The 72,089-nt window shown below is 34.4% G+C and overlaps 3 protein-coding genes across 4 annotated transcripts in view; all 3 read right to left on the bottom strand.

The window, feature by feature from the left end:
• The window catches only part of LOC139883038 (FRIGIDA-like protein 3), a 4,161-nt gene extending 967 nt beyond the window's left edge, over positions 1–3,194 (bottom strand). Inside the window, exons 1-3 of the mRNA XM_071867271.1 lie at positions 3,047–3,194; positions 1,407–2,432; positions 854–1,026 (exon numbers count right to left, since the gene is read on the bottom strand). Coding sequence (XP_071723372.1) covers positions 854–1,026; positions 1,407–2,418 — 1,185 coding nt within the window. The 5' untranslated portion in view covers positions 2,419–2,432; positions 3,047–3,194. The remainder of the gene's footprint in view (positions 1–853; positions 1,027–1,406; positions 2,433–3,046) is intronic.
• A 42,221-nt stretch (positions 3,195–45,415) lies between these two features.
• LOC139846460 (uncharacterized) lies at positions 45,416–46,507 on the bottom strand. The gene is made up of 5 exons (XM_071835958.1): positions 46,381–46,507; positions 46,098–46,268; positions 45,876–45,989; positions 45,537–45,577; positions 45,416–45,445 (listed from the first exon to the last, which is right to left on the bottom strand). The coding sequence occupies exons 1-5, from the start codon at positions 46,412–46,414 to the stop codon at positions 45,416–45,418; spliced, it is 390 nt and encodes a 129-aa protein (XP_071692059.1). The 5' UTR covers positions 46,415–46,507.
• A 4,528-nt stretch (positions 46,508–51,035) lies between these two features.
• LOC139883022 (mediator of RNA polymerase II transcription subunit 19a-like) lies at positions 51,036–54,250 on the bottom strand. Of its 2 annotated transcripts, none has more exons than XM_071867254.1 (7): positions 54,050–54,250; positions 53,339–53,405; positions 52,924–53,213; positions 52,481–52,708; positions 52,174–52,233; positions 51,948–52,090; positions 51,036–51,398 (listed from the first exon to the last, which is right to left on the bottom strand). In XM_071867254.1, exons 2-6 carry the CDS (start codon positions 53,367–53,369, stop codon positions 52,040–52,042), a joined length of 660 nt encoding a protein of 219 aa, XP_071723355.1. In that variant the 5' UTR covers positions 53,370–53,405; positions 54,050–54,250; the 3' UTR covers positions 51,036–51,398; positions 51,948–52,039. The 2 variants fall into 2 exon arrangements, with proteins under 2 accessions (XP_071723355.1, XP_071723362.1); XM_071867261.1 differs by having other exon boundaries at positions 52,179–52,233.
• Positions 54,251–72,089: the final 17,839 nt, after the last annotated feature.

Raw genomic sequence — 72,089 nt, 5'->3', positions numbered from 1 at the left:
TATTTCGTTAGCAAGCATAAAATAATTATACAATCAAGTAACCGCCATTACAAAATTAACAACTAATCGCTATGTAAAATTTACTTAAGCGTGTTAACAACGGCCCTAAGGCCTGTCGTTAAAAAAATCCTTATCCTTATATATAGTTTTGTATTTATAAATAAAACATTAATTATTTATAATAACTCATTATAAAGATGTTTGCAATAGAATCAACCATTTTACCGAGCCTAACCCTCTCATTGCCACCCCCAACAATATCTTGTTCGCTAAACATATGCATTACAAGGTCTAATGCTTCTTTTAGATGTGAATAACAAAAAACAAAATAATTATTAAAATTATCAAGTAAAAGTAGACAGTAGTAACACATTTTAAAACTAATTATAATATAATTATGTAAAAAAAAAATTATCGAGATTTAATGAATATATCATTATAATATGTAAACTGAGATTGGTCTTAGATATTGTATGACAATATAACAAGTTTATTAGTAATAAAATAACTTCCGTCTAGAATAAGCAAACATATAAAAAATACTGAAAATTTGAGCTTTTTTTATCAAAACTTTCTTCCGTAGAAGTATTTAAGAGTTTGCCGGTAAAAAATATGTTGGTTTAGTAGAAACAACTTATGTTTTTATATATCCTATACAAATATATAATATTTTGAATAGGCTAAAACTAGCCGAGCCACATCATGAATAAATTTAATCGGTGAGCTAAAAATATTACTGCCTGAATTTTTAGTGAAATGCTTAGTCCAGAAATTAGCAACTAATAAATAAGCCTTGAATTGAACAATAATTTTTTAAAATGTATAATGTAGAGAATAGAACCGAGTTAAAAACCTGTGCAGTAGGAGACATATTTCCTGATTTGACAGGTGAAGGGACTCTTCTTGCCTCCGTCAAATATGATTTCAATAATAAAACCGGAGAAAACTGCTGTGTAAGCTCGAATGCAAAGGCTAAGTTAACAGCATCAATATGTCTTCCGCTATTCATCAAAACATCAATCACACCTGGCACAATAAAAAAAGCAAATTATAAGCTTTCATTTTACTTTACATACCTACTAAAAAAGGTAACATATACTATCAGGAAATCAGATATCCAAAAAGTACACAAGGAAATTTCTACCCATCTCACGAGTCAAATAGCTCAAAAATTTCCCATAGTGTATTTTTATATGCATAACACCTCCTATATTAATTGAAGTTGTATGAATAAATTATATAAAATAGCTTTGTATTGACTATTGACACACTATCTATCAAGCATGTTAATAAATTTATTTGGACACCAACTGTTTAACCAGTAACAAATACAAATACTTGTTTTACTTATTAGCCAACCCGCACAACCCAACCATTTTTCCACCTTCACCGAAAAGAAAACTAACCTGGCATCTTTTCTGACAACCCAAGAAAGCGGCAAAGGTCAGCTGTCTGACGACGACGGGACACCATTGGTATCAACTTGGACAAATCTTCATGAACAAAGTCAGAATCAATACAAAAGGTAGCAACAAGTTGCAAAAAAGCATGAGCCTCCAATGAGTTCCCATTACTAGCATCCACATCAAGATCATCTAATTTAGGTTTCCACTCTTCAGCAATAACCTTTGCTCGTTCCTTCACATCATCAGAAATAACTTTGGAAACTGACTTCTCATCAAGTTTTGTTAACAAAACGCTTAAACACTCCATTAACATGATACATGTACGCCTTTGACCTAACAAATTTGCATCTTTTTTCCCATCTACCAGTGAGTAGAAACCACTTAGTGAGTCTAGAACCAGACCACCCGGATTAACTGCAGCCTTCAATGCAATTGGGATTTCATCCTTTATAGATGCAAGATTCTTTCTGTTATCAGATATGAATTTATGCAGTCCCTGTGCATCATTCTGCTCACAAAGTTTTGCAAGCTCGGGATTTGTTAACGCCTTTATATCACTATCTGATAACTTTTTCATATCATTTATCTGACATTCAGAATTCATAGGCTCGGTTGGTTTTTCTTCCACTTTCGGTACAGCATTAGTCATTCCACTTTTGCGTTTCCCAAGAACACTAGCAATGGCAGCAACAGCGGCATCCCGTTTCTCTTGTAGTTTACTCAATGAAGCTTCTTCTTTGGCCATTACAGCTGCTTGACGGGTCTCGAGCATTTTTCGAGATTGAGTTGTTTTTGTTTCAAACTCCTTTTCTCGGTCTTCAAGTTCAATGAAACGCCTCTTTAAGGAACTTTCAAGCCCATGAAAATGATCCTCGATTTGTTTCCATTTCATGTGAAGGGTAACTGCTCGTTGACTTTCCAGCTCAGCAAACGCTTTTTGAAGTTGTTGAATTTTAGAGGTTGTTGACTCTAAGAGTGCAGCAACAGATTGAACATCGTCCATGACAGACATGAGCACTAGAAACACTTCAAATACACCAGAAACATTATTAACGGTACAACCAACGGAATTTGGAATAAATAACAGTTACTACTAAATAAATGTCAGTATAATACGTGCAGCACATGATAAGTATAATTAAAAAAAACCTAATTAGAGCTCAAACTAGACTACCTAATATCCCTTTGAATAATCAGGTATATGCCTCTTATATGTTATAATCAAAACCCTAACCCTAATCCTATCAATAGATTCTCAAAATAGCAAAATAAAAAAATAACTTAAAATAATCATGCAACTTCAACCATTTTATAAACAAAACAAATAACCTTCAAACCTTCATCAATTAGCAAAATAAAATAGTTAGAGAATGCTAAAAACATTAAAGTAAATGACATCCTATTTACTTCATAAGGTACGTTACAGCTAGATCAACCAACACACCACAATTACAAATAGCACATATCATGAAATCAATTTCGACATTAACACAAAAAAGCATGAAAATGAACTTGATTTGTAGAATGAAATAACAATTTAGCAAACTATTAATTACGAGAGTAGGTTAAAAGGATAAGTAGTTGGATCTGAAATTAAAAGTATGAGAGTTGTCAAAAATAAAAGGAATGAGTAAACTTACAGGCGGCGGGTGGTTATGGCGGTTGACGGCGGCGAATCGGAGAATAGAGTCAAGGCATTTTGGGGATGAGGGTTTCGCGGGTAGGGAAAGAAAGGGGAAAGTGAAATTGGGTTGAAGTTACGATGACTGACTGAATACCAACTTAGCACAATACTCCCCTTTTTTAGTAATTTTTTTACTCGTTTTGCTTCTGCCACACTCAACTTCTACTATTGTTTTTTTTTTTTAATATATATATATATATATATATATATATATATATATATATATATATATATATATATATATATATATATATATATATATATTTTACATAACTATAACATGAAACAAAGTCTTTTATTAATAGATAAAAAACGGACAAAGTACAAACGAACTAAAAGTATTTCAAGGTTCGGAAGCAGTAAACGAAGTAACGAACCATACCACTAAACAAAGAAACACCCTAACTAAACTCGAGTTTTGAACACCCGGAGCACTAAACGGACTCGGGACACAAGCAAATCCAAGCACCTAAATAAAAAAAACCAAATCTAACCAAAATATTACAAACACCACAAAAATAATAAAAACGTACTAAAAAAACCTAAGTTTCGCCTTACCTTTTTCGAGTCTTTATTATCGGCTTAACAACTACACTGTCGACTTTCAAACAATTAGATTCTCTTCACCCATTTTCAATAGTATATGAAGTTACCTGAGTCGGCGAGGTACCAATCCTAATACTCAACACGGGCGTAGGGAGCAAGACTTCCTTCTCGCAACTTTCAAAAAAATTAATGTTCCGATCCACACCAACAGTTTCGGGAAACAAACTCATTAACAACTTCCTTACATTTCAAACTATTTGACGAGAAGTTAGGCTTAGAAACTGGTAATGTATTAGTGGGATCTAAAGAGACATCGTGCATTTTCTTCTCCCTAGAACACAAACTATTGTCAATTGTCAATCTAATTAAATTAAATAATTAATAATAGAAATAATTGAGTGCATGTTGTGTGACCACGCGTTGTTGCAAATGACTTGTTACGTACAAAAATTTTAACAATAATATACAAGTTTGTCATGTTAATTTGCGTTAAAAAAGTTATATATGGGTAATGTAGTAAAATTTCAAAAGAAAATATATACATCAAAATAAAACAACATTAACTGAATGTGGTAATGTTAAACGAATATTATTATATACTCACTCTGTCTCAATTTAATAGTCTCTGGAAAAAAAACAAACATTACAAAAAAATATCACGGGCCCTACAAATCAGGAGGAACAACAAACATGCTTCTCATGGACCCTACAAATCCTCAGTTCGAAAGATAACTAGCTAAAGGTAAGAAACATACATGAAACGATAATGCGTCTACTAAAAGCGATGCCAACATTACTAAGCAAAATTGCAAATCTTACGCTCGTCGCCAACTCAATTCCGGTCGTACAACTCGTCGCTCAAAATTGGGCGGTCCAGTTGCTTCTCGCAAACCCAAACTAAGTCCTAGCCTGCGGGCTACTCAGTATTCAGGGCTCGAGACTAATGTTGATGATGATTTAAAAAAAGCTTTGCTAGCGTTCCTACAGTGAAGAATAAAAAGGCATAGCGTCTCAGAGTCTGGTGAAAAATAGTGATAGTTTGCCTAATTTCTCGGCTACTCGTATGCCAAGTCAGCAAAAAGGTGAATGTAACATCCTCAGATCGGGGCGTAGATGTAAGACGACCTTTTTGCCCTTAGGCATAATTGAGTGGTTAATTATGCTTCTATTTTAATTAAATATTTATGTTATTTTATTATTTGGTTAAGACCAGTTTGTGACAAGGGTCACATAATAGGTTCGTTTATTTGATTTGGACTCTGTTAGGGTTGTCAAATTAAGTACGATAGATATGAGATAACTGGTAAATACCCGTGTGTGATGGGGTATTGTGTTTAAAACAAATATATAAGCTAGTTACAAGATCCTTCTATCATTTTCTTGAAACTTTCAAACACACACCGTACCTATTTCTCTCCTACTTTTAAACCCTAGATTCTTAATTTGTGTTCTAGAGCTCAAATCTTTTGTATCATCTTATTTTTTTCGAAATTACTGAATCTATTGATGTAAGAATCAAAGTGTTTCAAGCTCTAAGAAAATGAGATTATTTTTGTTAAGTTGTAAAATGTGCAATTTTGGGTCAAAATGGTAGATTTTGATGTTGTATGTGTCATATCTTGTGGGTTTATGTTTATTGATGTTAGTGTACTAGATTTGGTCAGTTTTGAGGTAACAAATGAGCTCTAGAGCAAGATGTAGTGACCCGAACTTTTCCATGTTTATATATATATATATATATATATATATATATATATATATATATATATATATATATATATATATATATATATACTGAAATTATTATTTACATGATTAAGTGTTTCCAACATGTTAAGCAATCAAACTTGTTAAGACGTGATTAATTGAAATAGGTTTCATATAGACAATTGACCACCCTAGTTGACCGGTGATTCACGAACGTTAAAACTTGTAAAAACTATATGATGACATGTATATGGTTATATATATAGTTAGCATGATATTATGATAAGTAAACATATCATTAAGTATATTAACAATGAACTACATATGTAAAAACAAGACTACTAACTTAAGGGTTTTGAAACGAGACATATATGTAACGATTATCGTTGTAACGACATTTAAATGTATATATATCATATTAAGATATATTAATACATCTTAATATCATGATAATGTAATAATTTAACATCTCTTTAGATATAATAAACAATGGGTTAACAACATTTAACAAGATCGTTAACCTAAAGGTTTCAAAACAACACTTACATGTAACGACTAACGATGACTTAACGACTCAGTTAAAATGTATTTACATGTAGTGTTTTAATATGTATTCATACATTTTTGAAAGACTTAAAGACACTTATCAAAGTACTTCTACTTAATAAAATGCTTACAATTACATCCTCGTTCATTTTCATCAACAATTCTACTCGTATGCACCGTATTCGTACTCGTACAATACCTAGCTTCTAAATGTATTTACTATTGGTATATACACTCCAATGATCATCTCTTAGCAGCCCATGTGAGTCACCTAACCATGTGGGAACCATCATTTAACATCTAGCATGAAATATCTCACAAAATTACAAACTAATGAAGACTATATTGACACCCCTAATTCACGTGAATGAAGGTACTCACAAACACATTTTCATTTCAATTTTCTTGAATCAAATTACTCTCTCTCAAGTGTTCTTCCTTTGTTCTAAGTGTTCTTCATCATCTTCAATAAAATCTAGCTCAATCTAGTTCATAAATCCATATATAAACTAAGTTATAAAACAACTACTCAAGAACACACCAACAACACTTCAAAGTTTGCTAGCTTACTTCCAATCTTGCAAATCCACTTTGAGTGATCATCCAACCTTAAGAAATCTTTCTTATTTATAGTAAGATATCTTTCTAATACAAGGTAATACTCAAATTCAAACTTTGATTCAATTTCTATAACTTTAACAATCTTATTTCGAGTGAAAATCTTACTTGAACTTGTTTTCGTGTCATGATTCTACTTCAAGAACTTTCAAGCCATCCAAGGATCCTTTGAATCTAGATCTATTTTTCTCATTTTCGGTAGGTTTATCCACAAAACCTGAGGTAGTAATGTTTTTTCATAACATCATTCGATTCATATATATAAAACTACCTTATTCGAAGGTTTAAACTTGTAATCACTAGAACATAGTTTAGTTAATTCTAAACTTGTTCGAAAACAAAAGTTAATCCTTCTAACTTGACTTTTAAAATCAACTAAACACATGTTCTATATCTATATGTGATGATGTAGCGTGAGGGTACGAAATAGTATTATTTTTACTAGGAAATACTACAAAATATGACACAAGTTTTATTAATTTACGGATGGGATATACCTAAACCTTGCTACAACACTATAGGCAGTGTACCTAATCGTAGAGTAGTGTAGTTTTTAGTAAGTCCGGTTCGTTCCACAGGGAGCTAGTGATTACGTACTATATTTTTATAAAACTATATTTATATAAATATATATATATATATAAGTAGTAATATTATTATAAAAGGGGGGTTTTTACCGTTTAATGACCGGTTTGTCGATTTTATATTTTTAAGCGTAAAGATAAATGACAATAATTAAAGTGCGTAAAATAAATAAATGACGATAAATAAAATAACAATAAATAAAATTGCGATAGAATATGAAATAAAAGGATTATGCTTATTTAAACTTCCGTAATCATGATGTTTGACGTTTTGATTTTAATTAATTGTTACTCGGGTTAATTGTCCTTTGTCATGGTTTATTTGATACCTATCTGGTTTTTATCCATAATAGTCCATCGGTCATAAATATAAAGTGCGAGTGTCCTTGTCAAATTACCCTTATACCCGAAGTCAAATATTCCAACTAATTAAGGATTTAAACTGTGACGCAGTTATCACTTCTGTCAACAATTACACCAGTTATCACTGTATGTAATCTACCCCTGTTTTGATTAGATATGAATATTAATTTACCCACTTGATCAGTTTGAATAATCAATTACCCAACCCGAATAATTAATTAAATGATTATAATAGATTCCATATGAACGTCACTAAATAGGACAACCATAATCATTATTAATTATTAGGATAATTAATTTGAAGATAGGTTCGACAGACTCCAATGAGTTGTCACTCAATTAGACAATACCCCCCATCTATTAATAGTCAATAGTCCAATTTCCACAAGTGTCGGTCTTTTGCCCAAACCTTAATTATGGTACAAAGCCCAATTACCCAATTTTAGTAATTAGCCCAACATCATGATTACTTCGTTTTAAATAAGCATAATAATAAATTAGCTACGAGACAATAATATAAAAAGGTTGAACATAACTTACAATGATTAAAAATAGCGTAGCGTTACACGGACAGAATTTCGACTTACACACTCAAACGATCTCTATCATAAATCTTATTATTATCATAATTTAAAATTAAAATTAAGATTATTGTTATATCTTATTACATTAACATTATGATAGAGAATTATAAATATAGATATTGATATTTGATATAGAAAAGATAGATGGATCGATATATAGATCCCAATATGATATAAAAAGAGTGTCCTCCAATATACGAACTACATTGCCTTATATATGCAAAAGTTGAAATTGAATTTTCATTTACGATCCCTGAACTATGCTCAATTAACAACTTTTTATTATTTAATATTATTCTTATTATGAATTATTTAAATATTATATTTTATTCTTGTGCATAGTTGACTCGTAATGTTTACACCGTTGCGTCGAGCGCTGAAAGTTGGTTCATGCCTCGGTTCCGGATTTTCGAACGCCCTTTCGTACAATTTTATATCGTGTACTTTGCGTTTTGTAACTTGTACTCTTGTCATTTTTAGACGTTTCTCATCAATAATTTGAACCTTTTTAATTGTATCTTGTACATTTGAGCTTTTTGGACCTTTTTGTCTTCAATTTGTCGAATCTGCCTTTTGTCTTCGCACTTATTTAATATAAACGAATATCACTTGAAAATGGAACAATTGCAACTAAAATCTTGTCTTTCTTAGGGGATAATGCTATGAAATATATGTTCCTTTTTAGCCTTATCAATATCCCCACACTTGAGCGTTGTTTGTCCTCAAGCAATACAGTCTTGAAATAATATAATACATCACACGAATCACTTCTTTATTCTTCACACTTTGTACATCAGTGATTTTGATAGAGCGGTATAAACAATGATAGTAACGATATGGTTAAAGGTGGGTGTGTCATCCACAGTTGCCTCGGGTTTAGGTCAACGACACTTTCAATCAAATAGCCGATTTACTTTCGGTTTCCAAAGCAAAGTGCACATTTGAAAGGTGGTTTACAGTCCCACATGACTATGAAAATGTAGATCCTTAAGGAAATTAGATCTTTATGAAAACATTTGATCTTTTGAAAATTCAAGCTAGATTTTATCCTAGACAAGTTTTCTGATTTGATCCACCATCGGTGTTGCAAAATATATTTGTGGATCAATATTTTGGCTAAAACTTTTAGGTTCGTGTAATCCACTACTATCCCGGTATCGGAAAGCATACATCCAGTTTACTTGTTCCGTATATTACCTTTCGGTAAACTACCGTCCGGTTGTAAAGGAAAGCGATGAACAAGAAACTGTTAAGGCAATGTCCCATGACATGCAGATGATTATGGTCTTTTGACGTGTCGGATGCTAGTACTATCCTTGGTAGGAGCAATAGTAAAGATCATCCTATGATTTTTCGGTCTGGCACAAGGTCCTGTCTCCGACCATGCTATGTAACCACCGTTCTTACGGTTGACACCCGAGTTGGTTCAGGTGACCTAATGAATTCTGATGAATTCTCAGGATTTTAAGTTCAATGGTAATGAACGCATTGAAAATAGGTTTTCAGAAAACAAATCGGTTTTATTTTTGATCAAAATATTTTCTCGTTCAAGCTCGAGTTTAGATATCATTGAATTCCATGAGTTTGAATTCTCAATCTTTAAGGTCAATCTCTAGGATTGAGTAATATCAGTCTTAAAAGCTGATTTTTAATCTTTAAGGAGATTATCCTTTCTGGGGATCTGATTCATTAGTCTTATCAAGCTAATTTGCACGGTGCCCCCCCATTGTACGAGATAAATCCTTCTCATGGTTAGGATAAATCTGACCACATGGCGACCCTGTTTGATGCTGAGGTCCGTGGATTTTCTGCTGATTTTAGAGATGACTTTTTTAGATTTTTCGTCAACCTACAGCTGGTCTGGACGACAACTTCTTGACCTAAATCAAGAAGCGCGTGTCTTTTTCGGAAGACTTTACTTCCTTTTAATGATGGAATTGATTCATCGTGTAGATCCATCTTTCTTTAAAATATATTACAGTAAACCGGGTAAAACTGATTAGTATCGTCCAAAGCAAAAGTACCTGCAATAATTCTTATACAAAAATGTGATAGATAGTTTTTAATTGAATAACTTGGTACATTCTCCCCACACTTAGCTTTTATTTATTCTTTTCTTTGCCTTTTTATTCTCTTCTATCCCATTTTAAATGAATTCAAGCGTTTTGGGTTGTTTCTCAATTTATGTCCTCGAGGTAACAATAATTTCGGCATTAACACCTAGTTTTATCGTTCATAAATATGTATAAACATGATTTTGAATTCATTTAGTTGAAATTTTTTTCAAATTTTCACAAAATTTGGCAATTAAAACAAGTGTAAACCCGAAAGAATTTATAACCCTTCCCCACACTTGAGATCTTGCAATGCCCTCATTTGCAAGAAATCAGTAAAAATTTAAATTCATGAGGGTGATTAGTGTAGAAAAATGATTAAAAATACCGAGTTTGCAAACATATTGTTGTTATTTCACATTTGATATTTTGTTTCTTGTCGTCAAAATAAGTACCTTTTTCTGAACTTAATGACAGTCTTTGAAAGTGCGTTATTTTACCCTGTTTTGTATATAACATAAAATACAAACATACATAATTTTGAAGTTGGGTATATTACCCCACGTTCAAAAATTTATAAAATCTAATATTTTTTTTTCGGCATACTTTAAATCAATTAAATTAAAAATAATGATAACAAAATTTCTCGTCCCGCCCTCGGTTAAAGTAATTTCGGTTCAACTACCTAATCTTCAACTCACGACGAATTTTAGAAATCATTTTTTTACTTAATGAAATAAAGTAAATTTTGTTTTTAAATTCACACAAAACTTAAATTTAAAAAGCATATTAATTTCATATAAAACCTACAAAATAAAAAAAAATCAGAATGGGGGAGAAAACTAGTTCTTTAGTGTCTGCTAGCGGAAAAGACCAATCGAATTCCATTCTCGGAACTATACGAGAACAGAACAACTAACTCCAAACAGCATTTTCTTTTTAGAATATTTGAATCTCCTCACACTTAGGTAGATGTGGTGTCGAAATTGTGATTAACTTCATCGTCAATTTCTCTTGGACCATAATCAACTTGCATATCTGTGACTTTTGCTTTAAGCCAGTGACCAGCTTTTTCCGTAATATCCACAAATTCAACTAGCTTCACCTTTTCTTTAGGCGACAGATTGGATACTAACCGGTTATATAACTTAAAGTTTCCCTTACTTTTAGCATCAATAACCCGTTTAAAAAGTTTCTTCATTGAACTGTTAATAACGGGGTTATTTAATTTCGTATCAACTATGGGGTTCTTTATTATCAAGTCATCATTAGGTGTTACTTCATTTTCCCCACACTTAGGCGTTCTATTATTGTTAAGCATTACCGTTGGAGTTGGTAAAACAACATGGTTCTTACCAATCGTTTTTGTCGGTTCAACGGTTTTGGTTTGTGGATATTTAGACTGTCGAATCATAAAGGTGATCGATTTCTCATCATTATTAAGTGTCATTCTACCCTTTCTTACATCAAATAACGCCCCGGTGGACGCTAAGAATGGTCGACCTAAAATTAGAGGAACGTTTGAGTCCTCTTCTATGTCAATGACAATGAATTCGACTAGAAAGGTTAAATTACCTACTTGAACGGGTAGGTTGTCAGCAATTCCAACTGGGTGCTTAATGGTTTGATCAAGGAGTCGAACACTCATATCCGTTGGAGTTAACTCACCTACACCTAATCTCTTATATAATGAAAGAGGCATAACACTCACACTTGAACCTAAATCTGCTAGTGCATCATACATGACACAGTCACTAAGTAGACAAGGAACAATAAATTCACCCGGATCACCTACCCTAGGTGGAGGATTTGGTGGAACTGTCTTCACCGGGTTTACTTCTACTATTTTTGTTTCTTGCATTTTTTTATTCTTCTTCTTCTTCTTTCCAGAGGTATCACAAACTTTATTACCTATTACTTGCTCATACTCAACTCCTTTTCTTGGAAACGGGATGGGTGGTCTGTATGGTGCCACCACTGGCTTTACATACTCGGGTGGTGGTGGTGGTGTAACTTCTTCATTGTTACTTACATCTAAAACTTTCCCATCTTCTGGTATTGGTTTTTCAGAATTTGTTGATATCATGTTAACATTTTCATTTCGAGGATTTACTTCATTATTACTCGGTAGCTTTCCTTGTTCCCTTTCACTCATCAATCTAACAAGAGTACCTACTTGTTTTTCTAGATTCAAAATGGAAGCTTGTTGAGTTCTAAATGACTGATCAAACCTCTCATTCGTTTGGGTTTGAGTTTCAATAAATTGTGTTTGAGATTCAACTAGCTTAAATACCACTTCTTCCAGATTTGACTTCTTCTCGTCGGTTTGTTGTGGTGGTTTATACAAGCCAGGTCTTTGTTGATTGAAAGTGTTGTTTTGAGTTGGTTGGTTATTCGAACCTTGTTGGTTATACGAGTTATTGTCGGGTCCTTTTGGATTGTAAAGAATGTTTTGATTTCGATTGAAGTTTGGCCTTGGTGGTTGATAATTATTCTGATAACTATTTTCCAGCCTTTGGTTCATGTAGACAACATTCTCACGTTGTTCCATTGTTTGTTCAATGTGACAGTCTTTCATTAAGTGTGGTCCACCGCATTGCTCACAACTAATTCGTATTGCGTGAATATCTTTATTCATCTTTTCCATTCGTCTCTCGAAAGCATCTATTTTTGCGGAAACGGAATCAAAGTTATGGCTAGAATCGGCTCTAGCCGCTTTAGATGAACGATATATATCTTTCTCTTGGTGCCACTCATGAGAGTGGGAGGCTGTGTTATCAATAATTTTGTAAGCTTCAGTTGCGGTTTTCTTCATAATGGAACCACCAGCTGTTATGTCGATGTCTTTTCGTGTAGCAACGTTGACACCTTGGTAGAATATTTGTACTATTTGATAAGTGTCTAAACCGTGTTGAGGACATCCTTTCAACAACTTTCCAAATCTTGTCCACGCCTCATATAGAGTTTCATTTGACTTTTGTGTGAACGTAACAATTTCTCCTTGAAGTCTCACGGCTTTAGATGCCGGAAAGAATTGTTTAAGAAAATTTTCAACTAAAACATCCCATGTGTCAATCGCCCCTTCAGGTAACGATTCTAACCAATCTTTGGCTTCTCCCTTTAAAGTCCAGGGAAACAACATGAGATAGATCTGCTCATCTTCCACTTCTCGGATTTTGAATAGTGTACAAATTCTTTTAAACGTACGAAGGTGTTCGTTAGGATCTTCATTCGGTGCACCACTGAATTGGCATTGGTTAGTTACCATGTGTAGAATTTGTCCTTTGATTTCATAATCTGGCGCATTAACTTCTGGCTTAATAATGGCGTGACCTTGGCCCGTGCGTGTGGCTCTCATTCGATCTTCCATACTTAGAGGTTCCGTTACTTCCATAATTGAATTTGTTGAATACGAATCACTAGAGGATTCTGATTTAATGGTTTGTGGCTCAGGAGGAATAATTAGTGGTTCAAGATCTTGGAATTGTCCTTGAATATGCTCCGGGTTCTTAATTGTGAAGTCGGGTTAAAAAGATGGATTATCGGAAATTTGAGTTGGAGTTCTTGTTCGACTAGATGACGATTCTAAAGAAAAATCAACGGCGACAATATTTGCTAGATGTCTTGATCGAGTTACAGGTGGTGAACGTATAAAAGGTGGTGAACGTTTTACTCGGTGCATTAACAGAATATCCTATTAGTTTTTAAAAGGAAAGAAAAATTATATAAGTTATCCAATTAATAGACTTTTCTGATTTTGCCCACGTTTCGAATAGCCAAAAGATGCAGCAGAGGGGCAGGATTCGTTTGGTCTCAATATAATTGAGTACTGTTTGGCTCCAATAACCCGGTCCACGTACAAATCCAACTATTACTACGAACCAGAAAATTTTGATGTCTATCAATTTAACCACTTAAAATAAATTTTCGTAATTTTAAGAAATTTAGATAAGAAGTAGAATAAAAATCTTATCCTAAAACTAGAATAGCGAGAAATAAGAAAGAAAAAGATTGCGCGTCGAAAAAGGTCGAAAAATAAAAGGTCGAAAAATAGGCGTCGAAAAATAAAAATAAGAAAGTAGCGCGAAAAACGGCGTCGCAAAATTCTAAAGCACCTAAATCTTAGTCTAAGGAATAAGCACTTAAGGAATTTTACGGCAAAGCCTAAAAATTCTAGAAGTAAAAATAACTATGGCAAAACTAAACTTAATACTAAAAGTTGCGACTATAGTCTAAAAATCTAAAGGTAATAAAACTAAAAAAAACATTTTTTTTTTATAGACAAAATCTTAAAAAAATATATATATATATTTTTTTTAATATATTTTTTTTTTTTACGTTTTTTTTTTTTTTTTTACGTTTTTGTTTTTTTTTTTACGTTTTTTTTTTTACGTTTTTTTTTTTTTTTTTAAAAACGATTTTTTTTACAAATTAATAATTTTTTTATAATTATTATTTTTTTTCAAAACTTTTTTTTTATTTCATTTACTATTCATGAATAGTAAATGAAAAGAAATTAATTAATTTACTATTCACATGAAAGCGATATGATAGAAATTATTAATTACAAGTTACATAATATACCCCTGAAGTATTTAATAAATACGACTTTTTAAAACTTTACGTATCAAATTTTGATTCTAAAATATTATTATATTATTATATTCTATTTCAATATTATTATATTATTATATTCTATTTTAATATTATTATATTATTATATTTTATTTCAATATTATTATAATTAAAAATATAGCGTTTTAGCGCTCCCCGGCAGCGGCGCCAAAAACTTGATGATGTAGCGTGAGGGTACGAAATAGTATTATTTTTACTAGGAAATACTACAAAATATGACACAAGTTTTATTAATTTACGGATGGGATATACCTAAACCTTGCTACAACACTATAGGCAGTGTACCTAATCGTAGAGTAGTGTAGTTTTTAGTAAGTCCGGTTCGTTCCACAGGGAGCTAGTGATTACGTACTATATTTTTATAAAACTATATTTATATAAATATATATATATATAAGTAGTAATATTATTATAAAAGGGGGTTTTTACTGTTTAATGACCGGTTTGTCGATTTTATATTTTTAAGCGTAAAGATAAATGACAATAATTAAAGTGCGTAAAATAAATAAATGACGATAAATAAAATAACAATAAATAAAATTGCGATAGAATATGAAATAAAAGGATTATGCTTATTTAAACTTCCGTAATCATGATGTTTGACGTTTTGATTTTAATTAATTGTTACTCGGGTTAATTGTCCTTTGTCATGGTTTATTTGATACCTATCTGGTTTTTATCCATAATAGTCCATCGGTCATAAATATAAAGTGCGAGTGTCCTTGTCAAATTACCCTTATACCCGAAGTCAAATATTCCAACTAATTAAGGATTTAAACTGTGACGCAGTTATCACTTCTGTCAACAATTACACCAGTTATCACTGTATGTAATCTACCCCTGTTTTGATTAGATATGAATATTAATTTACCCACTTGATCAGTTTGAATAATCAATTACCCAACCCGAATAATTAATTAAATGATTATAATAGATTCCATATGAACGTCACTAAATAGGACAACCATAATCATTATTAATTATTAGGATAATTAATTTGAAGATAGGTTCGACAGACTCCAATGAGTTGTCACTCAATTAGACAATACCCCCAATCTATTAATAGTCAATAGTCCAATTTCCACAAGTGTCGGTCTTTTGCCCAAACCTTAATTATGGTACAAAGCCCAATTACCCAATTTTAGTAATTAGCCCAACATCATGATTACTTCGTTTTAAATAAGCATAATAATAACTTAGCTACGAGACAATAATATAAAAAGGTTGAACATAACTTACAATGATTAAAAATAGCGTAGCGTTACACGGACAGAATTTCGACTTACACACTCAAACGATCTCTATCATAAATCTTATTATTATCATAATTTAAAATTAAAATTAAGATTATTGTTATATCTTATTACATTAACATTATGATAGAGAATTATAAATATAGATATTGATATTTGATATAGAAAAGATAGATGGATCGATATATAGATCCCAATATGATATAAAAAGAGTGTCCTCTAATCTACGAACTACATTGCCTTATATATGCAAAAGTTGAAATTGAATTTTCATTTACGATCCCTGAACTATGCTCAATTAACAACTTTTTATTATTTAATATTATTCTTATTATGAATTATTTAAATATTATATTTTATTCTTGTGCATAGTTGACTCGTAATTTTTACACCGTTGCGTCGAGCGCTGAAAGTTGGTTCATGCCTCGGTTCCGGATTTTCGAACGCCCTTTCGTACAATTTTATATCGTGTACTTTGCGTTTTGTAACTTGTACTCTTGTCATTTTTAGACGTTTCTCATCAATAATTTGAACCTTTTTGATTGTATCTTGTATATTTGAGCTTTTTGGACCTTTTTGTCTTCAATTTGTCGAATCTGCCTTTTGTCTTCGCACTTATTTAATATAAATGAATATCACTTGAAAATGGAACAATTGCAACTAAAATCTTGTCTTTCTTAGGGGATAATGCTATGAAATATATGTTCCTTTTTAGCCTTATCAATATGATATGCTAACTTAATGATTTAAAACCTGAAAACACGAAAAACACCGTAAAACCGGATATACGCCGTCGTAGTAACACCGCTGGCTGTTTTGTGTTAGTTAATTAAAAACTATGATAAACTTTGTTTTAAAAGTTGTTCTTCTTTGAAAATGATTTTTCTTATGAACATGAAACTATATCCAAAAATCATGGTTAAACTCAAAGTGAAAGTATGTTTTCCAAATGGTCATCTAGACGTCGTTCTTTCGACTGGAATGACTACCTTTACAAAAACGACTTGTAACCTGTATTTCCGACTATAAACTTATACTTTTTCTGTTTAGATTCATAAACTTAAGTTTAATATGAAACCATAGCAACTTGAATCACTCAAAACGGATTTAAAACGAAGAAGTTATGGGTAAAACAAGATTGGATAATTTTTCTTGCTGTAGCTACGTGAAAATTGGTAACAAATCTATATTAATCATATCCTAGCTAACTCATATTGTATTATACATGTATTCTAATATATTATGTAATTCTGGAATACCATAGACACTAATACAATGTTTTGACATGTCATATCGACCCATCTATATATATATATATCGGAACAACCATAGACACTCTATATGCAGTAATGTTGGAGTTAGCTATACATGGTTGAGGTTGATTCCAAAATAATATATATACTTTGAGTTGTGATCTAGCCTGAGGCTTGTATACACGAGGTCGTGGATTGATTCAAGATAATATATATTGCTTTATTTCTGTACATCTAACTGTGGACAACTAGTTGAGGTTACTAACGAGGACAGCTGACTTAATAAACTTAAAACATTAAAACGTATTAAAAATGTTGTAAATATATTTTGAACATATTTTGATATATATGTACATATTTGTTACAGGTTCGTGAATCGACCAGTGGCCAAGTCTTACTTCCCGACGAAGTAAAAATATGTGAAAGTGAGTTATAGTCCCACTTTTAAAATCTAAGATTTTTGGGATGAGAATACATGCAGCTTTATAAATGTTTTACAAAATAGACACAAGTACATGAAACTACTTTCTATGGTTGAATGATCGAAGCCGAATATGCCCCTTTTTGCTTGGTAGCCTAAGAATTAGGGAACATCACTAATTTTGAGAATTAGTGCACGCCTAATTGACGCGAATCCTAAAGATAGATCTATTGGGCCTAACGAACCCCATCCAAAGTACCGGATGCTTTAGTACTTCGAATTCGTTTTTATCATGTCCGAAGTATTTCCCGGAATGATAGGGGATATTCTTATATGCATCTTGTTAATGTCGGTTACCAGGTGTTCACCATATGAATGATTTTTATCTCTATGTATGGGATGTATATTGAAATATGAAATCTTGTGGTCTATTATTACGATTTGATAAATATATAGGTTAAACCTATAACTCACCAACATTTTTATTGACGTTTAAAGCATGTTTATTCTCAGGTGATTATTAAGAGCTTCCGCTGTTGCATGCTAATAAATGGACAAGATTTGGAGTCAGCATGCTTGTATAATATTGTTTAAAACTGCATTCGAAATTTACTTTGTTGTAACATATTAATATTGTAAACCAATATGTATTGGTAGTGTGTAAGTGTGATATTTTTAGATTATCATTTCTGATAATCTAGGTGGTGTCCTTTTAACCTTGTCGATAAAATAAAGGTTATGGTTTGTTTTAAAAACGAATGCAGTCTTTGAAAAACGTCTCATATAGAGGTCAAAACCTCGCAACGAAATCAATTAATATGGAACGTTTATAATCAATATGAACGGGACATTTCACAAGAATTGAGTGATTTTGGTTGAAACCCGTCAGTTTCTGCTTCTGCTGCTCGATGAACACAACCGTACAGTTGTAGCCTGTAACCGCAAGGGTACATTGTGCAACCGTACGGGTACATTGTGCAAACGTACGGGTACATATGCAACCATACAGATGCAGTGGTGTTTGTGCAACCGGGCCGTGAGTATGCAACCATACGGATACATGATGTAACTGTATGGATGGACTTGCAACCGTACGGATGCATGTGCAACCGTACGGATGTAGATCAGAACATTAGTTGTTGTTTATTTGGCTGTTTTCTAACCGTTATGCTGCCCACGTGACTTATGATCATCAGAATGTAAATTCTGAAAATGCATAAGTGTTGAGTAGACTTTTTAGTGGTGCTTTTGATATTGATTTGCTGTATTGTGTTGTCTTGTGCTAACGGACAGAAACTAACTTGATTTGCCTTATGTTCAAGTGATAAGGATAAGGAAGCAGCTCAGTGATAGATTATCTGAGCTAGTTGCTGGTATTCGGTGAGCGGGTCTATCTCCGGATAGAGTATTAAGTAGCTGACACGCTACTTGTTCAGACTCTTGTTATTATGTTTATGTTCATTATGAATACCACGTGTATTTAGATATTGTCATGCTAGTTAGGACGATTGCATGACTGATTATTTGTGATCTTATGTGCGCACTGTTAGTTGGACACCAACCGAGGCGGCAAGGTTGGGAACCCACCGAGGCGGCAAGGTAGGGTTTGTGTGAGGTCGACCGTGGTAGCCTGTTCGGGTCATGAGGTTACTGATTATTCAGTATAGCATGGAAGGTCACATGTGTTGCGTCTAGACGGTTATGCAGTGGATTCAGTAAAAGCGGACTATCGGTAGCCTGTAGCCTGATCAGCTAAGTTGTGTGCTCGTACAAGCCGCCGATCCTCATATTGTCAGTTGTTGTTATATGCTAGTTCAAGACGTTAGCATATATGTGACCTTTGCATGTTCAGTTGCTTATGCTTGGTCTGTTAGATAGTATCCATTCACTTAGCAATTGTGCTAACTCCCCCACATTTTCATCCCTTGCAGGTTTAGGTACTGCTGCTTAAGACAGGTGTTGCAGACGGGTTAGAAGATATGTTTGACTATGAGCTAACTCTGATGTTTTCTGGTTTCGTAATGTTTTTATGTAACACCGTCGTTTTGGAATGTTGTAATAATGCTAACTAAGTTGATTTGTTAACTATGGTTTGTAAACGTTAATTGTAACGGCCCAGCTTTTTCGACTTGCTTTTGTGCTTTTACGAAATTGCGTATTTGTGCGTACTGAACTAGCTTATGCTCTGGGATCTTTTATCATGATTAATTACTCTCATTAATATCTTACTACATGCTATTAAGTGTGTAATCACTTAACTTGATCCCCGAATACTTTTACGACCGTTGGTGTCACTTATCTTTTTAAACGGGATACGTACTTGGTACGCGTTAAACTTTTGTCGTAATTGGAATATTATGACTGCGTAAACTTGATTGTTATTTATTATAACAATTACTTGCGCTTTATTAAATGTATTTTTATACATTTACTTGTTACCGTATTTAACTTTTCATGGCCCGACTTGTCTTTGTGACACACGTACTTTTCACGAATAATATTTGGAATATTATTTACGTTCGTGGTTAATTATTATTAATCATTTTTAATTAACTAATGTTAGTGATTAATTACTTGGGCTTTATTTATTTAAATTGTTACTTACTTACATGGACTCATGTTAATGGACTTGAAAACCTACCCTACTTTTCTTAATGGACTATTAGGAGTCCAACATCATGCTAATGACTCATTAAGGTTAAGAACTAGATTACTAAGTTAAGTATGAAGAGACTTGTCACAAGCATGCTTGCACCAAACTCCCATGCATTTAACTTTATTACCATTTTAAGCTTACACCATTCTTCAATACTTGAAAGTTGCAAATTTGACTTCCTCTTTTGGACCTAGAAACCGTCCACCTTTGTGCAAGGGGAGGGAGATTCAATTTTCTTTTTATTTGTTACTTATACACTAGTATTACTTCATTTCTTTCACACACATACTTACACCATCTTTTTTTTCTCATCTTTTCTCTCAAACTTTGTAAGTAACAAGCTTTATTTTCTTTCTTTTTTTTTCTTTAAAACCCCCATCTAAACATCATCATTCTTATTTGTTTTGTTACTTGTTGTTTGTTGTTGTTAAAGATCAAGTTTTCTAATTTGTATCTTCATGTAATCTTGGTTACTTCCATCTTTTGTTTGATGAAGAACCAAGAACAAGAATCTAAACTTGTTAGTTTATGGTTCTACATTTAAATATTTTCAAGATTTAAAGTTCATAAGTTTCATAATCATACTTGTGTTCATGTTTTGTAGACTTAAATCCTAAGATCCAAACTTTGATTTGAATCTTTCTAAGTATGAAACAAACATGAACATAATACTTGTACTTTAGTTTAATTCTTTCTTTTATAAGTACTTTAAAGTTGTGATGTTGTTAATTTGGTCAAGTATTACTAGTTAATCTTGATCTCATATTTCTTAAAACTAAAAGTTAACTTTATAAGTTCAAGAACATGGAAGTATTAACTTTCTAGTTATAACTTCATACACTTGTGTTGGATCTAAGTTTCTATAGCTTATGGTCTTCCAAATTTGTTGTAAACAAGAGCTTATAAGCTTATATACATTTTACAAGTTGAAAATCTAAGTTTCATAACTTATGGTTTCATTAAAGTGAAGATCCAAGTTCTATAACTTAGGATCTAACTTAAGAACACTAGATCTAGACTTTCTAGTCTAGGATCTTTAAGATCTAGCTAAGATCTAAGTTCTACAACTTAATATCTTGATTATTTAGTTTACTTTCAAGTTTATAGCTTAATATTACTTTTATAACTCATGTATGTGTCGGATCAAAGATCTTGATGTAACTTTGGTTCATCAAACTACTTACAACACTTAAATGAGTTGTGTTACTTATCTTAGACTTACACTAGTGTTATGATGGTCAAATCTTGGTTAAGATGATGCAAACCCATCAACGAGTTGTACACTTGAAGCTATACGCATCAAGGATGAGAACCGTGATGAGCATCAAGCACCAAGAACCCACCAGAACACCTTTCTCACTGCTTTTGGAACTGATCAATAACCTGGGCTACTGGAAAAATTGATTTCCAGCTAGTTTGGTTCGATTAGATGATTTTCCTTTTAGACCTCGTCTTAATCCGAGTTACGGTTTAGGATTTATGGCCATCCGAAAGTCACTACACTCTTTTAACGTTGTGCTGAAATTTCTGACCTACTCGCACTTAAACCGTCACCACAGTCAAACGAAGATGAGTTTGGTTCTGGAAATTGTTCAGCCTCTAGGGGACTCATATACGGAGCCATGGCCACTGGTCTCACCTCATTTCCATTTTTATAGAGGTCGTGGCGACTGAACGAAGTCAGCCTTTTTTTCAAACTCTATTTTTGATTGAAACTTACTTTACCCTTTTTGTTTAATGATGAATGATGATGGTACTTAAGACCTAATTTACATACTGTTAAACCTTTGGGAACGATTTATTGACTTAGTAACTTTTGACTTAGGTTGAGGACCTTTCGGACCAACCACTTGCTTACCTATCCCGCGTACCGACTTTACTACTTTCCACTATGAGTTATAGCATCCCTTTTTACTTTAACTATTTTGGAAACTGAGAATACATGTGCATTTTACGTTTTACATACTAGGCACGAGTACTTAAACTTTATATATGTGTGGGTTATACAACGGCATAAACTTTCCCCTTAGCTCGGTAACGTTTAGTCATTGGTCTTTGAACCGGTGAACGCGAATCTTAGATATGGATCCATAGGGTTTGACATCCCCACTCGGGCTAGTAGCGCTAGCATTTAACGGGTGTTTAATACTTCGTAAACATACGCACTCGCCAAGTGTACTTTTAGGGGGTTATAAATGTTAAGTTAGTTACCAAGTGCCCACGGATAAACATATACTTTATCATACTGATTTGAATTACTGATTTAAACTGTTGGCTGAAGCACTGAAATCTTGTGCCCTACATTACATTAATGATTACAAACAAACTATAGCTCACCAACATTCGTGTTGACTTTTTAAGCATGTATTTTCTCAGGTGCTTAGACGTTGTTGCTTCCGCTGATATACTTGATGTCTTGGTGTATTAGACTTGCTGTGTTAGACTCCCGCTGCACTACTTAGAGATGTCTCAATCATGGAACTTTTATTTTGCATTCTTAGCTTATGTTATTTTCAAACAATGGCTTTGTAACGACTCTTGGGTCACGTACTTATGTTTATGCTTCTATTAATAGGAAGCACGTTATCTTTTGTAAAACGCTATATTTTTCGTGAATGCTAAACTGGTTTTCAAACAGAATATAGTATTTGACCTTGTAATGATCCTGTTGTTGTTGATCCGTACACGATGGTTTTGTACGGGGCATCACATTTGGTATCAGAGCATTTGTTGTAGGGAATTAGGTTGCATTAGTGAGTCTTGACCGAGTCAAGTAGGATTCGCTAATAGGACTAATCTACAACGTGCTCGTTTACTTGTTTCTATGGAACCTGCTGCATACTACTGTGTTATATTACTGCATGCTACTGCTTACTACTACTGCATGCCACTACTTACTTCTACTGCTGTATGAACTTGTTTCATGCTACCGTTTCCTTTTACTGCTATGTAAACTCGTTGTATGCTTTTGCTTATCCTCGCTACTGCATACTACTATCTGCTTTTAGTATGTTACTTCGGTATAATACCGTTACTATTGCCATGCTACGTACTGCTGTAGACGATCTAGGCTGCTGTAGTTGATATGCCTGATTACACTCATGCTACATGTCTGCTATTCGCTGTACCGACTTGGAGAACTTATCCTTCCCAGTTCATATGTTTTTCTGAACTACTCTCCCACTCGTCTAACCCTAAGAACTAGTAGTGTAATCCACCTGTTACTACTGTTCCACCGTTCCAGAGATTGAAATATTACTTCACGCAATCTAGAAGGAGTACCCCCTTGGATTACGCGCCCACTAAAGTTGATCCTCAGAGGAGGAGATATTGGAGGACTTGTTGGAGTAACCGCACCCCGAGCTCACCCTAATTAGCCACGTACATCGTATGAACATTGAAAGGATATTCAGTTTCCACAAGTTGATTTGTATCCCATGCGTTTTCATGACCGTCACGTATCTCCTTCATTCTTCACCACTACTCGACTATCTAATGACACTTCTGGACTTAGGTCCCTAACACTCCTAGACAATGGAGAAGTCGGGAAGGAATCCCCTTTCACAAGGTCATAGTGTCTTCTACTGATGCTCAGCCATACCCAAAGACTTGGGAGTCGCCTCAAAACATATCGTATTACTACTTGCTACACGTACAACTTGGCACGAGACCCAGATTGAAATTCTAGAAAGGAACCTAACGACATTACCTGAACCCGAACATTTTGAAGAAATTTCGGGACATTTAGGCATTGATGCATGACCTACGAAACCTACGCACCCACATCGAGAAACTGTGAGATTAATTATGTAGATTCTGTTTTGAGATAGCATAGATAAAGCACCGTTAGACGAAATTGAGTGGAACTGGAAGTGATCACGTTACATTGACCATATGGAATGATATTGGAATGAACGTACGATTTAGTACAATATAATGAAGCCAGGCCAGCGTGATTATATTGAGGTAAATCATGCAGAAGTCCCAATGTTACTACATGAGGAATATGAGATGATCCAGGGAAAATTGGGATCACTTGAGCATACGCATTATAGTCGGTTAAAGGTAGGGAATGAATAAACACGTAGCCCAGATACTGTACAAGAAGGGCCTTGATTGCAGAATTGATAACCCGAAAATTTGTTATAGATATCGACACCCTGGACATTTAAGGAAAAAGTTCTCAAATAGGAAAAACTTTGTACTGACTTGCGGTAGAGAAATCGTTATCTTAGTTATGGAAACTCGCATGAATCCTGATTTTAGTTAGGGTACGTTTCATCACAACGTTTTATTGTCTCAAGGTTGTTTAATACTGGAGTGATAGAAACCTTATATCTAAGAATCTTAGTGTTATGACTAATAAGCCATTAACAACCATGAGAGTTAAGTATTCTATAGGATAAGCTAATGATAAGCTGGCAGAGATAGAGGAATGATTTAAGGTAGTACCTTACAATTAACAGGTGGATCATTTAGAGATGACCTCATGTCAACAAAACTTGGAAGTTTTAATGTAGTAGTTGGAAAGGATTAGTTACCTACGTACAAGCAGATGTTATTTGAGAAGGCGGATAGAATTTTTCGCGATAGTATAATAAGATTTGGTTGGAATGGACTTTAGGATTAACCTAATACTCATCAAGTTAGGAAGCTTGATGAAATAGTTGGAGCAGACTAGATTTCAAGGATGAAAAGCGGAATTTATTTATAGTGAGAAAATTTATTCATATACCTCACGAGAATGGTGAACTATCACGGGAAGAGGAGTAGCCCGAAAGCTGAACCTTATTAGTTGCATGACAACAACCCGAAATCCCACAATGAAAATGAGAAGGAATTCATCACTAAGCTACCAAAGACGGTAAGGCGGTTAGGACACTATCTGGGTTATTGTTGACCTCCTCACCAAATCTGCTCACCTTCTAGCCATGAAAGAAGCTGATACAATGGACAAACTTGCACAACGATACATAAAGGAAATTGTATTCTATCACTTCAGCAATTCAAATTCTATATTAAAGATTATCCAAGAATCCTATTTGATACTCATTCTTACGCGACTCTGAATCCTAACTTATCCCGAGAGATTTCTTATTCGATGATAGTCATATCATCATCCTTCTCACTTCGATATTAGTCATAACAGTTCAAAATTTTCCAAAATCAATGGGTGGTTCATTCTCATCCTCATACCCTCCCATTCGTATCTCACTTATAAGCAACAACTTCACACTTAAGCATTTTTGGTCAAAGAACTTGTGCCCTACTAATAGTCATCAACTACATTTAAATCCAACAGTTTTCATTACCTCGTAACATTTTTGCTCAAATATCACCTGAAATTTTCAAAAAAAAAAAAAAAAAAAAAATCTTTTACTCGATCCTCATCAATCTTTTTCCAACTTGTAACCTCCGAAATATGAAAATTTTGTTTGCCGAAAATTTTTCACCCACTATTTTACGGAACGATCCTCTCAAGATTTTATAAAAGTAAATTTATTTTATTTGTCATTCATACAAATTTTTGAAATCGTATACGTTATATAAAATAAAGTAAATGATTACTTATTTTTAACAAATACATAAGAAACTTCACTTTCACTTTTACAAATCAAATCTTTTATTCAAAAGATATTATACTTTGAATGGTACGTGTTGTACATAACCCTAATTTACTAAGAACTTCATTTATTCTCTTACATTGTCACCATAAATAATTTCTATAAAACTTTCGTTGCTTATTATATAAAATTTTTTCGTTGTTTATCCGTATCCAAGTCATCATGAAGACTTTATAACTGTCAAAATCGAGAGATTCATGTGTATGTGATAAAGGCACTGACTACCACGTCATTCAAGGCCTTCGGGCATCCACTAACACTTACACCATTCAAAATTATTGCGTTACCCCATGGATCTATTTCACCACACATGTTGGAACAATACTCTTTCTTTCATAACTCTAAGTCCTGACTCATTCCAAGAAATTATTACTTAGTGATATTAGCACCATCAGTATTTCGAATTTATTATTAGGCACGACTTGTTTGGCATTTTGCAAAGTCAAGAAGCAATTAACTTCTCGTCCTCATGCTCTAGCCTTCATACCTCACCTTTTAGCAACGGCTTCGCACATTAACATTTTGGGCCCAAAGACTTATGTCCTGATAATTATCAAAACTACATTTATGTCATTAGTTTTCATTACCTAGTAACTTGTCACCCGATGATTTAAAGATTCTCCACACAATCTTTTTTTTTTTCAAATCGCACCCTCTGAAATATGAAAAGCTATGTTTATCAAAATTTTTACACGTTGAATTATTCGTGCGGTCCTCACGGAATTTATGGACAAATGAAAGTAACAAAATTTTTCTGTCACTTATGCGATTTATAAAATCATATATGTATGTATAATCAAGTTAATAAATTTACCTTTACTTATTTTGGTTAGTACATACTAAGTTATATCTTCAAATTATTTAAAAATCGCTCCTTTATCGAGTTATTCAACTTAAGTCAAATAGTTTTGTGCAAAATGGTACACGTTGTACCTACTTCTAAATTTACTAAGAACTTCGTTCCGTTTATGTTGTCGCATCAAACGTTTAAAGGTTTTTCAAAATTTCCTTGGTTGATTTTATTAAAGGTTTTCGTATTAGACTACACCATGTATGGATCACACTTCTTCTCGCCCTCCGTTGGGGATGAAGCTTACCATTAAGATCTTTGTTAAAAACTCTTGAGCCACTTTGGATGGTAGTTTAATAAAATTTGTTAGAAAATCTTCGCACCCATAAAATGTTCCTTTTAAGGTTAGACATGACAAAAGCGCGGGCCAATAAATCAGTTTTCTGAGGTACACTCAGTGGTCACCCTATTATAGGAAAGGCACGAGGTGGGTTTCTATTCTCAATACTTCACGGCAAATCGCAACACCCTCGTAAACCTCATCTCTATAAATCTATATGTAGAGGTACATGAATCATTTTTGGGGATTCTCTTCACTCGGAGTAAACCATTCTTTAGGACCAAGGGTTCACGTATCTTCTCATCCGCGCATCCCCTTAAGTATAAGGATAAATTCAAAATGAACCCTCGAAGAGTTCACTCTCGTTCAAAGATCACACCTTTCGTGCGATTCTCTTTCAGAAATGTAATGTAAGATACTTTGAGAACCTATGAATCTTGTTATCCCTTTGGGAAGGGACTACTTAAAACTGATGTGGATACTCTATATATTTCTTCCTTCGTGGTTGCAATTATCTGTTGTCCTAGTTAATGTTAACCCTAACTTCAACATGTAACTGAAAAGATAAAGTTACATTATGAAACTGTGTTTTCATTTCATCCAAAGATAAGTTCACATACAGTATGTTAAACTGGGTGATATCTTTCATTGTTCGTTCAGACCATTCTGAAGGCACTATAAGTAATTATGGATTGCAAACATTCTTAAGAATCGGGTTCTTTATGCCTATGGCCTCCTTCCGAAATTAAGGGGTTAGTAAAATCCGTGGCTAACACTATCCAGACATCAAATCGCATGGTTGTAATCACTATGTTTTCCATTCTACCTGTCAGCTTATATTGCGACATACGCGCTCAATGTTTTAGATGAGCTTAGAATCATTCGTGATGCATTTCACGCATCCAGCTTACTGAAAATGCCTGTAAGACTAAAAACACTATCTTTCCTTTTATGGATATATATTCAGATGACATACTCATGTTAAACAGAAACGAAATCAATTTGTCGATCTCGTAGGACAAGAGACTTAATTTATGGCATATACCTATTCTTACTTTCATACACCGAAGTACCTTTCAAGGTAAATAACTCACTTCTAAGCCCACGAGTCTCACGGGACTTTGATACGCTCCTTCTTATTCAAATATGGTACCATTGTTGGTCACTCCTCAAAATTTCGGGACGAAATTTTCTTTAACAGGTGGGTAATGTAACGGCCCAACTTTTTCGACTTGATTTTGTGCTTTTACGAAACTGTGTATTTGTGCGTACTGAGCTAGCTTATGCTCTGGGATCTTTTATCATGATTAATTACTCTCATTAATATCTTACTACGTGCTATTAAGTGTGTAATCACATAACTTGATCCCCAAATACTTTTACGACCGTTGGTGTCACTTATCATTTTAAACGAGATACGTACTTGGTACGCGTTAAACTTTTATCGTAATTGGAATATTATGACTGCGTAAACTTGATTGTTATTTATTATAACAATTACTTGCGCTTTATTAAATGTATTTTTATACATTTATTTGTTACCGTATTTAACTTTTCATGGCCCGACTTGTCTTTGTGACACACGTACTTTTCACGAATAATATTTGGAATATTATTTACGTTCATAGTTAATTATTATTAATCATTTTTAATTAACTAATGTTAGTGGTTAATTACTTGGGATTTGTTTATTTAAATTGTTACTTACTTACATGGACTCATGTTAATGGACTTGGAAGCCCACCCTACTTTTCTTAATGAACTATTAGGAGCCCAACATCATGCTAATGACTCATTAAGGTTAAGAATTAGATTAATTAAGTTAAGTATGAAGAGACTTGTCACAAGCATGCTTGCACCAAGCTCCCATGCATTTAAATTTATTACCATTTTAAGCTTACACCATTCTCCAATACTTGAAAGTTACAAATTTGACTTCCTCTTTTGGCCCTAGAAACCGTCCACCTTTGTGCAAGGGGGGGGGGGGAGATTCAATTTTCTTTTTATTTGTTACTTATACACTAGTATTACTTCATTTCTTTCACACACATACTTACACCATCTTTTTTTCTCTCATCTTTTCTCTCAAACTTTGTAAGTAACAAGCTTTATTTTCTTCTTTTTTTCTTTCTTAAAACCGCCATCTAAACATCATCATTCTTATTTGTTTTGTTACTTGTTGTTTGTTGTTGTTAAAGATCAAGTTTTCTAACTTGTATCTTCATGTAATCTTGGTTACTTCCATCTTTTGTTTGATGAAGAACCAAGAACAAGAATCTAAACTTGTTAGTTTATGGTTCTACATTTTAATGTTTTCAAGATTTAAAGTTCATAAGTTTCATAATCATACTTGTGTTCATGTTTTGTAGATTTAAATTCTAAGATCCAAACTTTGATTTGAATCTTCCTAAGTATGAAACAAATATGAACATAATACTTGTACTTTAGTTTAATTCTTTCTTTTGTAAGTACTTTAAAGTTGTGATGTTGTTAATTTGGTCAAGTATTACTAGTTAATCTTGATCTCATATTTCTTGAAACTAAAAGTTAACTTTATAAGTTCAAGAACATGGAAATATAACTTTCTAGTTATAACTTCAAACACTCATGTTGGATCTAAGTTTACATAGCTTATGGTCTTCCAAATTTGTTGTAAACAAGAGCTTATAAGCTTATATACATTTTACAAGTTGAAAATCTAAGTTTCATAACTTATGGTTTTATTAAAGTGAAGATCCAAGTTCTATAACTTAGGATCTAACTTAAGAACACTAGATCTAGACTTTCTAGTCTAGGATCTTTAAAATCTAGCTAAGATCTAAGTTCTACAACTTAAGATCTTGATTATTTAGTTTACTTTCAAGTTTATAGCTTAATATTACTTTTATAACTCATGTATGTGTCGGATCAAAGATCTTGATGTAACTTTGGTTCATCAAACTACTTACAACACTTAAATAAGTTGTGCTACTTATCTTAGACTTACACTAGTGTTATGATGGTCAAACCTTGGTTAAGATGATGCAAACCCATCAACGATTTGTACACTTGAAGCTATACGCATCAAGGATGAGAACCGTGATGAGCATCAAGCACCAAGAATCCACCGGAACACTTTTCTCACTGTTTATGGAATTGATCAGTAACCTGGGCTATTGGAAAAGTTGATTTCCAGCTAGTTCGGTTCGAGTAGATGATTTTCCGTTTAGATCTCGTCTTAATCTGAGTTACGGTTTAGGATTTATGGCCATCCGAAAGTCACTACACCCTTTTAACGTTGTGCTGAAATTTCTGACCTACTCGCACTTAAACTGTCACCACGGTCAAACGAAGACAATTTTGGTTCTGGAAATTGGTCAGAGTCTAGGGGACTCATATACGGAGCCATGGCCACTGGTCTCACCTCATTTCAGTTTGTATAGAGGTCGTGGCAACTGAACAAAGTCAGCCTTTATTTCAAACTCTATTTTTGATTGAAACTTACTTTACCCTTTTTGTTTAATGATGAATGATGATGGTAAGACCTAATTTACATACTGTTAAACCTTTGGGAACGATTTACTAACTTAGTAACTTTTGACTTAGGTTGAGGACCTTTCGGACCAACCACTTGCTTACCTATCCCGCGTACCGACTTTACTACTTTCCACTGTGAGTTTTAGCATCCCTTTTTACTTTAACTATTTTGGGAAATGAGAATACATGCGCATTTTACGTTTTACATACTAGGCACTAGTACTTAAACTTTATATATGTGTGGGGTTATACAACGGCATAAACTTTCCCCTTAGCTCGGTAACGTTTAGTCATTGGTCTTTGAACCGGTGAACGCGAATCTTAGATATGGATCCATAGGGTTTGACATCCACACCCGGGCTAGTAGCGCTAGCATTTAACAGGTGTTTAATACTTCGTAAATATACGCACTCGCCAAGTGTACTTTTAGGGGGTTATAAACGTTAAGTTAGTTACCAAGTGCCCACGGATAAACATATACTTTATCATACTGATTTGAATTACTGATTTAAACTGCTGGTTGAAGCACTGAAATCTCGTGGCCTACATTACATTAATGATTACAAACAAACTGTAGTTCACCAACATTCGTGTTGACTTTTTAAGCATGTATTTTCTCAGGTGCTTAGACGTTGTTGCTTCCGCTGTTATACTTGTTGTCTTGGTGTATTAGACTTGTTGTGTTAGACTCCCGCTGCACTACTTAGAGATGTCTCAATCATGGAACTTTTATTTTGCATTCGTAGCTTATGTTATTTTCAAACAATGACTTTGTAACGACCCTTGGGTCACGTACTTATGTTTATGCTTCTATTCATAGGAAGCACGTTATCTTTTATAAAACGCTATATTTTTCATGAATGCTAAAATGGTTTTCAAACAACATATAGTATTTGACCTTGTAATGATCCTGTTGTTGGTGATCCGTACACGATGGTTTTGTACGGGGCATCACATTAACCATGGTTATTTTAGTAATTATACGTACTTCCGCTGTGTTTAAAAAAATAAATCAGGGTGTTACAGTGAAGCTACAGAAAGAAAGCTTGCCGCATGATGATTTGTTACGAAGAGGAATCTGGACCCACCAAAGTTGATTTGTATCGTCACAAAGGTTTCAGATAAGGGAAACGTTGGATAGTTACTGCAACCATACTTTCAAACTAGTCATTTGGAGGCAAAATTTTTGGATATATTGTGTGTATTATAAAACATGATATATTATATATTGTTATGTACTTGTTATGATATTTTTATGTATATGTAATGTAATTATAGTCGTCATGGTTTATACATACAAACTATATTATTATCGTCTTTTTAAAATGTTGGCAAAAAATATCCGATCACTTCATACATTTCAAAGGGTTAACCATGAATCATATATCTTCGATCTATCTTTGTTTATCGTTATAAATAATAAACTAATTTTAATTAACTTTTAAATCTTAGAAGTAAACAAATAGCAAGTCAGGCGAATTCAACTAATAGCCATTGTCGTCAGGCGGTTATGATATCTGTTGATTTGTAACAAGGACCATAGTAGGACTAAAGGGCACCATACTAATATTCATAATCATAATATTATATTCAGGGGGTTGGGTGGGGGAGGGGAGGGGTAGTTTTAGCTTAGCGATTTGGAACTAATTATTTTATCATTATGTTTTCAAATCGCAAATAATTAAAATACTAGTGTTTGGCGAACTCAACTTTAAAATCAATTAATTGCGATTTGGGAGGTTCACAAAGCGTGAAAATGAAAAAGCAAGTCAACCCTTATTGCACCAAAACGTGATTTTTAGATTTTCCGATTCTTTAATTTTTCGTATTCGTTTGTTAATTCATCAAATAATCTAATTTACCTAACACTTATATAAGTGATGATTAGATTATGTTAAAATACAATGCAAATTTAGAATAATATGGAATTAGTTAATGTATATGGGTAAAATATCTAGATATTAATATGTATATGAAAAATATCTAGATATTAAAATGTAAGGAAAAATCTAGATATTTATGTGTGTAAGAAATATCTAGATATTTATATGTATAAAAATATCTAGATATTTATATATATCCATGGAAATATCTAGTTTCTAGAAACTTCCATGGAGTAGTATAAATATAGGTGGGTGTTTCATTTGTGTAAGGTGTGAAGTTGTGAGAGTGAAATAAGAAGTGAGTTGTGAAGAAAAGAAGAAGAGTGTGAGTTAGCGAAAGTAGAAAAGATAAAGCTTGTAAGTAATATTGTAATTGTAATTTAATATAAGTGTTTTTGTTAAGTTTCCCGATCAAGCCTTAGTTTGTGTTTAAGTTCTTAGTGCACTTTTTGTTGTTCTTATTATATGGTCGGCTCTGCCGCCTAAGTAATACATGGTCGGTTATACCGCCTAAAGATAAATGGTCGACACTGTCGCCTAAGTACATTGTGCACTAAGGATTTATAAAATTAAAGGCTAACCAACGTCAAAGTGTTGGTGTAGTGAGTCTAGTATAGTCTAGATCCTCTATAGTGGTGTGTTGGGCTCGTCGAAGCTTCCAACAATTGGTATCAGAGCGGGTCGTTCGGGACCATTTCTAGTGGAGGAAATCGGTAAACGTTGGACGTTTACATCGGCTTGTTTTCACCAAGGCTCTAAGGAAGATTCTATCGGAGCACAGTTAGGAACTGTGAAAGCTCATCGGTCAGGGACCAAGCTTATTGGACGTTGGACGTCATGATGGCAGATCTTGCAAGTACGAGCAGTGGAATCAAGAGTCTCAATAACCACAACTATGGTTATTGGCGGACTTGCATAGAATCCTACCTACAAGGACAGGATTTATGGGAAATAGTTGCTGGCAGTGACACAACGCCTCCACCGAAAGAAAATGCTGAAGCCTTGAGAAAATGGAACATCAAGGCCGGGAAGGCTTTATTTATACTGAAGACTACAATCAAGGAGGATCTATTGGAGCACATCCGTGACGAGAAAACACCAAAGGCAGCTTGGGAAACTTTTGAAAAATTATTTTCAAAGAAGAATGAAGCACGACTCCAACTCTTGGAAAATGAGCTCGCAGGTATCTCACAAGGAAGTCTATCTATTTCTCAGTATTTCACCAAGGTGAAATCTATTTGTCGTGAGATATCTCAACTTGCTCCTGAAGAGAAAGTGAGTGATGCAAGGATGAAGAGAATTATCGTCCATGGCTTAAGATCCGAGTATAATGGATTTATAGCCGCTGTAAGAGGATGGCCTACTCAACCATCATTAATAGAGCTGGAGAATTTATTGGCTAATCAAGAGGCATTAGCCAAGCAGATGAATGAAGTAACCATAAAAGATGGAGAAGATGCACTCTTCACCAATAAGAAGAAAGCAACATCTCGAAGACAAGATGCGATGAAAGAAAGTCAGACATATGGATGGAAGAGTCACCCAAAGTCAAAAGGCAACACTTCAGGGGGAGCTCGGGGAGCTCAACAAGGAAGAAAAGATCATTGCCAACAATACGGGGAAAATGATAAGAGAAAGAATGGTGAATGCTTCAATTGTGGCAAGAAGGGTCATTTTGCTCGAGATTGTAGATTCCCCAAAAGGCGAACTTTCGAAGGAAATGTGGCCGCCACAAGAGATGAGAAGAAAGAGGTCACATTCGAAGCAACGATTAATGAGGAAACATGGGATGCAGAAGCTGGACTCTCTGTTGAAGCTGACATAGATGATCAAGAGTCAAAAATAAACTACAAAGATGATTGGATCATCGATTATGGATGCTCAAATCATATGACCAACGATGGGACAAAGCTGCAAGAAATGGAGGATTACAAAAGAAAGAGAGTCGTGTTGACAGCCGACAATTCAAGGTTATCTATTTCTCACATTGGAAAGACAATAATTCCAAATGAAGGCGACTCTCATAAGCTCCAACTCGAGAAGGTGTATCTTGTCCCTGGCCTAAAGAAGAATTTACCGTCAGTACCACAATTGACAGCAGAAGGGAATTATGTGCTCTTTGGACCAGAAGATGTGTCTGTATTCAAGAGAGTGAAGGTGGTTGGCAATCCAATTATGCAAGGAAAAAGAATAGAGTCGGTCTATGTACTATCTGCTGAAACAGCATATGTGGATAAGACTCGAAAGAATGAGACGGCTGATCTGTGGCATGAACGTCTTGGGCATGTGGGATACAATAAGTTAAAGGAGATGATGGTGAAACGCATAGTAAATGGGCTTCCTCAAATTGATATCCGAACAGATACAATATGTTTTGGATGTCAATTTGGCAAAGCTCACCAATTGCCATTCAAGGAGTCAGCGCATCAGTCCAAGACACCACTAGAGCTAATACACTCAGATGTCTTCGGCCCAGTGAAACAAACATCACTTGGAGGTATGAAATATATGGTGACATTCATTGATGACTTCTCAAGATATGTGTGGGTTTACTTCATGAAGGAGAAGTCGGAGACTTTTCTGAAGTTTAAAGAGTTCAAGAACAAGGTAGAAAGTGAGCTCAATACTAAGATTCGATGCTTACGCACAGATAATGGAGGAGAATATTTATCAACCGAGTTCAATATCTATCTTGAGAAGCACAAGATCAAAAGGCAATTAACTTGCCCTAATACTCCACAACAGAATGGAGTGGCAGAACGTAAGAATCGTCATCTTGCTGAAACCTGTCGAAGTATGCTTCATGGTAAGAATGTACCAGGAAGATTTTGGGCCGAATGTATGAGGACGGCTTCATACGTGATTAACAGACTCCCACAAATAAAGTTGGGATATATTTCACCATATGAAAGATTATGGAAGATCAAGCCAACCGTCAACCATCTCAAGGTTTTTGGATGTGTATGCTACGTCTTCGTACCAGATCATCTACGAAGCAAATTTGATAAGAAGGCAATTCGATGCATTTTTGTCGGTTATGATGAATCAAGAAAAGGATGGAGATGTTGTGATCCAAATACTAGAAAGTGTCATACTTCAAGAAATGTGGTATTTGATGAAGCTTCTTCATGGTGGTCACCTCAAAAGATAGAGCTTCCAGAATCTCATGGATTAGAAGAAGTTCAAAAAGAGAAAGAAGAACATAAAGAGCACATAACGGATCCAATTAAAGAAGGAGATGGATCGTACTCTAAGGAAACGAGTCCATGGAAAACTGGGTTACATCAATCTACATCCGAAGAGGTTCGTCCAAGCCAAATGGATGCCGAGGAGCATGTGCAAGAATTACGGAGATCAACAAGGCCGAGGCAACCTAATCCGAGGTATGCCAATGCTGCTCATGTGGATGAATCAATACCTATTGAGCCTTCCACTTATGAAGAAGCAGCACAAAGTCAAGAATGGCAGAAAGCGATGGAAGAAGAAATTAATGCACTAAAAGAAAACCAGACATGGAGTTTAGTTCCAAAGCCAAAAGATGTAAAACCAATATCTTGTAAATGGGTTTACAAGGTGAAGACTCGATCAGATGGCTCCATTGAAAGGTATAAAGCTCGACTTGTTGCTAGAGGTTTTTTCTCAACAATATGGGCTGGATTATGAAGAAACGTTTAGTCCAGTGGCGAAGATCACAACAATTCGAGCTCTACTAGCTTTAGCCGCCAGCAAATCTTGGAAGCTGTGGCAGATGGATGTCAAGAACGCTTTCTTACATGGAGAACTTGACAAAAACATCTATATGGAGCAACCAAGAGGCTTTGAGAACAAGATCCATCCTGAGCATGTCTGCAAATTAAAGAAGGCACTATATGGCTTGAAGCAGGCTCCAAGAGCTTGGTATGGGAAAATTGGTGAGTTCTTGGTACAAAGTGGTTTTACAGTTGCTCCTTCAGATTCTAGTTTATTTGTGAAACAAAATCATGGAAAACTAGCCATAGTGCTAGTATATGTGGATGACTTAATTATCACGGGAGATCACTATGAGGAGATCCAAAGAACAAGAGAGAATCTGTCTATCAGATTTCATATGAAGGAGCTTGGAGAACTCAAACATTTTCTTGGACTCGAAATAGAGCAGAAAAGAGAAGGATTATTTCTGGGACAACAGAAATATGCGCGAGATCTTTTACAAAAGTACGGAATGCTTAATTGCAAACCTATCTCAACTCCGATGGATCCGAATACAAAACTACGAGCAGATGAAGGAAAAAGTCTTCAAGATGTTACCATGTATCGAAAGATGGTCGGAAGTCTTATTTATCTCACACTAAGCCGGCCAGACATATCTTATGCAGTTGGAGTGGTTAGTCGATACATGAGCAATCCGAAGAAGCCTCACCTTGATGTTGTACGACGCATCTTAAGGTATGTTAAAGGCACTATTAACTTTGGTATTTTATACAAGAAAACAAAAGAATGTCACGTGACTGGATATTGTGACGCCGATTACGCTGGAGACTATGATACACGACGGTCAACAACTGGATACATGTTTAGTCTTGGATCGGGAGTAATATCATGGTGCAGCAAGAGACAACCAACTGTATCCTTATCAAGCGCCGAAGCAGAATATCGATCGGCAGCATCAGCAACACAAGAAATTACTTGGTTGAAGCAGCTAATGGAAGATCTTCATCAATCAACAGATTATCAAGTAAAGCTTTTCTGCGATAACTTATCAGCTATACTTCTAGCAGAAAATCCAGTCTTTCATGCGAGAACAAAACATATAGAAGTGCACTATCACTATGTTCGCGAGAAGGTCCTTGAAGGGGAGATCAAGATGATGCCAACAAAGACAGATGAACAGGTTGCAGATATATTCACCAAGAGCCTAAGTAAACCGAAGTTTACAAAATTCAGAGAAGCACTTGGAATGGTCTGCAAGACATCGTTGGAAGAAAATTTGCATTGAGTGGGAGTGTTAAAATACAATGCAAATTTAGAATAATATGGAATTAGTTAATGTATATGGGTAAAATATCTAGATATTAATATGTATATGAAAAATATCTAGATATTAAAATGTAAGGAAAAATCTAGATATTTATGTGTGTAAGAAATATCTAGATATTTATATGTATAAAAATATCTAGATATTTATATATATCCATGGAAATATCTAGTTTCTAGAAACTTCCATGGAGTAGTATAAATATAGGTGGGTGTTTCATTTGTGTAAGGTGTGAAGTTGTGAGAGTGAAATAAGAAGTGAGTTGTGAAGAAGAGAAGAAGAGTGTGAGTTAGCGAAAGTAGAAAAGATAAAACTTGTAAGTAATATTGTAATTGTAATTTAATATAAGTGTTTTTATTAAGTTTCCCGATCAAGCCTTAGTTTGTGTTTAAGTTCTTAGTGCACTTTTTGTTGTTCTTATTATATGGTCGGCTCTGCCGCCTAAGTAATACATGGTCGGTTATACCGCCTAAAGATATATGGTCGACACTGTCGCCTAAGTACATTGTGCACTAAGGATTTATAAAATTAAAGGCTAACCAACGTCAAAGTGTTGGTGTAGTGAGTCTAGTATAGTCTAGATCCCCTATAGTGGTGTGTTGGGCTCGTCGAAGCTTCCAACAGATTATTGCGTTTTCAAACATCATAATTAAATCCAAACACAATTAATATATAACTCGTTTGCTACAACCGGTTATTTGAGTTTAATTATCGAAAACGGATAATCAATTTTCAATAAGCATGTCCATACGCCCCCTTAATATCGAAATACACATCAGGAGCCATAGCGCAGTCTCTTATAAAATGGCTAAGAGAGCCACACATGTAACAAGTACACCCCGCCTGATAAAACATCAAGTAAAAAGGTAAGTAAGCACGTATCCACTTATTATACTAATAATATGCAATGCAAATTCATATAACTAAGAGCATCGTTGTTGGAGCTGTATATATTTACCTCTCTAAAGCTGCTGACATCATACATAGGAGGAGGTTCATTAGAAGCCATAGTGCAGTCTCTTATAAAATGGCTGGGAGAGCCACGCATGTAACAAGTACGGCCCGCCTGATAACATCTCAAGTAAAAAGATAAGTAATTAAACACGTACCCACTTATTACACTAATAATATGCAATATGCAATGCTAATTTATCAGTAAATAAAATTACCTTTCTATTCCTGTTATCAATTGCATAACTTGGATCTCCACCTAACAAAAAAAACCTCATTTTGATTTGATGATGCAGGATAATAAAGCACATCCAATTTCCTTTTGGTGACACTTGAAACCTCATTCCCCTGAATACACGATTCTCCATCTGAAACCAAATGTTAAATAAATAAATACATACATACATTACATATGTAATGAGATAAACAAATTACCTACAAGGCTACAAAGTAAACCAGTTGAGATTACCAGGGACGATGTATTTCTGCACTTCACTTTTTTGAGGTGCTGCATAAATCGGGGATTTAAGAAAATTCACAACAGCAAGCCTAATTCCTAAAAGGTAAATCCGGTTTCAAGTCTTCTACCATGCACGGTCTATAAAAGCATGAACGGCATCTACCTGTCCTTGAAAGTAATCCATGGATGCCTGTGTGCACAAAAGAATAAATATAAATAAATAAATAAAACATGTCAATTGCGCGCGCGCGCGCGCACACACATACATACATATATATATATATATATATATATATATATATATATATATATATATATATATATATATATATATATACACACATCCACAACCAGGTCTTACATTCATGACATAACCTACGCTGACAGCACGGCATCTTTACAGCCTCCTTGAAATATGAGATGCAAAGTAGACACCTTAGTTTACTTGTCGTATCAACTTCTTTCAAATCATTACCATTCGCGTCAGCCAATCTATTACGTATGTCAAATTAAAACATTATGAAGAAATGAAAAGATTTTTAAATAAGCCTGGTTTTTTATGAGATGCAAATAGATTTTTTTATCAGCCAAATAGATTTTTAAATACTTGCAAATCAAATGTTGACAAAAGCCTTGAAGACTTGTGATATGAAGTTTGGAAGCTTGTGGTTCTCAAGGGATCAAAATTATGCATTTGCCATAAAGCGAAATTAACGACACACCACTAATACAATGAGACTTTCCTCTTTTAAGCTAAGGTCAACCTCAAAGAATACATCCAAGAATAAAAGGGATAATGCAGGTCTTTTCAGATGTTTTTGGACTCTAATTGCAGCCATCCAATAAGGGAAAATGACAAAGTTAAAGATCTCAAACGGCTATAAATTCAGAAGTCAGAGACCTGCACGGTCGACCCACGATCAACCGTGAGGTGAGCTGCACGCATCCGGGTTTAATTTTCTCTTGCCTATAAAAGCCAAACCTCTTGCACTTTCATTTTCATACATTTACTAATATCATTCAAATACTATTGTAACTTATATAAAGTGATTCAAGCAAGAGAGATTGTATACTTAGTTGTGAGTTTACCTGTAAACTATCTTCTTAAAGGGATCTAGAAGATATGTGAGGTTTCACTTAGTTGGAGCATTATGATCTTATGGTAAGAGCATTTGGTGATTGTGAATTCTTCAAAAGAACGTAAGGGTTCATAAGTTGCAGCTTATCGAGGAGCTAGTGTTGTATCCGGACACTCCACCGAGTTTGGAGCATCACAGTGAAACTAACTCTCAATTCGTTAGAATTGAAGAGTGGATTAAGGAAGATTAGTTAACATCTTCCCGAACCACTATAAATCTCTGTATTTGTTCTCTTATCTCTTATCTTTGCATTTACTTTACTTGTGAACAAACAAATCAAATCACATTATAATAATCTCAAGTTCTAAATCGAAAAAGTTTTAAAAATCGTATTAAGTAACTATTCACCCCCCTCTAATTACTTACACAATGCATAAAAAATTAGCAATGTTGAGTTTTATCATTTTACTCGTTAATTTATATAATAATTTAATTTTTCAAACACTTAAAAAGTGATTATTTGATTATTACAACATCAAACAACATAATCAAATCCAAACACTCTACTAATACATCACGTTTTCTTACCGTTGATTATTTGATTATAATTATCAAAAACGCATAATCTATTTTCAAATACACATTCCCATACACCCCCTTAATATCAAAATACGCATCAAGAGCCATATCGCAGTATCTTATGAAATGGTTGAGAGAGCCACACATGTAACAAGTACGCCCCGCCTGATAAAATTAAAAAAGGTAATTTAGCACATATCCACTCATACTAATAATATGCCTTGCAAAGTCATCAGTAAATGCATGTATGTTTGTAATTACGTACATGTTAGTAAGTGAATGGTCGAGTATCAATGTGAGGTTACGATAATAATGTTACATTTACCTCTCTACAGCTGACATCATACACAAGAGGAGGTTCAGTAGAAGCATTATCGGAGTCTCTTATAAAATGACTAGGAGAGCCGCGCATGTAACAAGTACGCCATGCCTAATAACAGCAAGTAAAAAGGTAATTAAGCGTGTATAATAATAATAATAATAATAATAATAATAATAATAATAATAATAATAATAAATAAAAAATAATTACTATAATAAAAAAACAATAAAAATAATAATAAAAAAATAAAAATAATACTGTAATAATTAGGAGTAATTAATAACATTAATAATAAAAATAACAATAACAATAAATAAAATATTTTCCTCTCTAGTGCTGACATCATATCATCATAATCATAATTCATATTCATAATTCATAATAATAATAATAATAATAATAATAATAATCATAATACAAAGAGAGATTAGTGGTTTAAATTGTCGAACACTTGATATGCTGTTTGTAAAGTCAACTGACCTGATAGATGAACCATGGAGGGTTTATATAGGGGATCACTAAACTTTGGAATCTCTCATATTAAACCCCACTCCAATGGTGGATGTATTATTAACCCCCTCACACATAATCCCGTCTCTTTTTCATTTTTCTTAATAAAATAAAATAAGTTTTTTTTCAATGCTTATACCCATTATCCAATCCCATCTATAAACCAAACGCATCACCACAGACAAAAATTGAATTGCAATGTTTTTCTCATTCACATGGAATTAAGATGTAAAAAAAAAAAATTGATACCTTTTTATTTCTGTTGTCAATGAAGGTATTTCGTATGCCCGAGAGACATATTAAATTAATGTGGCTAATATGTTTTGATCCAAGTCGGGTCATACCCAATAACAAACTTACCGACACCTTATATGTATTTAATCCTAACGATTGGATCGTTAAATAAATACGCGACACTTGAACTTTAGAAAATCGGTTTTCTAAATTATAATCAATTGAGATAAATTATTTGGATAATTTATATATGATGTGGATTTAATTATTTATAAGTTTAAATAATTATGTTGTGTTATATTTTATAAAATTGGTTTATAAAATAAGTGACTTAACAAATGCATACTTTATATAATAAGTTTTATATAAATTACAAATATTTTATAACAAGTTTTTATAAAATATAAACATTATTATATAATTGAAAGTGTGCAGAATTTTGGAGTCTCCTAGGAGAGACCCATGCCTTGTTTTATCATTTTAAGAAAGCACAACTACTAAGGCACATGCTTAAGGTGTTTACCAAGGCTTGACTTAAGAAATACTTGGAAAAAAACACACACATACACATAAAAAAAAACCTGCAAAACAGTTTGCTGCTGCTGCCTTTTTGCCGTGACCAAAAGAGGGAGGAAAGGGCCTCTTCAATTGATTTTGCAAGTTCTAATTAAGTGTCAAATAAATCCTAACTAAAAGCTAGGGTGTTGGTGCAAAGTTTGGGGTATTATCTCTTGAGGTTTCATGGTTTTGAAGCTTGCATTCTCATCATCATTCTAGCTACTGCTGTCCAGTTTTTCAAGTGCAATCAAAGGGGTTTTGAGCTTGGTTAATTAGTTAGTTAAGTGTCTAAATCTTAACTAATTTAAAGGGTGGTGTTGGTGCTTCAAAGGTTTAGGGTTTTACACTCTTATTCATCATCTTCATCATCATTTTAACCTCCTAACTTGGAGAAGGTATAACTCCATAAACTAGCTCTTTTACTTTAGTAAGCATATTATCTTGACTTGATCTATTTTGGGATTCATGTTTAAATGGTTAAACTTTGTAAAGATTGTTTTAATATGCTTCCGCTTTCTATGTTTATAAAAATAATTTTAGACATATACATATATGGATATGGAAACTTGGTAATCTTTTGAATCCCAACAGTCAATTGCATGACTTGGATCTCCACCTGACAAAAAATAAAAATCAGATGAGAAATTTTTTTTAAAAGATCAAATAAAGGGTAGATGTAAAGTGCAGTTGATATTCCCCAGAGTTGACCCACAATCCCCATTTCAAGCAGGTTGAATGTACCACAATTGTGTTGGTTGTATATTAATCAAATATAAAAGATTACTAAATCAACCTATAATGACAACATATTACGATAATATAATTATATTATATTATATTATATTATATTATATTATACTTATATACTAAACCTCCTCCCAAATTTGGTCACCTCCTCCCAAATTTGGTCGTTTCAGTTTTAACGAGTTGTCGTTTTGAGTTTGCGTTCACACTACAAATGGTCCTCCAACTTTCGCACAAATTACACAACAACCCCTCAACAACGTAAATTTATAATTTAATTAAAATAAAAAAACCTTACTCCACCCGAATTTATAATGGGTCATGTCTTCTCGCTCGGTGCGAGTTAAATTTTTCCGAGGCCACCATTCAACTCGAAAAAATCTCACGAACCCAACGGGACTAACTATATGCAAAACGGACATCGTTAAAAAACACTAAATAACGGGCCCTATATTCACGCTCGGTGCGAGTTAAATTTTTCCGAGACCACCGTTCAACTCGAAATAATTTTACGAACACAACGCGACTAACTATACGCGAAACGGACATCGTTAAAAAAATAAATATTTCGGGTTATATTACATACATATATATACATATACAACACGACTAACTATACGCGAAACGGACATCGTATATTCAAATTGGACCGCGCGTCGAATACAACCGCAGCAACGCGCGGTCGGATTTTTTCTAGTTTGAAACCAAAAGACAGATCAACCATGTTAGGTTTAGACTAGGGAATAAATAGAATGAGAGATAAAATAAATAAATGTTTAAAAAACAAACATAAACATGCTCTTTTGGAGCAGATGAATAATAATAATTATGATTTGAAATTGTAAGCATCTAGGGAATTCAGTATAAAATCATGTTTTTTTTTTTTTTTTTTTTTTTTTTGAACAGCAACAATTTTATTGATGAGAGGACAATTACAATGATACATTCAATCGCCTAACATCAAACTCACAACTAAGCTAAATACAAGACACACCATGCTAACTAAACAAGACGTTAAAGTTAACAAGAATAATTACAAGATTAAATTTCGAGGACTATGCAACCATTCGTGCCAAACGAGATCCTTTTTCTTACATCTCTTTGAAATCCATTCGAACGATTTGACTTGTACCTCACATAACGCAACCGGGGGGACCAACATTTTTTGTGGAAGGTCATTTGATTCCGGTTCCACCATATAAGATACCCGCAAGTCCAAATCACCGCTTGCCAAATTTTAAATCCTATGTCCGACATTGTGATGTTTGAATGTGCATGGAACATCTCCATAATGCTTAGCGATGCCCCCATGCTAACACCCCACCAATCAAAAACTCTACGCCACACCTCGAAAGCATGCTTACAAAATATAAGAGCGTGATCAACCGATTCCACATCGTCGTCACAAAGAGGGCAACGAACGGAGTGGAGATCGATACCCCGCTTGTCTAACTCAACCAACGTCGCAAGCCGTTTCTTTCTAGACCTCCAAATGAAAACCTCGACTTTTTTTGGAACAAAATAGTTTCGCAGAGTTTCAAATAAATGGGTACCTCTTCGGAGCAGTTTTCCTTCAATAATAGAAGACATCGTTTTAGTTGTGAAGGACCCGTTACTCGATAAATTCCAGACCCACCTGTCCGGCCGATCCGAGACCAGCCTGCAGCTTTCAATCATCCTGCCAAGTGCCGAGAGCTCATCCCCTGTTCGTCCTGAAACTGTTCTGGACCAGCACCAATTCCCGATGAAGTTTGACCCGTCCCATTTGATTCTATCGCTGATTAATGCTTCTTTATTTGTCTCTAACCTGTATAACCGATTGAAGCGGACTTTGAGTGAACCAAATCCCGTCCAATTCTCATCCCAAAATAAGGTCTTCTTCCCATCGCCAAGTTCTTTAACGAAAGAGTTGCTGAATGAAACACCTATTGAGTCGATGTATGTACCTGCTTTTACAATGTTAGCCCAAGTGGTATTTTTAGAAAAAAGATTCGAGTCAAAACCACCCGAGTCACCGTAAATACTCAAAATTACTTTGACCCACAAGGAAGCGGATTCGGTTTTGAACCTCCACCACCACTTGCCGATCAAAGCCAAGTTTTTACACTTAAGGGACCCCAAATTTAATCCACCCTCCCTGTAAGGCAAGAGAACCTCATCCCATTTGACCCAAGGAATTTTAGAATCCTTTCCCGACCCTCCCCAAAAAAAAGAACGTCTCACACTCTCGAGCTTAGATAACACACATGGCGGGGCACGGAAGAGTGAAAAGTAATACAAGGGGAGACTATTTAACACCGATTTAACAAGCGTCAAACGACCACCAAAAGACATCGAACGTGACCTGATAGATGAACCATGGAGGGTTTATATAGGGGATCACTAAACTTTGGAATCTCTCATATTAAACCCCACTCCAATGGTGGATGTATTATTAACCCCCTCACACATAATCCCGTCTCTTTTTCATTTTTCTTAAATAAAATAAAATAAGTTTTTTTTCAATGCTTATACCCATTATCCAATCCCATCTATAAACCAAACGCATCACCACAGACAAAAATTGAATTGCAATGTTTTTCTCATTCACATGGAATTAAGATGTAAAAAAAAAATTAACACCTTTTTATTTCTGTTGTCAATTGCATGACTTGGATCTCCACCTGACAAAAAATAAAAATCAGATGAGAGAATTTTTTTAAAAGATCAAATAAAGGGTAGATGTAAAGTACAGTTGATGTTCCCTAGAGTTGACCCACAATCCCCATTTCAAGCAGGTTGAATGTACCACAATTGTGTTGGTTGTATATTAATCAAATATAAAAGATTACTAAATCAAACTATAATAACAACATATTACGACAATATAATTTGAAACCAAAAGACAGATCAACCATGTTAGGTTTTAAACTAGGGAATAAATAGAATAAGAGATAAAATAAATAGTATCAAATCCTGTACCCTCCAAGAAAACAGAGTGTGCCATATTTTGATTTGATGATGCAGGATAAAGCAAATCCAATTTCCTTTTAGTGACAGTTGAAACCTCATTCCCCTTAATACAAGAGTCTCCATCTGAAACCAAATGTTAAATACATACATTATACATGTACATACATTATATATGTAATGAGAGAAATAAATTACCTACTTAATTTGGCAAAGTAAACCAATTGATCTTACCAGGGATGACGTATTTCTTGAGATCATTTACTTTTGGCGCAAGAATATGGGATTTAAGAAAACTCACAACAGCACGCCTAAAAGGTAAATCTGGTTGCAACTCTTCTACCATGCACGGTCTATAAAAGCATGAAGGGCATGTTTTGGTCCTTGAAAGATATCCATGAACGCCTGTGTGTACACAAAAAAATAAATAAATAAATAAATAAATAAATAAAACATGTCAGTTATGTATCACACACACACATAGATATATACATCAACATCCACAACCAGGTCTTACATTCATGACATAACCTACGCTGACAGCACGGCATCTTTACAGCCTCCTTGAAATATGAGATGCAAAGTAGACACCTTAGTTTACTTGGCGTGTCAACTTCATTCAAATCAATACCATTCGCGTCAGCCAATCTATTATGTCAAATCAAAACATTATGAAGAAAGAAAAATATTTTTAAATAAGCCTTATTTTTTATCAGTTACAGTAAACCAAATAGATCGTAAGAGGCACATTTACCTTTCCAATTCTATGCGCTCATGATCTTCAAGATCAAGCTTCTTCTCTAGAACCATCTCTTCTGGTTTATTGAGAATTGAGATACAACTTATGATGTCTTAATAATAATCTGTATAAAACAGAATATCGAAAAGTAAAACTCAGAAAAAGAAAAACAGCAAATGGATAAAATTAACGCTACTTGATAAATGTAATACATAATGTTATATGTAAATATGTTCCTAGAAGCAGAAACTTAATAGCACAAACTAATGACATATGTTCCATAATTATTGCTTGCAAGCAGCTAAGAAAAACACTCGTAAAACTTCAGTGAAATCAATCATCAGGCCCTAATAGCTGCACGTTTTCAATTTGACTGGCTTAAAATAAATTTGACTTTAAAAATTATTTAGTAGCTGAAAATAGCAGAGTATCTAAGGTCTTAATTTCTACAGCAATGCATCTAAGACAGCCATTCCAAGTAACAATTTATGCATATGTTATAACGAGCAAGTGAGACCCTAATCAACGATATATATTGTTCTCATAAACTAACGAAATTAAAATTTAACTTAAGTCATTGGAAACAAACGTAATCATTTAGAATTTATCCCCTAGCCTGGATTGCGTTTTAAGTCCCTTTTAATTATCATGTAGCAAATGACCCAAGATAGCCTGTCGGCTCTCTCACTTTCTTAACTAGTTTAATTCTAGGATTGTCAAAACACCTAAATCACTAGCCAATTCACAACCAATGTTAATATAAAAGTGAGACCTAATTCAGTTTTATGTAAAACCAGGGCAACTGTCTCCCACATGTTATGTGCACATAACTGCTCAAAATTATAACCTAGATTGGTGTCCCGCATCTAAATTACAATTGTTTACATATGCTTCTCCTTGCACTTTAGCATAAAATATAACGTGAATTAAACTAATAATAAAATCTAAATAATGATGGATCTTTTAATCACACACAGAATCAATCAACTCGACAATAATTAAATCATAAACATATTTGCAATCACACAAGCAAATACAAAGAAATTTAGCTACACAACGGTATTAAATTAAACATGCAATTAAAACAATGAAGAAAACAAAATTAATCATTGTAATGAGCAAGTAATTAAAATAGAGTACCAATTGTTTGCTGCTGGAACAATATCCAAAGTAGAGTAAAACCCACAAAAGTTAAGACAAGGGTTTAAGAGAGGGTTTTATATCTGAGAATTTCGTACAGTCAAGAATTTAACCTCACCGCACCGCCATATAATTATGAGGTGTCTTTCTTATGCCGGCAACCTTGTTTTAAGACATTCATGATTTAGTGGTCCAACACCAATTACGCCAGATCCCAGCTCAAATGGGCTTTAGCTGGCCAGCCCACTCCACTAGGTGCTATCAGTCACCAACTCAATTCCACCCCTACCCTCCTCGCTCAAAAACATTTTTAGGGATGACAAAATGACCCAATGAGGAAATTCGAAATCCGTTATAATTGGGCCGGGTCTGACCCGAGTCCATCGGGTCATGAGCTGGGTATGGGGATGGTTACAAAAAATTTCCGGGTTCGGGTATGATTTTGGATACAAACCCGTTTACCTGACCCGTATACCCGGTCCGAGGGATTTTAATAATAATTTTTATGTAAAATTTTAGTATTAGTATTATATTGTTAATGTATGAAAGATTTCTCTTATTTGTTTTGAAAACGAGTATAATTTTATTCAATATAATCATATACAACAAGTTTTCGAGATGTGATATTTTATATACTTTGTGTACTTGAGTATTTTAGAAACTTTTCAATCAACTTTTTGTATATGATATTTTATAATACTTTAAACATGAAGTAGTTAAGTTATTTTTCGATATTTTGATTTAGTAATTTATTGAAAAATAGATACAAAATGACTAATCGGGTATACCCGTTTACCCGTGGGGAAACCCGAAACCCGATAGTATGTAAGTAAATGGGGACCCGACGGGTTTCGGTCCGGGTTTGGGGCGGGGTTTCTTAATCGGGTTCGAGTCTGGGATTAACTAAACCCGACCCAAACCCGACCCGATGCCATCCTTACTCAAAATCAGGCGGTCCAGTTGCTTCTCGCAACCCAAACCAAATCCTAGCAAGCGAGATACTCCGTGTTCAGGGCTCGAGACTAATGTTGATGATGATTTGGTTGTGAAAAACGCGAGACGGGGTCGAGACAGGTCGGGACCTTGAGCGGCGCAATGGTCAAAAATGAGTCGAGACAGACGTCAACTAACGTTGACTTTTTTATACATATTTCAAACATTAATATCTAAAATTAAAGGCAAATATCTATCTATGTTTAATTTAAAGATATTTGCCTTTAATTTAAAATAATGTTTATTTATAAAATATTATTTAAAAGTCAATGTTGTCAAAATACATCTCGACCTCGTTTCGGCCGTCTTTAAGGTTTTTACCGTTGATCGTTCTTTAATCGTTGAGCTTTTTTTACCCATTTTTAGATCCATTGGGACGGTACACAAGTAAATCTGTTGCGACGGCCGTCTCGGCCGTTTTTTGGGTGTTCATACGGAGAAGAATAGAAGAATTTGAGGCATAGCAACTCAGAGTCTATGGTGAAAAAATGAAAAATGAGGACAGCAGTTTTCCTAATTCTCCGGCTGCTCGTAAGCCAAGTCAGCGAAGGCAAAGCCACTGGAAGAGGGCTTTTTTCGGAGGATGTGAAGAAACAGATTACGAAGAGGAATTTTTTTTTTTTTTTTTTTTTTTTTTTTTTAACACCGGTTCAATGATTTGTATACAGAGGTTTGAATTAAGGAAAAGGTTTAATAGTTATTCAAACCGTACTTTTAAACTTGTAAATTAGAGGCAAAATTTCGGGATATATTTTGTATTAAGTATAAAACATGATTTATGATATATTACTTCTTTTTGTTTAATTACTTCTTTCTAATTATTACTCCGCTCCCAACTTTTTGTTACTGCCAAGATATTCGCAACATATATCTTTCCGTTTTGTTTTGTTTTTTTAGACTACTGATATGGTATCAGGTGTCCATCTATCCGTGAACAAAAACTTGCAGGGTTGGTTGGGTCATAATTGACTCTCAACGATAAACTTTGTAAGCATTACCCGTTATAAGCAAGGTGCATCAAATGTTTACATGTCGAAAGGTTGTATTTCTGAAAGAATGTTGTTCTATGGGCTTTTAGAACTAAAGAAACGAATGACTCGTCGTCTTGCTTGGACTCCAAAACAATAGCAAAATGGTTTATATCTGTAATTGCATAAACCATTTTAGTCATTTTCTAGCCATTATAGTTTTTAAATATATTTTGCTACTCATCCTTTTGCATATTAGCTGTAGATTTTGGGTCAGTTGGTTTGAATTAGTAAATTTATGACCAGGTGGCTAACTTCTAAATAACAGTGTTGTAAGTGTTTTATCATATGCTTGGAGTAGAGGTAAAAAGATGCCAAGATGGTACATTGTAGTTTCGGGTCATAGAAACACAGGGTCAAACAATGTCGGGAAGAGCCGAATTGATTTTTGTCCAAATTTAGTTGGTAACTGTTTATGTTTTGGCTTGATGTTTGAATCGAAGATCTTTTCATCCACTTCTAATCTCAGATGAAATTCATTGTACTTATCAGTTAAATTCTATATTCAAATGGGTTCAAATTACATAGGAGTTAAGTCAATTATGTGTCGGGTCAGATAATTTAGATTTGTGTTTTTACCCCAAAAAAAAAAAAAAAAGAACAGATTTGTGTTGTTGTATGTATGGTAAAACCGTAAAACCTCCTCGAGTGAGGTCCGAATACAAGACGTTCGCAACCTGCAATGGGCCAGTAACAACAAGGAAAATTTTGCAGCGAGTGAGAATCAAACCCTAACTTCTTATATAGGAAGACAAGTCACTACACTACGCCAACTCATCTTATTTAAAGTTAGCATTCAAAGAACTGTCCATGTTAAGGTATACATTTTGAAAAAGGGTACGGAATGCTTATGTAGGTTCAGATTGAGGTAAAAAACTTGTCCAGAAAGTCTATAACTTGGTACTATGGGTACCCTATATTTTTAGGACCTTGTTTGATTAACTATGGGGAAAAAAAATAATTAATTTAACAACCCACTGTTTAGCAGAAGCAGATAAATAGGGCAATGGCCTTTGTGACTTAGTGAATTATTGTATGTCTTGTGAACGCCTCCCAAAAAAATTAAATAATAAAATAAAAATTATGGCTTGTAAACTTGCTATTTTGCTATCTGAATTCAAGTTAAAGGACTTGCTTCATATCAGTTTACACAATGAGAAAGTGCCTGTAATGCAAAATGTAAATTATAGTATGATTGTAAACAAGGACAAACTTCTAGTTTTCCCATTATTGGGACCTGCTCTATCAATTTAACTTCTGAACACGCTAGTATTTACAAAACTTTAAGTCACCCTATATTCATACAAAAGAACACATAAACATCACTAACTTAATATTTCTACTAAAAATTGACAAAATTGATAATTATACACTGGAACATTTTGTTTATGTTGACCACCCAAAGTTGCAAACTATAGCTACTTGTAAAACCTAACAACAGAGTTCTTCAATGAGAAAGTATAACTTAACTGCATATACAAATTATTGAAGTTTCAAATCAAAGCCCATCTATGTATAATACAAACAAAGTTTCTTTTCCATCATTTTGCTTGCACCTTCAAGTTAAAAACTGATACTTCAACAGGTGAATTCACCTTCTTGATAAGCTTTAGTTAGTCCCACGAATGCTCAGCACTAAAACAAACATGTTTATTACTAGTAAAATTCAAAAATCCAATGCTAACACATACTGCACAAATTTTATACTACATATCATTTAATAATAAAATATATACTACTCGGTACATTTACACAACTGAAGACAAACGTTTTGTTTTGATGACGAACTATTTGTTAATACAAATCTCAAAATCAGATGATGCCTAAAGCCCTAGATTTTTAATATAGAATATATGCATTTAAATAAATCATGTTTATCCAACAAGGCTAAAACTACCAATGCAAAGAAAAGAATGACCCGATAAAATTAATTATTTCAAAAAGGCACAAACTTTGATATATACATGCATCAACCTTACTCACTTGACTAGTACGTCGACAAATAAGCATATTCCAAAAGGTGATTTTCAGTTCTATCTCATAAGAAAAACACAGATAAATTTATTGATAACTGATATAATAAATAGAAGCAAAATGGACATGCATATCAAGATTCAAGATTAAAGATTATGATAATGGGAATATTGATGATGAAATGAGATCAAAGAACAAAATTTGGTGTACCTTAACTAAGTTGACTAGTCTATAAGTAAGGACCTCTCGAATTATCATTTGCAACATCGCGAACAAAAAAGAATATAAATCACATGTGACTGTCAACCTGCTACCTTTATTACACCCAATTCATCCAATTTTGAACTCTTGTGCTGCAAAATTGGTAACAAAACTCAATTGGCATATTACCAAAATATATACACAAGTACATAATCAAAAAGGTGCAACAAGTTACCTTACTTTTCTTGTGCCGATGAATGTCATTGATATCTTCATCTCCATCATGCTTTCTTTTCTGAAAACGATTCAAAAGAACATGATTAATTATGTTAACATTCAAATGATGTACTAACCCCCATTTTATAAGAACTTTTCATCAGTTTATTCAACATGATACTTCTACAGAACTAACTAATCAAGATGCAACCCAAATGAACACTTACAAATATTTCATATAATAAGAAATATAGAAGCACAAATAGATGCAAAAAACATTACCAAGGGCACTTGTTCTACAGCCCAGAATAAGGTTAGTAGCTAACCTTGTCATGGTGCTTTTTTGAGGATTCACCACCAGAGTCACGATGACTGCTTTTTTCCTTCTTTTTTTCCTTATCCTTATCTTTACTTCGATCTTTATGACGATGTTTGTGTTTCTTATGTTCCTTATCTTTTTCCCTGTCTTTATCCTTGTGTTTTTTGTGCTTCCGATCCTTATCCTTCGATTCACTTTTAGATTTTCCAGCTATTGTAGGAGTTCCCTTCTCTGACTACAAAAGACCACATGGCATATCAGTCGCTATATCAAAACTATTGAAAAAACTACATTAAGATCCAATAAATTATTACTAGTTAGAGCAAAAAACATTGTTTATAATTTCACAAAAAGCAGATAACCCATATATGGTACTGGTCATAGAAATGGCTGTACTAATATAATTAAATACAATGGAAATTGGAGTGACAACATGGGTCAAATACTTACTGACGGAAGCTCAACAGGAGCGGTCTCTCTCAACTGAAAGGCTTCCTTTAGTGTGTCCAAATCAAATGGTCGTATACGTGTATCTGTATCCCTTGTAAAGGATGTATTCTGAATAAGCTGATCCAACTGCATCCCTTCACCTTTTCTGATTTCTGAGTCCCCCACAACATTGTGTAGGTAATGTGTATCCGAAATTGACAAAGGAAGTGATTTCTTGCAGAAGAACTCATGGTGAGGTAGCAATTTGTAGTAACTTATAAGATCAATAGCACCCGTAAGTTCCCTAGGTCCTATATCAGAAAAGGTATAAAGCTTACTAGTTACTACATATTAATTATAAGTTCTTGCTTTTAGAATGAACCATAAAGACACTAAGCCATTAGAGACAGATAAACACTTGAATGTCCAAACTCACCTTTTCCAAACTTCTTGCTTTCAGGATCCATCTATCAGTATCTCGTATGAGTGTATGCTGTCATTACCTAGATAAAATAACTAATATATTAATCAGATATAAGAAACAAACATTATCATTACTAAGACATTATGTGTACTGTAACCTCCCCATTGAATATGATACATTTACTTAATTTGTTACATACAGTAATTCGGTTAGGGCTAACTGAGATACTTATGGCATTGTCAGTGTAATACAGTTCTCTCTAGCCTACATTTTCCTCTTTATATCTTAACTGAGTTTATAGCAAATAGATCATGTATTAACCCCCACACACAAAATGAACAATCTTGAAATCGAAAAGGAAAATGTAATCAACTGCTGTAAGAATTTCAAGAACTAATTTCTCAACTCTAACAAAACTTAAACTCACCTAATCCCCTAAGCTTCTAAAAAAAGAATATAAAACCTCCAAAAATTGAACCCTAAACACAGACTAACTGACCAATTCAAACATCAGTTAACCAAAATTCAACCCTGAATATCACAATAAACTGCATTTATTCAATAATATTCAACTTCATGTTCCTCAATTCAGCACAACACTGAACTTGATCTCTTTTAGAAGCATTATAAGATTTGATATATGAAATTAATCGACACATAACAACCGCTTTTGTTCATCTTGATATACAATATACAATCTTGTAATGCAACGAACGAACTTACCTTGCTTAACGCATGAATGTGATCCGTACAGCTCAAATTCGATCAATTTGCGTCAAATTCGTTTCACAATTAGGTCAAATCGATTAAATTAAGTACCGAAATAGTAAAAATTAATTGTATTTTATACGTATATGTGTTCGTGGTGGTTTTCCCCCTTTTAACTGAAATAAACCCTAGATACCTGTTTTGGGAAGACTGCTGAATTGTATTCGCGTATCTAATAACGAAAAATGGACCCTGATAGCAGCTTATATAGGTAGCATTATTGATCAGACAATATTGCCCTTCATCTTTTCTTCTTTTACATACTAAACCCTTATTGCATCATCTTTGACATTTTATTTTTTCTTTTTTCGGATAAAGAGTAAATTTACCGTAAATAAAAAAAACATATTGGTTTAAATAATTTATGCTCCGTGTACTATTACGGTGGTCTGTTACTACGTAATATTTTTTTTATAGAACCGCGTAATCGGTATCATCTAGAGGGAACTTAACTACATTCGCGATCATATGTCACACACGCACACGTTAGGAGGAAACTCCTCACACACCATTGTCCAATGCGTACCAAGTGTGCTTTGGGTTGAACCGAGTCGATTACGGCATCCACCTATCACCACAAAAGAACCCTGGAGAAAACCTCCCCCGAGATTCGAACCACTGTCGACGTGGACCCCATACCAGGCTTTCATACCGTTCGAGCAACGCCTACTTATATGAGTTATGACTAAAGTTTTGTATATCCAAATAACTTTGTATATCTTACGAAGTATAGAATATAGCTTACATATGACTAATATATACAACAACAAAAAAATCAATCTCACATAAGTGGAATATGGGAAGCTAAGATGTAGATAATCCTTACCCTATCATTTACATAAAACACATACTAAATGCTAAGTTCTCTTGTGTCATTGTGTGTATATAAGTATTTAAGATACGGAGACCCGGAGTAGTAATTTTCATCACTATACTGTTCTTATCCTTAAGACTGTTCTTAAACCTGACTGTGATGTCAAAAGCAAGTGATGTACTTCTTAGTGATGTGATAAAGTCAAGAAGTGAAGTTTTCTAAAATGGGAGTGTCAAATTTGAGTGTTAAATTTGTGGTGAGTGATGTGGTAAAATATTATTGGTAGTTGGGTATAAAATAATTCACTAATAATATATAAAAATTAATGTGAATGTTGATTGGCTGACCAAATTTGACACACTTTTTTTCCGTCAGATTTGTGTCTGACGCTTTTTTCCGTCAAATTTTGACGTCCCGTTACAGGCGTCAGGGTCGCCAAAGAAGTTACACTTTAGATTACTTCTAATTTAACGGAAGAAATTGACGCTGCAATTAAGGATGGCAATGGATCGGATATGGATCGGGTGATGTCGTATCCATATCCATTTAGTTTTTTTTATCCATATCCATATCCATATCCATTTAGTTTCATGTCATCTGTCCATATCCATATCCAGTGGATTATGCGGGTTAATGGATATCCAATGGATATTAAAAAAAGTTATAGTGTTTTCTAATATGCGACTAAAACAAAAAACGTAGTATAGTAAAAATAGATATAACACGATATACTTAAATTGTATCCATAAAAATGTGTAATCTTTGTCGAAGATATAAGAAAATTTGTAAAATTTACTGTAAAACATAGATTATGAAAAGGTAAATATAAAATTTGTAAGTTTATATTGTTAGATATACATGTTTTATTGTAATATATTATAGTTATTTCATTATGTGATTGAAAGCAAAATGTAAATCTAACGATAAATGAGTATGTAGTTGTAACACCCCGTTTTCCCCGTATATGATATGGAGGTGTGTCGTGTATGTACGACTAGTGTATGAAAGATTTGAGGCGTATTCGTGTGTTAAAGTTCATGTACGCGGGAAATGAACATACCACGCTTTGGGCCGCGGCGCGGCAGAAGGGCCCGCGGTGTAGTGACCCGAACTTTTCCATGTTTATATATATTAATTGAGATTGATATTTACATGATTAAATGTTTCTAACATGTTAAGCAATCAAACTTGTTAAGACTTGATTAATTGAAATATGTTTCATATAGACAATTGACCACCCAAGTTGACCGGTGATTCACGAACGTTAAAACTTGTAAAAACTATACGATGACATATATATGGTTATATATATAGTTAACATGTTTTTATTATAAGTATGTATCTCATTAGGTATTTTAACAATGAGTTATATACATAAAAATGAGACTATTAATTTAAGAAACTCGAAAACGATATATATAACGATTATCGTTATAACAACGTCTTACTAGGTACATATGAATCATATTAAGATATTGATACACTTGGTTAATTATGTTAAATGATAAGTAAATATATTATTAAGTGTATTAACAATGAAATACATATGTAAAAATAAGACTACTAACTTAATAATTTCGAAACGAGACATATATGTAACGATTATCGTTGTAACGACATTTAACTGTATATACATCATACTGAGATATATTATATATCATAATATCATGATAATATAACAATTTAACATCTCATTTGTTATAATAAACAATGGGTTAACAACATTCAACAAGATCATTAACCTAAAGGTTTCAAAACAACACTTACATGTAACGACTAACGATGACTTAACGACTCAGTTAAAATGTATATACATGTAGTGTTTTAATATGTATTTATACACTTTTGAAAGACTTCAATACACTTATCAAAATACTTCTACTTAACAAAAATGCTTACAATTACATCCTCGTTCAGTTTCATCAACAATTCTACTCGTATGCACCCGTATTCGTACTCGTACAATACACAGCTTTTAGATGTATGTACTATTGGTATATACACTCCAATGATCAGCTCTTAGCAGCCCATGTGAGTCACCTAACACATGTGGGAACCATCATTTGGCAACTAGCATGAAATATCTCATAAAATTACAAAAATATGAGTAATCATTCATGACTTATTTACATGAAAACAAAATTACATATCCTTTATATCTAATCCATACACCAACGACCAAAAACACCTACAAACACTTTCATTCTTCAATTTTCTTCATCTAATTGATCTCTCTCAAGTTCTATCTTCAAGTTCTAAGTGTTCTTCATAAATTCCAAAAGTTCTAGTTTCATAAAATCAAGAATACTTTCAAGTTTGCTAGCTCACTTCCAATCTTGTAAGGTGATCATCCAACCTCAAGAAATCTTTGTTTCTTACAGTAGGTTATCATTCTAATACAAGGTAATAATCATATTCAAACTTTGGTTCAATTTCTATAACTATAACAATCTTATTTCAAGTGATGATCTTACTTGAACTTGTTTTCGTGTCATGATTCTGCTTCAAGAACTTCGAGCCATCCAAGGATCCATTGAAGCTAGATCCATTTTTTCCTTTTCCAGTAGGTTTATCCAAGGAACTTAAGGTAGTAATGATGTTCATAACATCATTCGATTCATACATATAAAGCTATCTTATTCGAAGGTTTAAACTTGTAATCACTAGAACATAGTTTAGTTAATTCTAAACTTGTTCGCAAACAAAAGTTAATCCTTCTAACTTAACTTTTAAAATCAACTAAACACATGTTCTATATCTATATGATATGCTAACTTAATGATTTAAAACCTGGAAACACGAAAAACACCGTAAAACCGGATTTACGCCGTCGTAGTAACACCGCGGGCTGTTTTGGGTTAGTTAATTAAAAACTATGATAAACTTTGATTTTAAAGTTGTTATTCTGAGAAAATGATTTTTATTATGAACATGAAAATATATCCAAAAATTATGATTAAACTCAAAGTGGAAGTATGTTTTCTAAAATGGTCATCTAGACGTCGTTCTTTCGACTAAATTGACTACCTTTACAAAAACGACTTGTAACTTATTTTTCCGACTATAAACCTATACTTTTATGTTTAGATTCATAAAATAGAGTTCAATATGAAACCATAGCAATTTGATTCACTCAAAACGGATTTAAAATGAAGAAGTTATGGGTAAAACAAGATTGGATAATTTTTCTCATTTTAGCTACGTGAAAATTGGTAACAAATCTATTCCAACCATAACTTAATCAACTTGTATTGTATATTATGTAATCTTGAGATACCATAGACACGTATACAATGTTTCGACCTATCATGTCGACACATCTATATATATTTCGGAACAACCATAGACACTCTATATGTGAATGTTGGAGTTAGCTATACAGGGTTGAGGTTGATTCCAAAATATATATAGTTTGAGTTGTGATCAATACTGAGATACGTATACACTGGGTCGTGGATTGATTCAAGATAATATTTATCGATTTATTTCTGTACATCTAACTGTGGACAACTAGTTGTAGGTTACTAACGAGGACAGCTGACTTAATAAACTTAAAACATCAAAATATATTAAAAGTGTTGTAAATATATTTTGAACATACTTTGATATATATGTATATATTGTTATAGGTTCGTGAATCAACCAGTGGCCAAGTCTTACTTCCCGACGAAGTAAAAATCTGTGAAAGTGAGTTATAGTCCCACTTTTAAAATCTAATATTTTTGGGATGAGAATACATGCAGGTTTTATAAATGATTTACAAAATAGACACAAGTACGTGAAACTACATTCTATGGTTGAATTATCGAAATCGAATATGCCCCTTTTTATTAAGTCTGGTAATCTAAGAATTAGGGAACAGACACCCTAATTGACGCGAATCATAAAGATATATCTATCGGGCCCAACAAGCCCCATCCAAAGTACCGGATGCTTTAGTACTTCGAAATTTATATCATATCTGAAGGGTGTCCCAGGAATGATGGGGATATTCTTATATATGCATCTTGTTAATGTCGGTTACCAGGTGTTCACCATATGAATGATTTTTATCTCTATGTATGGGATGTGTATTGAAATATGAAATCTTGTGGTCTATTATTATGATTTGATATATATAGGTTAAACCTATAACTCACCAACATTTTTGTTGACGTTTTAAGCATGTTTATTCTCAGGTGATTATTAAGAGCTTCCGCTGTCGCATAGTTAAATAAGGACGAGATTTGGAGTCCATGCTTGTATGATATTGTGTAAAAACTGCATTCAAGAAACTTATTTTGTTGTAACATATTTGTATTGTAAACCATTATGTAATGGTCGTGTGTAAACAGGATATTTTAGATTATCATTATTTGATAATCTACGTAAAGCTTTTTAAAACCTTTATCTATGAAATAAAGGTTATGGTTTGTTTTAAAAATGAATGCAGTCTTTGAAAAACGTCTCATATAGAGGTCAAAACCTCGCAACGAAATCAATTAATATGGAACGTTTTTAATCAATAAGAACGGGACATTTCAGTTGGTATCCGAGCGTTGGTCTTAGAGAACCAGAATTTTGCATTAGTGTGTCTTATCGAGTTTGTTAGTATGCATTAGTAAGTCTGGACTTCGACCGTGTTTACTTGAAAAATGATTGCTTAACAAATTTTGTTGGAAACTATATATTTTTAACATGTGAATATTATGTGATATATTAATCTCTTAACGCGTTTGATATTATGTGATAGATGTCTACCTCTAGAACAAGTCCCATTGACTCACCTAATAATAATGAAGAGTCAAATGTAAATTGGAATGATTCGTGGACTGATTCACAAGTTCCCGAAGAGGAACCGGAAGAAGAGTCGGAACCGGAAGAAGAATCGGAACCGGAAGAAGAATCGGAACCGGAAGAAGAATCGGAACCGGATGAAGAAGTAGAACCGGTGGGGGAAATAATAAAATGGTTAAGTAAAAGAAAATCCTCAACCAACCGACCAAGGTTAATTATGGTCAATGGTGTTTCCGCCAAGGAAGCAAAATATTGGGAGGATTACCAATTCTCCGATGAATCGGATTCTGACGAGAATTCCGATGATGTTATAGAAATTACCCCAACTAAATTTAAAAAGGCAAAAGAAAGTAATAAGGGAAAGGGCATAAAAATAGAGAAATCTAATTCCAACCCCGATGAACTTTATATGTATCGTCAACCCCCGAAGTCCTTAAGTTGTAACAATGACCCGGGAACCTCTAAACCACCAGGTTTTTCTAAACCAATGTGGATAACGACGGCTCGTATTAGGGGAACATCATATATCCCTAGAAACTTGGCAAAACGAACCAAAACCGAAGAAGAAGAAACAAGCGAGTCGGAATAAGATAGTTGTATTCGTGTGGTGTAATATATGTAATATAGTGTGCTTATGCTTTATGATATATGTAAAAATTGCTTGTATTAATAAGTATTTTTTTTTTATGAATCTAACTCTTGTCTATTTTACAGTATAAAAACACAAAATGGATAGACAACCCAATATTTTAAGAGACCTACCCGGAGACATGATTGATGAAATCTTGTCTAAAGTCGGTCAGAATTCTTCGGCACAACTATTTAAGGCGAGATCAGTTTGTAAGACATTCGAAGAACGTTCCAAGAATGTCTTGGTTTATAAGAGACTTTCATTTGAAAGATGGGGGATATCACATTGGGAAACCCATAAGTTACGATGTGTTTACTTTGACGCATATATTGCGGGGAACCCAAATGCTATTTTACGCAACGGGTTAAGAAATTATTTTGACTCAATATATCCGAATATTGGACTTCGTGATTTATAAAAAGCGGCTAACATGCAACATAAAGAAGCATGTTATGCTTACGGATTAGTAATGTTCGCTTCTCACCAAAGTGAGAACAAGAACATCGGGCTACAACTATTAAACAAAACGTTTCCACAAGTGACGGAGTCGGTAATTGGGGTAAGAAATGAGGTTTTTAGATTATTACGGGACTGTTGGACATTACGTAACCCTCGTCCCTTTGACGACGTTACAACACGCTGTCTTATCAACGGCCATAACGGTTATGTTCCACAAGACCAAGGATGGGAAGTAGTCCTAGTAAAACCAGAATGCATGACTTGTTTCTGGACGTATGAATTACGTGTCTTTATTGCCTTTGCTGAACGACTTGTGTACTAGCTAGAATTATCTTCACAACTATCTTGTGTCAAAGTTATTGTGTGCTATATTTCATGCTTTATGTAAAATAAGCGGTATTGTAAGTTTGTAAAATATTGTATAAAAGTTTGAACGCGAAATATTATTATAATCAGTTTTTCATATAGAATTGTAGTAGTTGAATTGTATATTAGCTACTAAGTATGAACTTAACGGGTAGGTACTACCCGAATTTAAACTTATAAAATGCTAATATGAAGAAAAAGCTTTTATAAATGAGTTCATATTATGCTACGAAATACTATTAACTACTCTTAATATTCTGTATGATTAACTTGTTCCATTTAACTATTTTGAAGGAAATGGCACCGACTACTCGACACACCGTGAATATGAATGAAGAGGAATTCCGTACTTTTCTAGCTTCAAACATAGCCACAGTACAGGCTGCGCTACATACCAACAATAACCTTGGATCTAGCAGTACAGGAAATCGTGTAGGATGCACCTACAAAGAATTCACTGCCTGCAAACCTTTGGAATTTGATGGAACCGAAGGACCGATCGGATTGAAACGGTGGACCGAGAAGGTTGAATCGGTGTTTGCCATAAGTAAGTGTACTGAAGAGGACAAAGTGAAGTACGCTACGCATACCTTCACAGGTTCTGCGTTAACATGGTGGAATACCTATCTAGAGCAAGTGGGACAAGACGATGCGTACGCACTACCGTGGTCAGCATTCAAGCACTTGATGAACGAGAAGTACCGTCCCAGAACCGAGGTCAATAAGCTCAAGACAGAACTTAGAGGGTTACGAACCCAAGGATTTGATATTACCACGTATGAAAGACGATTCACAGAATTGTGCCTATTGTGTCCGGGAGCATTCGAAGATGAGGAAGAGAAGATCGACGCGTTTGTGAAAGGATTACCGGAAAGAATCCAAGAAGATATAAGTTCACACGAGCCCGCATCCATACAACAGGCATGTAGAATGGCTCACAAACTAGTGAACCAGATTGAAGAAAGAATTAAAGAACAGACTGCTGAAGAGGCCAATGTGAAGCAAGTCAAAAGAAAGTGGGAGGAAAACGGTGATAAGAATCACCAATACAACAACAACAGCAATTACAACAATAATCGCAACAATTATCCCAACAATCGCAACATCAATCGCAACTACAACAAACGGCCCAACAACAACAACAACAACAACAGCAACTACAACAATCATCCCAACAACAATAATAACCGCAACAACAACAACAATCAGAAGCAGCTATGCCAAAGGTGTGAAAAGTATCACTCGGGGTTCTGCACCAAATTTTGCAACAAGTGTAAAAGAAATGGTCATAGCGCGGCGAAGTGTGAGGTTTACGGACCAGGGGTTAACAGAACGAAAGGAACAAATGGTGTCGGAACGAGTAATGGCGGAGCAAGTTATGCCAATGTAGTTTGTTATAAATGTGGAAAACCGGGCCACATTATTAGAAATTGCCCGAACCAGGAGAACACGAATGGACAAGGCCGCGGAAGAGTTTTCAATATTAATGCGGCAGAGGCACAGGAAGACCCGGAGCTTGTTACGGGTACGTTTCTTATTGACAATAAATCTGCTTACGTTTTATTTGATTCGGGTGCGGATAGAAGCTATATGAGTAGAGATTTTTGTGCTAAATTAAGTTGTCCATTGACGCCTTTGGATAGTAAATTTTTACTCGAATTAGCAAATGGTAAATTAATTTCAGCAGATAATATATGTCGGAATCGAGAAATTAAACTGGTTAGCGAAACATTTAAGATTGATTTGATACCAGTAGAGTTAGGGAGTTTTGATGTGATAATCGGTATGGACTGGTTGAAAGAAGTGAAAGCAGAGATCGTTTGTTACAAAAATATAATTCGCATTATACGAGAAAAAGGAAAACCCTTAATGGTGTACGGAGAAAAGGGCAACACGAAGCTACATCTTATTAGTAATTTGAAGGCACAAAAACTAATAAGAAAAGGTTGCTATGCTGTTCTAGCACACGTCGAGAAAGTACAAACTGAAGAAAAGAGCATCAATGATGTTCCCATTGCAAAAGAATTTCCCGATGTATTTCCGAAAGAATTACCGGGATTACCCCCACATCGATCCGTTGAATTTCAAATAGATCTTGTACCAGGAGCTGCACCAATAGCTCGTACTCCTTACAGACTCGCACCCAGCAAGATGAAAGAACTGCAAAGCCAATTACAAGAACTTTTAGAGCATGGTTTCATTCGACCAAGCACATCACCGTGGGGAGCTCCTGTTTTGTTTGTCAAGAAGAAAGATGGTACATTCAGGTTGTGTATCGACTACCGAGAGTTGAACAAACTTACCATCAAGAACCGCTACCCACTACCGAGAATCGACGACTTATTTGATCAACTACAAGGCTCGTCTGTTTATTCAAAGATTGACTTACGTTCCGGGTATCATCAAATGCGGGTGAAAGAAGATGATATTCCAAAGACTGCTTTCAGAACACGTTACGGTCATTACGAGTTTATGGTCATGCCATTTGGTTTAACTAATGCACCAGCTGTGTTCATGGACCTTATGAACCGAGTGTGTGGACCATACCTTGACAAGTTTGTCATTGTTTTCATTGATGACATACTTATTTACTCAAAGAATGACCAAGAACATGGTGAACATTTGAGAAAGGTGTTAGAAGTATTGAGGAAGGAAGAATTGTACGCTAAGTTTTCAAAGTGTGCATTTTGGTTGGAAGAAGTTCAATTCCTCGGTCACATAGTGAACAAAGAAGGTATTAAGGTGGATCCGGCAAAGATAGAAACTGTTGAAAAGTGGGAAACCCCGAAAACTCCGAAACACATACGCCAGTTTTTAGGACTAGCTGGTTACTACAGAAGGTTCATCCAAGACTTTTCCAGAATAGCAAAACCCTTGACTGCATTAACGCATAAAGGGAAGAAATTTGAATGGAATGATGAACAAGAGAAAGCATTTCAGTTATTGAAGAAAAAGCTAACTACGGCACCTATATTGTCATTGCCTGAAGGGAATGATGATTTTGTGATTTATTGTGATGCATCAAAGCAAGGTCTCGGTTGTGTATTAATGCAACGAACGAAGGTGATTGCTTATGCGTCTAGACAATTGAAGATTCACGAACAAAATTATACGACGCATGATTTGGAATTAGGCGCGGTTGTTTTTGCATTAAAGACTTGGAGGCACTACTTATATGGGGTCAAAAGTATTATATATACCGACCACAAAAGTCTTCAACACATATTTAATCAGAAACAACTGAATATGAGGCAGCGTAGGTGGATTGAATTATTGAATGATTATGACTTTGAGATTCGTTACCACCCGGGAAAGGCAAATGTGGTAGCCGATGCCTTGAGCAGGAAGGACAGAGAACCCATTCGAGTAAAATCTATGAATATAATGATTCATAATAACATTACTACTCAAATAAAGGAGGCGCAACAAGGAGTTTTAAAAGAGGGAAATTTAAAGGATGAAATACCCAAAGGATCGGAGAAGCATCTTAATATTCGGGAAGACGGAACCCGGTATAGGGCTGAAAGGATTTGGGTACCAAAATTTGGAGATATGAGAGAAATGGTACTTAGAGAAGCTCATAAAACCAGATACTCAATACATCCTGGAACGGGGAAGATGTACAAGGATCTCAAGAACATTTTTGGTGGCCGGGTATGAAAGCCGATGTTGCTAAATACGTAGGAGAATGTTTGACGTGTTCTAAGGTCAAAGCTGAGCATCAGAAACCATCAGGTCTACTTCAACAACCCGAAATCCCGGAATGGAAATGGGAAAACATTACCATGGATTTCATCACTAAATTGCCAAGGACTGCAAGTGGTTTTGATACTATTTGGGTAATAGTTGACCGTCTCACCAAATCAGCACACTTCTTGCCAATAAGAGAAGATGACAAGATGGAGAAGTTAGCACGACTGTATTTGAAGGAAGTCATCTCCAGACATGGAATACCAATCTCTATTATCTCTGATAGGGATGGCAGATTTATTTCAAGATTCTGGCAGACATTACAGCAAGCATTAGGAACTCGTCTAGACATGAGTACTGCCTATCATCCACAAACTGATGGGCAGAGCGAAAGGACGATACAAACGCTTGAAGACATGCTACGAGCATGTGTTATTGATTTCGGAAACAGTTGGGATCGACATCTACCGTTACCAGAATTTTCCTACAACAACAGCTACCATTCAAGCATTGAGATGGCGCCGTTTGAAGCACTTTATGGTAGAAAGTGCAGGTCTCCGATTTGTTGGAGTGAAGTGGGGGATAGACAGATTACGGGTCCGGAGATTATACAAGAAACTACCGAGAAGATCATCCAAATTCAACAACGGTTGAAAACCGCCCAAAGTCGACAAAAGAGCTACGCTGACATTAAAAGAAAAGATATAGAATTTCAAATTGGAGAGATGGTCATGCTTAAAGTTGCACCTTGGAAAGGCGTTGTTCGATTTGGTAAACGAGGGAAATTAAATCCAAGGTATATTGGACCATTCAAGATTATTGATCGTATCGGACCAGTAGCTTACCGACTAGAGTTACCTCAACAACTCGCAGCTGTACATAACACTTTCCACGTCTCGAATTTAAAGAAATGTTTTGCTAAAGAAGATCTCACTATTCCGTTAGATGAAATCCAAATCAACGAAAAACTTCAATTCATCGAAGAACCCGTCGAAATAATGGATCGTGAGGTTAAAAGACTTAAGCAAAACAAGATACCAATTGTTAAGGTTCGATGGAATGCTCTTAGAGGACCCGAGTTCACCTGGGAGCGTGAAGATCAGATGAAGAAGAAATACCCGCATCTATTTCCAGAAGATTCGTCAACACCTTCAACAGCTTAAAATTTCGGGACGAAATTTATTTAACGGGTAGGTACTGTAGTGACCCGAACTTTTCCATGTTTATATATATTAATTGAGATTGATATTTACATGATTAAATGTTTCTAACATGTTAAGCAATCAAACTTGTTAAGACTTGATTAATTGAAATATGTTTCATATAGACAATTGACCACCCAAGTTGACCGGTGATTCACGAACGTTAAAACTTGTAAAAACTATACGATGACATATATATGGTTATATATATAGTTAACATGTTTTTATTATAAGTATGTATCTCATTAGGTATTTTAACAATGAGTTATATACATAAAAATGAGACTATTAATTTAAGAAACTCGAAAACGATATATATAACGATTATCGTTATAACAACGTCTTACTAGGTACATATGAATCATATTAAGATATTGATACACTTGTTTAATTATGTTAAATGATAAGTAAATATATTATTAAGTGTATTAACAATGAAATACATATGTAAAAATAAGACTACTAACTTAATGATTTCGAAACGAGACATATATGTAACGATTATCGTTGTAACGACATTTAACTGTATATACATCATACTGAGATATATTATATATCATAATATCATGATAATATAACAATTTAACATCTCATTTGTTATAATAAACAATGGGTTAACAACATTCAACAAGATCATTAACCTAAAGGTTTCAAAACAACACTTACATGTAACGACTAACGATGACTTAACGACTCAGTTAAAATGTATATACATGTAGTGTTTTAATATGTATTTATACACTTTTGAAAGACTTCAATACACTTATCAAAATACTTCTACTTAACAAAAATACTTACAATTACATCCTCGTTCAGTTTCATCAACAATTCTACTCGTATGCACCCGTATTCGTACTCGTACAATACACAGCTTTTAGATGTATGTACTATTGGTATATACACTCCAATGATCAGATCTTAGCAGCCCATGTGAGTCACCTAACACATGTGTGAACCATCATTTGGCAACTAGCATGAAATATCTCATAAAATTACAAAAATATGAGTAATCATTCATGACTTATTTACATGAAAACAAAATTACATATCCTTTATATCTAATCCATACACTAACGACCAAAAACACCTACAAACACTTTCATTCTTCAATTTTCTTCATCTAATTGATCTCTCTCAAGTTCTATCTTCAAGTTCTAAGTGTTCTTCATAAATTCCAAAAGTTCTAGTTTCATAAAATCAAGAATACTTTCAAGTTTGCTAGCTCACTTCCAATCTTGTAAGGTGATCATCCAACCTCAAGAAATCTTTGTTTCTTACAGTAGGTTATCATTCTAATACAAGGTAATAATCATATTCAAACTTTGGTTCAATTTCTATAACTATAATAATCTTATTTCAAGTGATGATCTTACTTGAACTTGTTTTCGTGTCATGATTCTGCTTCAAGAACTTTGAGCCATCCAAGGATCCATTGAAGCTAGATCCATTTTTCCCTTTTCCAGTAGGTTTATCCAAGGAACTTAAGGTAGTAATGATGTTCATAACATCATTCGATTCATACATATAAAGCTATCTTATTCGAAGGTTTAAACTTGTAATCACTAGAACATAGTTTAGTTAATTCTAAACTTGTTCGCAAACAAAAGTTAATCCTTCTAACTTGACTTTTAAAATCAACTAAACACATGTTCTATATCTATATGATATGCTAACTTAATGATTTAAAACCTGGAAACACGAAAAACACCGTAAAACCGGATTTACGCCGTCGTAGTAACACCGCGGGCTGTTTTGGGTTAGTTAATTAAAAACTATGATAAACTTTGATTTTAAAGTTGTTATTCTGAGAAAATGATTTTTATTATGAACATGAAACTATATCCAAAAATTATGATTAAACTCAAAGTGGAAGTATGTTTTCTAAAATGGTCATCTAGACGTCGTTCTTTCGACTAAATTGACTACCTTTACAAAAATGACTTGTAACTTATTTTTCCGACTATAAACCTATACTTTTATGTTTAGATTCATAAAATAGAGTTCAATATGAAACCATAGCAATTTGATTCACTCAAAACGGATTTAAAATGAAGAAGTTATGGGTAAAACAAGATTGGATAATTTTTCTCATTTTAGCTACGTGAAAATTGGTAACAAATCTATTCCAACCATAACTTAATCAACTTGTATTGTATATTATGTAATCTTGAGATACCATAGACACGTATACAATGTTTCGACCTATCATGTCGACACATCTATATATATTTCGGAACAACCATAGACACTCTATATGTGAATGTTGGAGTTAGCTATACAGGGTTGAGGTTGATTCCAAAATATATATAGTTTGAGTTGTGATCAATACTGAGATACGTATACACTGGGTCGTGGATTGATTCAAGATAATATTTATCGATTTATTTCTGTACATCTAACTGTGGACAACTAGTTGTAGGTTACTAACGAGGACAGCTGACTTAATAAACTTAAAACATCAAAATATATTAAAAGTGTTGTAAATATATTTTGAACATACTTTGATATATATGTATATATTGTTATAGGTTCGTGAATCAACCAGTGGCCAAGTCTTACTTCCCGACGAAGTAAAAATCTGTGAAAGTGAGTTATAGTCCCACTTTTAAAATCTAATATTTTTGGGATGAGAATACATGCAGGTTTTATAAATGATTTACAAAATAGACACAAGTACGTGAAACTACATTCTATGGTTGAATTATCGAAATCGAATATGCCCCTTTTTATTAAGTCTGGTAATCTAAGAATTAGGGAACAGACACCCTAATTGACGCGAATCCTAAAGATAGATCTATCGGGCCCAACAAGCCCCATCCAAAGTACTGGATGCTTTAGTACTTCAAAATTTATATCATATCCGAAGGGTGTCCCGGAATGATGGGGATATTCTTATATATGCATCTTGTTAATGTCGGTTACCAGGTGTTCACCATATGAATGATTTTTATCTCTATGTATGGGATGTGTATTGAAATATGAAATCTTGTGGTCTATTATTATGATTTGATATATATAGGTTAAACCTATAACTCACCAACATTTTTGTTGACGTTTTAAGCATGTTTATTCTCAGGTGATTATTAAGAGCTTCCGCTGTCGCATAGTTAAATAAGGACGAGATTTGGAGTCCATGCTTGTATGATATTGTGTAAAAACTGCATTCAAGAAACTTATTTTGTTGTAACATATTTGTATTGTAAACCATTATGTAATGGTCGTGTGTAAACAGGATATTTTAGATTATCATTATTTGATAATCTACGTAAAGCTTTTTAAAACCTTTATCTATGAAATAAAGGTTATGGTTTGTTTTAAAAATGAATGCAGTCTTTGAAAAACGTCTCATATAGAGGTCAAAACCTCGCAACGAAATCAATTAATATGGAACGTTTTTAATCAATAAGAACGGGACATTTCACGCGGCGCGGCATACAACTGGTTTCAGTTTTCAGAAAGCACGTTAAGACAGGCACCAGACCACGGCTAAGGTCGCAGCGCGACAGAATAGGCCACGGCGCGGCAATGAACTGAAATCAGGATCAGATGGCATGAAAAACTGATCCCAGACCGCGTTATATGTCGCGGCGCGAGGAAGAGGGCCGCGGCGCGGCACCTCTGACGAGCTGGTTCCAATTTCGTGATATTAAGGGTTTTTAGGGGCATTTTGGTCATTTCACGTATGTGCCAGATTTGGGATCTTAAATCCCATCCACCCATTTCATTTCCTTATTTCTTTTTCCTTTTTCTTCCTCATTTTCTCTCTTTTCTTCATATCTTCAAATCATTCTAGAGGGATTTTGGAAAGGAAGATTCGTGATTCGATCTTTGGCGTAAGAGGCAACTTTTTTCTCCTCGTTCTTAGCTACAAGGTGATACTAGCGGTAAGCTCTAACTCCGAATTTCATTTTCGTGTTCATTATCTAAATTTGGGGCTTTTGATTGTATGTTCATAAATGAAACCCCATTAGTTATTAATTGAAGATTAACACCAAGATTCGGGTTTATAGTTGTTGTTGGTGGGTTTGGGGTTTGGTGAGCAAGTGTAAGCTTGTAAGACTTGTAAACGGGTGTAATCACTAGTATTTAGTGATTATTGAGGTGTTGGAAGCCTTTTGGGCTGGATTGGTTGACTAATTTTGAATAGAGTCAAAATTTGGGTTTTATGATGTTTATGCCCGATTGTCGATTTAGTTGAGTTTATAAACTTAAAATGAGTTAAGTGGAAGTATAAACTTGTGTTAATGGCGATTTAAAGTCAAAACTAGCAAATGGTGAAATGTTGACTTTTATGGATCAAAATTAGGGTTTATGTGTCAATTTGGGCAAGATAGGTGTTTAACACTTATGATTGGGTTCAATTGGCGTATTAGGACCATTCTCACTTGTGTTAGTGATTATTGGTTAGTTTGGGGGCGGTTTGTACTTGGAAGTGCATTTGGGTCGAATTTGCACTAAGTGTCAATTTAGGTTGGTTTGTAAGTCTACCCTAACTGTCTTGTTTGTATTGTGATAATGGAATATGTACTTTCCATTGACGCGTTGCGGAATTGTTCGGTTGCATTCATCAAGACGACAAGGTCAGTGTTAATATCCTATGTGCATATGTATGTGTAGGATGGGTGCGGGTCGGGTGAAGTGATTCTCGGCCATATAGCTCACTTCACATATAGGTGGATTTGATGGACTTGTGTATGGGTCCAATTGGTACGGTTGTGCGTTTTGGTTGACCGCCTTTGGCGAGGTGCACACTTTGTGTGTACGTTATCACTTGTGCTTGTGATGTGGATTACATAACCCCAATGGCGAACGGTTGATATGGAGTTGTGAATTGGATGACCCCGATGATGTGGATTTGTATAATCCCGGGATTCGGGATCGTGGGTTTTGATATTGGGAAGTGAGTCACGTGTGGATGCGGATTCACAATGACGCGTGTAGTTCGGTCATCTTACTGAGATAGTGATCTCGTGTGGTTGCGGATTACTGAGGCTCGTGTAATTTGGCCAACCTCAATGTTGTTGTGTTATTGAAGATAGTAGTCTCGTGTGGATGTGGATTTACTAAGGCTCGTATAGTTCGGCCAATCTTCATTTTGGTAATTGGTAGTTGGTTTTGGTATTGGGTTAAGGGGTTAACCTTGGACGTTTATATATTGTTTTATATATTGTCGTATTGTTGTGTTGTAGCTAACCCTCCGGGTGTAGCTTATTGGCGTTGTTCACATCGTCGTTGGTGAACTTATATTTGTTGTTATTTTAGCTTGTTGCTTAGTGATCGTACGGTATGCTTAGCTTAGCTTGCCTTTATGCTTGGATGCTCCGGTATGCGTTATTTGATTACTTGTGTGGCGTATCCATTTTATGCATATATATGTATGTAGTATATTCTCACTCACTAAGCGTTAGCTTACCCTCTCGTTGTTTACATTTTTATAGATTTGCATGGAGGCGGTGGCACGGGTAAGCGTGGGAACTAGTGGACTCGCGTAGATTACTTTAGAAGACGTGCTTTTGTATTGATTAGGATTGGGTAGCGTATCCCCAATCACCATGCTCAGTTTTGTTGGAAATTAAAATAGTCGGGTCGTGTTTGCCCGTTCGGATATTTAAACTATGTATTACATGTTTTAAAGCTTATTGAACTTATTATTGTGTTAAAGATGTTTTTGGAAACATAAATGGGACCTAAATATTAATGTATTAAAGAAAAAATTTACGGGCCGGTTTAAATACGGGTTGGGTTGTTTCAAGTGGTATCAGAGCATGGTCTAAGGGATTTAGGTGACTTGAGGTAGGTGCCTAGACTTAGACTTTTGTGTGTGCTTATTTGTTGCGGGACTTGTAAGATTATGGGTCGGAACGGGTTGTAGTTAGTGCCTTGTTTGTAGGTGAACTAACTAGGATTGTGGCTTGTGGTGTGTTGTAATTCTTGCGTGTGTTTATATCGCATAGAATTTTCGTTGTGTTGGTTTATATCATCGAGCGAGGCGGTCATTGTACTAATGAGTTGAGACGATGTGTGTGCGTAATAAGGACTTGCAAACCTTATTACGGG

Source organism: Rutidosis leptorrhynchoides, chromosome 1 (genome assembly GCF_046630445.1).
Source record: "Rutidosis leptorrhynchoides isolate AG116_Rl617_1_P2 chromosome 1, CSIRO_AGI_Rlap_v1, whole genome shotgun sequence".
NCBI lineage: Eukaryota > Viridiplantae > Streptophyta > Magnoliopsida > Asterales > Asteraceae > Rutidosis > Rutidosis leptorrhynchoides.
This window is presented reverse-complemented; position numbering and strand designations above follow the sequence as displayed.

Excerpts from the sequence above, each read along its gene's own strand:
- LOC139883022 (XM_071867254.1), bottom strand. The coding sequence starts at position 53,369 with ATGGATCCTGAAAGCAAGAAGTTTGGAAAAG. Across the intron at positions 52,709-52,923 it reads CTCCTGTTGAGCTTCCGTCA|TCAGAGAAGGGAACTCCTAC; the intron begins GTAAGTATTTGA and ends GGTCTTTTGTAG. Across the intron at positions 52,234-52,480 it reads CAAAAAAGCACCATGACAAG|AAAAGAAAGCATGATGGAGA; the intron begins GTTAGCTACTAA and ends AATCGTTTTCAG.
- LOC139846460 (XM_071835958.1), bottom strand. The coding sequence starts at position 46,414 with ATGCCGTGCTGTCAGCGTAGGTTATGTCATGAAT. Across the intron at positions 45,990-46,097 it reads CAAGAAATACGTCATCCCTG|ATGGAGACTCTTGTATTAAG; the intron begins GTAAGATCAATT and ends ATTTGGTTTCAG. Across the intron at positions 45,578-45,875 it reads ACACTCTGTTTTCTTGGAGG|GTGGAGATCCAAGTCATGCA; the intron begins GTACAGGATTTG and ends ATTTTTTGTCAG.